The 72,089-nt window shown below is 39.7% G+C and overlaps 6 protein-coding genes and 1 long non-coding RNA gene across 7 annotated transcripts; 5 read left to right on the top strand and 2 right to left on the bottom strand.

The window, feature by feature from the left end:
- Positions 1-7,368: 7,368 nt before the first annotated feature.
- LOC122048915 lies at positions 7,369-7,962 on the bottom strand. The gene is made up of 3 exons (XR_006130741.1): positions 7,809-7,962; positions 7,632-7,720; positions 7,369-7,421 (listed from the first exon to the last, which is right to left on the bottom strand). It is a non-coding gene; the product is annotated as an uncharacterized LOC122048915 (long non-coding RNA).
- Positions 7,963-25,408: 17,446 nt separating this feature from the next.
- Positions 25,409-25,756, top strand: LOC122048041 (proline-rich receptor-like protein kinase PERK9). The gene has a single exon (XM_042609649.1). The coding sequence runs from the start codon at positions 25,409-25,411 to the stop codon at positions 25,754-25,756; it is 348 nt and encodes a 115-aa protein (XP_042465583.1).
- A 1,324-nt stretch (positions 25,757-27,080) lies between these two features.
- LOC122048042 (glycine-rich cell wall structural protein 1-like) lies at positions 27,081-27,464 on the bottom strand. Its single transcript, XM_042609650.1, has one exon. The coding sequence runs from the start codon at positions 27,462-27,464 to the stop codon at positions 27,081-27,083; it is 384 nt and encodes a 127-aa protein (XP_042465584.1).
- A 2,706-nt stretch (positions 27,465-30,170) lies between these two features.
- LOC122048043 (proline-rich receptor-like protein kinase PERK9) lies at positions 30,171-30,518 on the top strand. The gene has a single exon (XM_042609651.1). The coding sequence runs from the start codon at positions 30,171-30,173 to the stop codon at positions 30,516-30,518; it is 348 nt and encodes a 115-aa protein (XP_042465585.1).
- Positions 30,519-31,814: 1,296 nt separating this feature from the next.
- On the top strand, positions 31,815-32,147 carry LOC122048044 (proline-rich receptor-like protein kinase PERK2). Its single transcript, XM_042609652.1, has one exon. The coding sequence runs from the start codon at positions 31,815-31,817 to the stop codon at positions 32,145-32,147; it is 333 nt and encodes a 110-aa protein (XP_042465586.1).
- Positions 32,148-62,230: 30,083 nt separating this feature from the next.
- On the top strand, positions 62,231-62,563 carry LOC122048046 (classical arabinogalactan protein 9-like). Its single transcript, XM_042609653.1, has one exon. The coding sequence runs from the start codon at positions 62,231-62,233 to the stop codon at positions 62,561-62,563; it is 333 nt and encodes a 110-aa protein (XP_042465587.1).
- A 5,194-nt stretch (positions 62,564-67,757) lies between these two features.
- LOC122048047 (36.4 kDa proline-rich protein-like) lies at positions 67,758-68,096 on the top strand. The gene has a single exon (XM_042609654.1). The coding sequence runs from the start codon at positions 67,758-67,760 to the stop codon at positions 68,094-68,096; it is 339 nt and encodes a 112-aa protein (XP_042465588.1).
- Positions 68,097-72,089: the final 3,993 nt, after the last annotated feature.

A 72,089-nucleotide genomic window follows, 5' to 3' on the forward strand; every position in this document is an offset into this window, starting at 1 on the left:
CATGCATCAAATCCCTACTCCTTACCTCAATTCGTATGTATCACTGTTGATCCAAAATCAAAGACGTTGGCTGCTGAAACAAGATCAGAGCCGCTGCTGGGGATCACAAAGTTACTGCCCAAACAACACATGTTATGATAATACACTGCATCAACATCTCAAGATTGCAAGATGAATCAAATTGAAGCCCAACATTTCATACCTAAATCTCAACTCTGTATCAGCAGTCCCTTCCCAACCAAACCACACCAATCCGTGACCTCCAAAATCACACAGAACTCGGCTGATCCTGATGGCCGGCGGCAGTGTGGTACCAAGACAACGACACCAGGAAAACTAGGGCAGAGGAGAAGAGATGAAAGTGAGGCTCGGCAGATTCAGGGCAAGGAGCTTGGTCGGCTGTGGCCCAAATCTAGGGCAGAGGGCGTCCGAGAAGAATCGGCTGGAAAAAAATCTCGAAATGGAGGAAGAGGAGAGATGGCCGGCACTGCTCGGCGTCGGTGGAAACACTAGGGCAATGGCCGGCACTGCTCGGCGTCGGCGGAGAAGAGGAAATCTTCTGTGGGTGTCGGCGCGTCGACAAGGAGACTAGGGCACAGCCGACGGCTTGACCAGCAGTGGCTCGCGCTCGTCGGCGCTTGGGCAGACTCCGGGAGGAAGAAACCGCCGGACCGGCGGTTAGGGCACGGCGTCGGGAAGAAGAAGGGAAGAGTTGCGGGGATGGCTTGGGTTCGGCGAGGTGAGGAATAAGAAGAGGAAATAAGGAAATAAAAAGAAACAAAAGAAAAGGAAATGTAAATATAAACATTTCCTCGCTTAAACGAGGTAGACTAAACAGGCTTTTCCGGGCCCCGTTTTTATCCCCGTTAACTCGTCCGTACGAACTCCGAAAAATCCCCGAAAAATGTCCAAAAATTCTGGAAAATTCCCTTATTCATATTCGCCTATTTCCGGTATTTTACATTCTCCCCCACTAATAAAAATTTGGTCCCCAAATTTCGTTATCTACCATCAGCAAGTACCAACAACAGATTTAGAGTATAAATGCTGAACGGTAATTTAAATCACATCCTCAAGTGAAAAGATGGGGGTATCAAGCTCGGATGGTATCCTCGAGCTCCCAAGTAGCCTCCTCGTCTGAATGATGCTGCCATCCGACTTTAACCAGCCGGATAGTCTTGTTCCGCAACTGACGCTCTTTCCGGTCGAGAATCCGTACCAGAACCTCCTCATATGTAATGTCAGGCTGAACTGGAACTGGAATATCTTCCAACACATGGGTCGGGTCGGGCACGTATCTCCTCAGCGTAGATACGTGGAATACGGCGTGAACGCCTGCCAAGGACGACAATAGTGCCAACCGATAAGCTACTGCTCCAATCCTTTCCGAAATCTCAAAAGGGCCAATTTACCGCGGAGCTAGCTTACCTCTGAGGCCAAATCTCTTCACCCCTTTCATGGTGAAACTCGCAGAAATACCTGGTCGCAAATGGAGAACCCTAAGGGTCTCCGACTCCGGTCAGCATAACACTTCTGGCAGTCTTATGCGTCTGACATCCTCTGTCCGATAATATGGACCACTTTGCCTCACGTTGAGCTCTATGAGGTCTCAACAACTGGGTCTCTCGGATTCTCTTCCTGATCGACGACTGAGCAACCATCGTAACAAGAATACCATGCTCTGTCTGTCCCTGCTCCTCAATGTCTAACTCAGAGAAATCCTGAATCAAATCTGTGACCACAACTCAGTGGCAAGCTAAAGTCCCTCTGGACTTCTGGCTAAGTGCATCGACAACCACATTAGCTTTTCCCAGGTGATAGCTAATGGTACAATCATAATCCTTCAGGAACTCCATCTATCTCCTCGGTCGAAGATTAAGTTCCTTCTGAGTGAAACAGATATTTGAGACTCCGATGGTCAGTGAGAATCTCAATGTAATATCATACAGGTACTGCCGCCAAATCTTCGGGCAAAAATAATAGCAGTCAACTCCAGATCATGAACTGAGTATTTTCTTCTCAGGCTCCCCCAACTATCAAGAAGTATATAAGAATACTCAACCGTGCTGCAACAGAACAGCACCCATACCCTGTAGAAACGTGTCGGTGTAGAGGACAAAATTCGTCCTCTTCCGAAGGTAAAAACCAAAAATCAAAGTCGACACTCGTCTCCGCTTCAGCTCCTAGAAGCTGATCTTGAAATCCTCAGTCTAAATAAACTTCACGCCTTTCATGGTCAGGCGTGTAAGTGACATAGCAATCCGTGAGAAACCCTCAACGTATCTCCGGAAATATCGGCCAAACAAAGGAGGTTACAAGCCTCTTCTATTGACTCCGTCTACTCCCGACGGTAACAATCTCGATCTCATGTGGAACCACAGTATACTTCTATTGGTGACCGTGTGGCTCAAACATCTCACATAAAACAATCCAAACCAGCACTACTGATAATCACATATAGATGTTCTCGTCGAATCATCTCTAGATCTATGCAAAGGTAGTGTACGTGACTCACCTCGGATCCGTAATAGGTCACAACATCGTCCACAAAGATAATGGAAACCCATCCAAACATCCTCGACATACCAGGATCATCGAGTCCCTGAAAACATCTAAGGCACTGTAAGCCTATATGACAAAAATCAAGACACATAATGTCCGTATCACAGACATTCCTATCCATAAGATCTCCAATAATAAATCGAAAAAAAATATGATCATCAATAACATAAATCACCAAAGAATAAATCCTCCAGGGTGAGAGCAGCGCTCCATCACAGGAAACACCACATATGTGGGAGCAACGCTCTACCACAAGAAATCCTCAATATGTGGGAGCAACACTCCACCACAAATAATCTGAAATATGTATCTGCAATAAATATAGGAGCAATGCTCCGCTACCAGCAATCCGTGATATGTGGGAGCAACGCTCACCACAAAATAATACATAAGTACCCCAAGGCACCTAACTATCCAGCTAGAGATTGTACAAGATCTCTCTACCACAAATCACTGTGGTTAGCCTAGGCTATAACTACCTAGTAACTAATCAAATCCATCATCAACTCTATCAACATCCTAGTGGGTCATCCACTGATAGGAAAATTAGTTGATGGGTTAATCCAACAAACGACATAATGCAGTCACTCCACATTCTGCATTCAGTATAAGTAGAATCATCATACTGCTACCAATAATACACCTAGCACACATGCTCACACAACATATGTATGATCAACAAAAACCTCCAATTATTACACACCAAACCTACTCACAACATAGGTATAAATCATCGTGATATCTCCAACAATGCATACCGAACCCGTGTGCAAAATCAACATAGGTAAAATCAACAATACACCTCAAACAGCACTCACATAACATATAGTATAACCAACATATGCTTCCAATAAAACATACAAACCCAGGTGCACTCACAAATCAAAAAGATACCTCAAATACCACACCAAACACATATATACATATCATAACTCAGATTAAATCGACAAATGCCTCCATCAAAACACCACCGATGTACTTATACTACATCTCGGATTTAATCAACAAGACATCTTCAATAATACCTCCCGATACATACACCGAACTACATAGCTATGATCCATAAGAAACCTACAAACCATATCAGAACATGGATACATATACTATTTGCAAATCGACAGTCTTCCACAAGACTCTTACAACACACAACAATCAAAATTACATGCAACATAGACATGTAAAATGAGCATACCAGCTCAATCAAAGAGACCAACCTTATGCTACCAACACTCATGGATTACGGGTACATCTAAACAAGATTCATGCATATGTATCAAGCATGAATACATCACTCAAAAGTAACCCAAAATAAAGTAGCCTAATCATCCAGTAACAACCCTGCTCTAAGTTCAAAGGAACTAGTATCGGACAAGAAAGGTATACACACCCTGGTATAACATTGCAAGTCAATGCCATATGCTACTAAGACTATATCTAATGGGAAGATTTTATCATCATAAATCCAAATGTACTCTCCCAGTATACACTAGTAACGATTGTATCCCATAGGTGTTAAACAATTAGCTCTACACTTCCTTACACCAGCGGGGTCACATATCCCAACGCACCCTCTAAGTTATCCCACCAAGTATATACAGTCCACGGTTAAAGTCTTCATGGAATAGGATACATCGATCCGCTATAAACTATCCAAGCCGACAATGATATACGGCTGAATCTGTCCTTTCCACGTCAGTACAAAGCATGTACTCAAATGTGCTCTAGATACATAACTAAGCACAAACAACCTAAAAGTTCAAACCTCTAAAAATAGAGTATGACAATCCTCTACTGATCAACCAACAAAACTAAATCATTCATCTACTAACTAATCAAGAATACCTTAATCCTCCACAAGCAACTAAGGTATATCAAACCACGATCAAATGGTATACTACATTATCAAATAACTAAATCAGTTCATGGGTCAATTCAACACTAATACATCATCTCAAACTAGAGAATGTCAATCCACATAATATCATATGAATAAATGTGTACGACCCAAAAGAAAAAACTAGAATTCAATATCATCGAGACACCCTCATTTTTTTTTTTATCCTCAAAAATATCAGCCCAGTAATATCAGATGAATAAGTCTCTACTCTCCATGAGGGTAAGTTAGCATTCAAAACATCAAATCATTATTTATCCACATAGTTCAATATCAGATGAAACAAATATCAATTTTATCATCCTGTTAACTAACCAAAATTAACCAGATTTATTAAAATCTCATAGGCACATTCAACCGTAAACTCTCCAGCACCCAATTTATAATCTGATCACCAACCATAATCATCAAACCTGTGAATATCATAAATGACACTCACTATGTCACCATCAATGACAACCCAAATATAAATCATCAAAATAGTTATCCACTAATAGATCATCAAAACAAATATCTAGTAATTGATCATCAGACAACCACATAACATTTACTCTCATAAATCATTAGAAATCAACATATCATAATATCTGATCTCACAATATCCTCAACCTCAAATCATTCTCAACAATGATCAAACATGGTAACCCCAATGATCAATTTCCATCGTACCTGGTACCCTAATATCCAAAAGATATGAGTATAAAACTCTCCTGGCTAAGTCAACAGAAATATGTAGGTATCATCCACTACCCAGCTAACAATAGCAGAGGCTAGTATGTGCCTCCATCTCCTACGAGTAGTAACAGAAGCTAACACTACTGATGGTATGATAAGAAATATCACCAGAGATTATAATCCATTATCTCTATTAAGGTCAACCATCCTCAATGGCTAACCCATCACAAGTAATATGTGCTAAAGCAACCAGACAGGTACTAAATAAAGAATGCTAATACCTGTCATAAACTATAAAATTAAACATCATACCTATATGCCGTCTGGAGATGTTCCATCGCTGTCCAGTCCCCAAAATGACCTCAGAATTCCGTACGAGAAAAACAAACACTGGAAATCCATATAAATCCGAAACGGAAATCCGAAACATAACCATATCGAAAATCCGAAAATGCCCAGTTTGACTCGCAAACCTGGCTAACCCAAATATCCAGAATACCAAAAGCAGGTATCCATAACCTGCTCTGATACCAATAAATTGGTATCAGATAAATCCCGAAAATCCAAAACACAAAAATCCAACAAGTATCGCCAAACTTGGCGCTCTGATACCATATCAATTGGTATCAGGTTATACCAACTATGCAAAATAAGAAAACAAAGATCGTAAAAATCCAGAACACACAGCAAGTATCGTATACCTGCTCTGATACCACTAAATTGTCACGCCTCCAGAAGAGTCCCTGTCCGAGAAAATTTCGACAGCATCTCCCCTGTACGGCGGACAATCAAAATTTTCTACAAGCACTAAATACTCAGCCACAGACGGCTGGAATAATAACAGTAATGAAAATCAATCACCACGCAGTTTATATATATATATTCAGCCTCTGGCTGACACAACCACGCAGTAATAATACTCTGACTCGAAATCAACCCTACTCAACTACACTCGTAAAGGCCAAATCCGATTTTTTTCTTACCTCTTCTGCCGTTCAGGCAGGCATGTAGTAGAGTAAATCCAAATCATACGAAAAGTTCATCCAACGGAAAGATTCCATACAATATCCATATGTAAGTCCAAAACAAAACTAAAATAAAGTCTGATAGCGAAAAGCTAAAATGAAACAACTCAAAAACCAGCAGCGGAGTAGCACTACGTGCAGTGGGGACTAGCGACTGGAACTCCCTCCTGACAGCATCAACCTGAAAATAACAACAATGGAGGCGGGGTGAGTCCAACACTCAGCAGGTACAGTTGATATGCAAAGTAAAGAAACAACACCTAGCACTAATCATGCGTACAGTCTCCTGATAAGAAAGATAAGAATGCATCTGAAATAAACAGGAGAATACTGTACTAACCAGGTCCTGAGTATAAGGTCAAACAGTCCGAGGGATAAGGAATCCTGTATGCATGTCAAACATAGGTATCCAAACAATATGCAGCATATAAATGCAGCAAACACAAACACAAGCAATAAATGCATCATGCATATGATGCCAATGATGCGTCCTGGTCACCCCTGACGCCAGTCGATCATCTCATACAAAAGTGAGGCCGAGTGGGTAGGGCTGTGACAACCGTGCACTCTGTCGTCACTACTCCTGATGAGTGACCGAGTGGACGGGATGCTGTCGGAGTACACCTATCCTCCTACCCCAAATCATAGATGGGGGAGCGCAATGCTCTCAACTCCCGGTACTCAAAGACGGGGAGGAATCCCTGCAGGATAACACGTTGTGTCACACTACCCATGAGCGGAGCAACGGTGCCTAACAGAGTCCCTGCTGCAACACACTCAGCCTGAATCGACCACTAACCCATGAGTGGTGGTGTGTGCAGATCCATGTAACTGCGATGTGCTCAACAATAATGGAGCGGACTATCGCACAGCATGCAATCATGCAAATGATGCATGGCAATAACCATATAAACATCCTGACCTAATCCATATATATAGAAAAGTGCACCCTAGGTCAACGAATCATATCGAATCAAAGGTACACAGAAGGTATAAAACCTAGGTCCTGAACATGGTCAAGCATGGCATATCACTACCCCTATAAGCATGTACAAACAGGTAAAATATACCTGAGATGCAAAACCAATCAATCAATCAAGCATGTAAGATTTGGGTAGTGATTAACCGAAACAGATAAGAAACACAATTAATGCAACATGTTAATTTAATTACTAAGCATATCAAATGACATAAGTCAAAAGTACCCGCCTCCGAAAATAGAAAGGTCCAATCTGACTCCGAGATACTCGTCTCGCGTCAAAGTCCTGTAATACCAAACATATACGAATTATTTAGCTAAATTCCTATAAATAGCTAAATAAATTCTTTAACCCTAAATTAGGGCAAAAACCCTAATTCCAAAAACACAAACCTATTTCAAATTCATCATCATAATAATCCAATTCCAACCTAATTCAATGTATTTACCAAATCTAACAATCATCTACATCATGCATCAAATCCCTACTCCTTACCTCAATTCGTATGTATCACTGTTGATCCAAAATCAAAGACGTTGGTTGCTGAAACAAGATCAGAGCCGCTGCTGGGGATCACAAAGTTACTGCCCAAACAACACATGTTATGATAATACACTGCATCAACATCTCAAGATTGCAAGATGAATCAAATTGAAGCCCAACATTTCATACCTAAATCTCAACTCTGTATCAGCAGTCCCTTCCCAACCAAACCACACCAATCCGTGACCTCCAAAATCACACAGAACTCGGCTGATCCTGATGGCCGGCGGCAGTGTGGTACCAAGACAACGACACCAGGAAAACTAGGGCAGAGGAGAAGAGATGAAAGTGAGGCTCGGCAGATTCAAGGCAAGGAGCTTGGTCGGCTGTGGCCCAAATCTAGGGCAGAGGGCGTCCGAGAAGAATCGGCTGGAAAAAAATCTCGAAATGGAGGAAGAGGAGAGATGGCCGGCACTGCTCGGCGTCGGTGGAAACACTAGGGCACAGACGCACCTGCGGTGGATCGGCAGTGGCGTCGGCGTCGCAGGAAGGGAAGGAGAATTGGTTTCGGCGTCGGCAGAGAAGAGGAAATCTTCTGTGGGTGTCGGCAGTGGCTCGCGCTCGCCGGCGCTTGGGCAGACTCCGGGGAGGAAGAAACCGCCGGACCGACGGTTAGGGCACGGCGTCGGGAATAAGAAGGGAAGAGTTGCGGGGATGGCTTGGGTTCGGCGAGGTGAGGAATAAGAAGAGGAAATAAGGAAATAAAAAGAAACAAAAGAAAAGGAAATGTAAATATAAACATTTCCTCGCTTAAACGAGGTAGACTAAACAGGCTTTTCCGGGCCCCGTTTTTATCCACGTTAACTCGTCCGTACGAACTCCGAAAAATCCCCGAAAAATGTCCAAAAATTCTGGAAAATTCCCTTATTCATATTCGCCTATTTCCGGTATTTTACATAACCAAAGAGAACAATCAAATCACAAGGAAAAGAAAGAAACAAAAGAACACAACATCAAAAAACATATTCGAAATACTAGAACGTAAGCCTCTTGTATTTGGTATTATTTTCATAAATAACTAGCATGATGCGGAAAAGGAAAAACTACTAGTTATACCTTCTAGAAAGACCTCTTCATCTTCTACCGTATTCCTCTTCTAACCTCGGACGTTGTGTGGGCAACGATCTACCAAGATGAGAAAACACCAACCACCTTCTTCTCCTCCAAGCAAGGTTCGGCCACAAAGGAAAAACTTCACCAAGGAGGAAAACCAAAATACTAACCAAGCTCCAAGAGATGCTAGCTTTCTCTCCTTCTTCTTCTTCTTCTCCGAGTAGTATCCGACCACCACAAGAGCTCCAATGAAAGAGGGAGATTCGGCCACCACAAGAGGAAGAGAGGGAGAGGTTGACCGGCCACACCAAGGAACAAAAGAGGGAGAGAAATAATAGATGTTATGTCTCATGAAGGCACCCTCACCCCTTCTTTTATATTCCTTGGCCTAGGCAAATTAGGAAATTTAATTACAATAAAATTTCCTCAATTTCCTTGATATGATTTAATTGAGAAAAATAAAATAAAATTTCCCCAATTACAATCACATGGCCGGCCACATCATTGTAGAACAAATTGGACAAGTTTTAATCAACAATTAAAACTTCCTAATTTGTTTCAGGAAATTTTAAAAAATAAATTTCTCTTTAAAATCTCTTCATGGTTGATAAAAGGAAATTTCTATAATTTTAATTTTATCAACATGTGAATAATTTTTTTTTTAAAGAGAAAATAAAACATCTCTCCAATCTACAAATAAGGAAAGAGATCTAATCTCTTTCTTTAATCTTTTGTAGATCTTTTACTAGAGAGATATTTTAATTTTAATTCTCTTTAAATTATATCTTCCACATAATAATAAAAATTAAAATTAAATTTCTTTTTTAATTTAATTTGGCCGGCCCTACTAGCTTGGGTTCAAGCTAGGGCCGACCCTAGGCCGGCCCTAGCTTGTTCCCAAGCTAGCTTGGCCGGCCCCTATTGGGTGGGTATAGAAGGTGGGTATAGGTGGGTATAGAACTCTACAAATAAGAGGCTACGATAGGGACCGAGAGGAGGAATTGGTTTTGGTCTCCCGATAAAATTAAACATTCGCCCCGAACACACAACTTAATTTTATCAATGATAATTCATTCCACTAGAGAACTATCATTGAACTACCGCACCAATCCCAAATTACATTTTTGGGCTCCTTCTTATTATGAGTGTGTTAGTCTCCCTGTGTTTAAGACATCGAATGTCCACTAATTAAGTGAGTTACTGACAACTCATTTAATTAATATCTAAATCCAAGAGTAGTACCACTCAACCTTATTATCATGTCTGACTAAGTCCACCTGCAGGGTTTAACATGACAATCTTTATGAGCTCCTCTTGAGGACATTATCAACCTAGTATCTCTAGGACACAGTTTCCTTCTATAATCAACAACACACACTATAAGTGATACCATTTCCCAACTTATCGGGTTTATTGATTCATCGAACTAAATCTCACCCATTGATAAATTAAAGAAATAAATATCAAACATATGTGCTTGTTATTATATTAGGATTAAGAGCACACACTTCCATAATAACTGAGGTCTTTGTTCCTTTACAAAGTCAGTATAAAAGAAACGACCTCTAATGGTCCTACTCAATACACTCTGAGTGTACTAGTGTAATTATATAGTCAAGATAAACTAATATCTAATTACACTACGACCTTCTAATGGTTTGTTCCTTTCCATTTTAGTCGTGAGCTATCATTTATAATTTATAAGGTACTTCTGTATGTGACACCACATACTATGTTATCTACAATATAAATTAAATGAACAACTACAAACAAATGTAGACAATTAGACCAAATGTGATTCTTTATTCATAATGAATGTTTACAAAGCTTAGGCTTTCAGTATACACTCCAACAATCTCTCACTTATACTAATGACTAAGCTGCCATATCTTCTACCATACATCTGATTCCCATTCCTCCACATGCCGATCGAAGCTTTCAGGAAGGGCCTTAGTGAAAGGATCTACCAGGTTATCCGTGATGCAATCTTGGCGATGACAACTTCTCCTCGTTTCACTATCTCGTATCGGTGGTACTTGCGCTCTATATGTTTACTTGCCTTATGAGCTCGTGGTTCCTTTGAGTTTGCAATCGCACCACTATTATCACAATAAATTGTGATGATTTTGGGCAAACCAGAATCACATCTAAGTCCATTAGAAAGTTCCCGAGCCATACCGCTTCTTTAGCGCCTCAGAGGTTGCTACATACTCGACTTCCATGGTTGAGTCCGAAACGCATTTCTAACACTCCTCCATGAAATGACTCCACCTCCTAAAGTAAACACATAGCCCGATGTAGACTTCATCATATCCCTATCTGCGAGGATATCGCAATGTGGGCGAGTGAGCAGATCGTCTGCTTGGTAAACTAGCATATAATCTCTAGTCCTTCTCAGGTACTTTAATATATGATTTACCGCAGTCCAATGTCCTTGTCCAGGGTTACTCTGATATCTGCTGACCATGCCCACGACAAAACAGATATCAGGTCTCGTACATAGCATTGCATACATTAGGCTTCCTACAGCCGAAGCATAAGGAACTGTTTTCATGTCCTCTATCTCTTTCGATGTCTTTGGAGACTTCTCTTTAGATAGAGCTACTCCATGTCTAAAAGGTAAGAAACCTTTCTTGGAATCCTGCATGCTAAAACGAGCAAGGATTGTATCTATATATGAAGCTTGGGATAGACACAACATTCTTTTCTTACGATCCCTTATAACTTTGATCCCAAGAATGTGTGCACAATCTCCTAAGTCCTTCATATCAAATTGTTTGGACAACCATACCCTTACGTCTGATAATACCTTGACATTGTTGCCAATTAACAAAATATCATCTACGTATAGTACAAGAAATACCACCACGTTTCCGTTACACTTCTTATATACACAAGACTCATCCGGACTTTGAATAAATCCATATGACTGGATTACTTCATTAAACCGGATGTTCCAAGATCTTGAAGCTTGCTTTAATCCATAAATGAACCGATTGAGCTTGCACACTAGATGCTCTTTGCCTTTTTCAATAAATCCTTCGGTTGCTTCATATGGATGTTCTCTTCAAGACTTCCATTAAGGAAAGTCTTGACATCCATTTGCCAAATCTCATAATCCATATGAGCAAAGAATGGATAAGAGTATCCGGATAGACTTAAGCATGGCTACGGTGAAAAGGTTTCCTCATAATCGATTCCCTCTTTCGAGTGTACCCTTCGCAACAAGCCTAGCTTTGAAGGTTTCTACCTTCCATCCCTCTTTTCCTTTTGTAGATCCACTTGCATTCAACGGCTTTTACACCATCGGTGGTTCTACAAGCTCCCTGGACCTTATTAGAGTACATAGACTCTATTTCGAATTCATTGCCTTTTGCCAAGATCTTGCATCTATATCTTGGAGTGCTTAGTCATATGTTCAGGATCGGGTTCATGTTTACCCGGATCAAGTCCAAGACTCTCCCAAAACATGAATCTTTCAGTCGCCTTACAACCTCCCACTACGACGAGGCATCCGTGGTTGTGTATCATGTGTGACACGTGTTGCAGTCTCTTGTGGTACTTCATCTTGTACTGTTGGTACTGAAGTAGACATGTCCTCTCTAAGTTCTTCTAAAATAACTTTACTACTGGGCTTGTGATCCATTATATAGTCTTTTTCTAAAAACTGGGCATTGGTGCTAACAATGACCTTCTGGTCTTTAGGACTATAAAATAAACCACTTTTCGTTCCTTTGGGATATCCTACAAACACGCGAACTTCTGTACGAGATTCTAACTTATCAGCATCTGGTTTCAGCACATGTGCTGGACTACCCCAAATCCGAATATGTCTTAGACTGGGTTTTCGCCCATTCCACAATTCTATGGGAGTAGAAGAAACTGATTTAGAAGGTACTAAGTTCAGAACGTATACTGCTGTTTCCAGAGCATATCCCCAAAATGAATTTGGTAATTCTGAATAACTCATCATCGATCTAACCATCTCCATAAGAGTCATATTCCTTCGTTCTGCTACACCATTCTGTTGGGGTGTTCCAGGTGCAGACAATTGGGATTGAATCCCAGCTTATGATAAGTAATTCCTAAACTCTCCTAAGAGGTATTCGCCACCACGATCAGATCGTAGTGTCTTGATACTTTTACCTAATCGTTTTTCCACATCAGCCTTGTATTCTTTGAACTTATCAAAGCACTCGGACTTGCGGCGCATTAGGTAAATATATCCGTATCTTGAATAATCGTCTATGAAAGAGACAAAATATTCAAAACCTCCTCTTGCCTGGACAGACATAGGACCACACAAATCAGAGTGAATCAATTCTAACACTTCTTTGGCTCTATACCCCTTGGCCTTAAAAGGCCTCTTGGTCATTTTACCTTCCAAGCAAGATTCACAAGTTGGAAAATTTTCCAACTCTAATGAACCCAAAAGTCCTTCGGCTATAAGCCTCTGAATCCTACTTAAGTTAATATGACCAAGCCTTAGATGCCAAAGATATGCTTGGTTCATTTCCGAAGGTTTTTTTCTCTTATTTGAGTTAGAAGATGAGTTATAAATTTTCATGTTTTGCTTTGTGGGAGAAATTGGATTTGAAGTATACAAATTGCCAACTAATGCACCAGAACAGATAATCACTTTATTTCTCTTAATAACTACATCATTACTAAAAGAAACTGAGTATCCATCCAAAAACAGTTTAGAAACTGAAATTAAATTCTTTCTAAAACTGGGTACATAAAGATAATTTCTTAAAACTAAATTTCTATTCCTATTAAAAGATAAGTAGACGTCTCCCACTGCAACAGCCGCCACCTTAGTAGCATTGCCCATGTAGACGGTAATCTCTCCTTCAGTTAGTCGTCGGGTTTCCGAACCCCCGCAAGGAATTGCAGACATGATCGATGGCTCCCGTATCTACACCAGGTCTTGGTAGATAACACCGCTAAACATGTTTCAACAACTAGAGCATGAGATATACCTTTGTTTTGGTTCTTACGAGGATAGATCGCCTTCCAATGTCCTGCCTGCTTGCACTCCAGCTTTAAATCCCGTACTCTGATATTTATTCACTTTCTTTGCTGAACCGACTTGTTTCTTCTTCTTCTTTCCTCTCGGTTTAGAAGTAGAACCATTTTCAACATAGTGAATTTGAGAATTGTGACGGAATAATCCTTCTGCAGCTTGTGTCAGTAGTTCCCCTAATGAATAAATCCTCTTATTCATATTATAGTTGAGGCGAACTCAAAACTTCTAGGTAGCGTTTGGAGGATCATATCGATCCGGGTTTCCCATCAATTTCTCCTCCAAGGATCATCTCGTTCGGATAAGCCATCATCTTTAGGATATGATCCCTCACGGAGTACTCTCTTGCATGGTGGTCATCATTATCTTTCTCATAGCTTCTTGTCTAGAAGCCCTATCCCGATGACCAAAGAGTTCCTTGAGATTGTTCATAATATCATAAGTCGTTGGTAAATCTTTATGCCGATGTTGCAATACATTTGACATTGAAGCCAAAATGTAACACCGCGCCATCTCATCCGCCTTTACCCATTTCTTATGATATTCAATCTCCTCTTGGGTAGATTCACCAGTTGGTGCATCAGGGCAAGGCTCAGTCAGTACAAATTTATAGCTTTCAGCAATAAGAACAATGTCCAGGTTCCTTTTCCAATCTATGTAATTAGGTCCAGTAAGTCTATTTTGTTGAAGTATGATGGACAGTGGGTTGAAAGTAATCCTAAGAATCACAAATAACTTTTGGTCAGAACTCTAAATTTAGAATAATATTGATTCCTCAAACAATACTATTTTAAATTAACCAACACCTCATAACACCGTGAATTTTGTATGCCACGTTAGTGTGGACGTATACAAATTCAACATTTGTAAAAGGAGGGTTTTAACCCATTAATTTTATTATCTTGTCAACCTAACTTTTTGACAAATAAAATTAATAGTTGGTATTATTTGGTCACACAAATAATAGCAGTGACTCCGTTGGGGAGGATACTATTTGATGTGTCTAAGTGTATACCATTACTTGACACTAAGTCCATTAATAAGATTATGCCCCTTCCGTTGGGGAAGATCACACGCTCTTAATTAACTTCCTATAGTCATCCATAAATGGAAGTCTGTTCTAGTGATCCGCAAACAAGCTCATCCGTTATGGAGGAAGGCACTCAGAGCCAACGCGCAAGCTTGTTTGCATCACTTACAAACCAGTAATGGAGACTATGGGATTTATTTAAAAAACCCTCTCCCACTTAGTTATTTATAAATGAGGAATTTTAACTATGCTAGCCTACTTTACTTGTAAACTAACATGCACACACAGCACAATATAAAAGCAATAAATAGAAAATCTAATTTCAACTATTATGACTTTTATCTCTAGTTGTCCTCCGTGTGTTGTCATCCCAAGCTGCTGCCATATTTGGCCACCGCTACCGGGTCTAGCTGTCGCATCCATCTTGCTCCTAGTTCCGCTGCGCCTCTGGTCCTTTGAAGGTTCCACGCTTTGCAAGATTCGATCCGCGACATAAATATAATTTTACATTTTTGATCCTATATTCCATAAAAGGAATGTACATGTATCTAGATCAAAAATAAAATCCTAATAAAACTAAATACAGCTCCTGCTGTATTTTAATACAATCATGCACACACATATAAATGCCCTTGACATGTCCAAGGGTCCAATCACACACATAATTGTTAGGATCCTTCGTACGGCTAGAGAGGGGGTGTGAATAGCCGACCCCAAATCGCTCGCGTTTCTTCCTACACTTCGTTAGCGCAGCGGAAAAATAAACTAGAAACGAAAGGAAGAATATCAATCCTTAACACAGCGATGTACGAGGTTCGGAGATGATACTCCTACTCCTCGGCGTGTCCGTAAGGTGGACGAGCCCTGTCAATCCGTCGGTGGATGAATCCCCGGAAACCCGGCTAAAATATACTCCTTCTGGGTGGAGAAACCTCGCCACAAAATCTTGCAACAGCAAGCAAAGAGTACACGAGATACAACAAGAAATACAAGACAATATGAATACAACAACACTAGCTTGCCTTCTCGTTGTCGACTGAAGTCCCAGATGAAGCAACAACTTCACGGACGGATGCCAACAAGCAACTCAGCAGCAGCTGATCCAGTCGTGGAATGAAGCTCACGCGAAGCTTGAAGAAGAGCTCAATAAAGCTCAAGCACTGAGCAGGCTCGTCAGCAGTAGTGGAAGAAGGAGGAGGCGGCCTCGACCCCTTTATACCGCGAAGAAATGAAGAAACTAGCCGTTGCGTCGCGGCTAGAACCTCGATGCGTGGACCGATCGGGCCTACGATCGGTCCCGATCGATCCCACGTAACCTTCACGCGTCGATGCGTGGACCGATCAAAGACCGGATCGGTCCACGGACCGATCCCAACTCTCGGCTCCCTTTCGCGACATCGTCTCCTGATCGGTCGCCACGACCGATCAGGGAAGCTCCTGATCGGTCCACAGACCGATCAGGCGTCTTTCTCGCGGCTACTGATCACCTTCTGATCGGTCTGCAGACCGATCAGATAACTAGTGACTTGGTTTTTGCCCAAGCCAAGTCCCAAGCCTTCCAAACCAACATTCGGTCAACCTCGACCTGTTGGTACTTCATTCCTAGCATCTGGTCACTCCCTTGACCTGCTAGAATTCCCACCAAGTGTCCGGTCAATTCCTTTGACCCACTTGGACTTTCCTCTTCGTGCCAAGTATCCGGTCACTCCTATGACCTACTTGGACTTCCCATCACCAGATGTCCGATCACCCTTGATCCATCTGGATTTTTCCCTTGCCCGGCTTCACTCACCAGGACTTTCCATACTGCCTAACATCCCAGTTAGGACTTTCTCACTGCCTGGCTTCACTCACCAGGACTTTCCAACTGCCTAACATCCCAGTTAGGACTTTCTCACTGCCTGGCTTCACTCACCAGGACTTTCCACACTGCCTAACATCCCAGTTAGGACTTTCCCACTGCCTGGCTTCACTCACCAGGACTTTCCAGCTGCCTAACATCCCAGTTAGGACTTTCCCTCGTGCCAAGCTCCCTGCTTGGACTTCTCCGTGCCAAGTCTCCATACTTGGACTTTTCCAGTGCCAAGTCTCCATACTTGGACTTTTCCGTGCCAAGTCTCCATACTTGGACTTTTCCCGTGCCAAGTCTCCATACTTGGACTTTTCCAGTGCCAAGTCTCCATGCTTGGACTTTTCGCGTGCCAAGCTCCCTGCTTGGACTTTTCCCGAATCAGGTCAACCAGGTCAACCTTGACCTAAGGTTGCACCTACAATCTCCCAAACACCTATTCTTGTCAAACATCAAGAATAGAACTCTCTCACGAGTGTCAAACATCAACATGCAACTCAACTAGGTCAACCTCGACCTAAGGTTGCACCGACAATCTTCCTAAGTCAAACATCAAAATACAACTCGAGTCAAGTCACCTCGAGTCGGGTCAACCAGGTCAACCTTGACCTAAGGTTGCACCAACAATCTCCCCCTTTTTGATGTTTGACAAAACCCATAATCAAGTTAGGTTAACCCGATAACCTAACTTAGGTTTTCCAACCATCTTCCAATGTCCAATGTTCTTTCCTTGAACATTCTCTGGACATTCTCCCCTTAGGTTAACCCGATAACCTAACTTGGGTTCTCCAATAATTCTCCCCCTTTTTGACACACATCAAAAAGAATTTCAATGTTCTTTTCTTGAACATTCCTTGACATTCTTTCCCTAGCTTAGGTTAACCCGATAACCTAACTTGGGTTCTCCAAATAATTCTCAAATGAACACTCTCCCCTTTTTGACACACATCAAAAAGAAAAAGAAGGGTATCAAGGTCAAGAGTTTCTTCCTAATGAAAGTCCCATACCTTTCATTGAAACTCTTAATTTCCCCCTTGATACTAAACTCAACAATCAACTTAGTGATAATCCCATATCACTAATCCTCAAAAGTCTTAAGGAGTAAAAACTCCCCCTAAAAGTCAACTCCCCCTTGACAATTAGGTAAAACTCCCCCTAAAGATCAACTCCCCCTTGACTATTGCACCAACAATGTCTTGAAATTTCAGACAACTGCTGAAAAGTCAGAAATTCGGCACGCCCTGATCGGTCCCCAGACCGATCAGCCCTTCACCAGATCGCACTCGTGCTACTGGAACTCACTGGATCGGTCTGCAGACCGATCCACAATACTCTGGATCGGTCCGCAGACCGATCAGAACTTACCTGGATCGGTCCCCAGACCGATCCAGACTCTGATAGGCAGGTTTCTGAAATTTCCTTCCCGAAATTCAGAAACTCCTAGAAAATTCCAGAAAATTTGAAAAATTGTAAAATTTTGAGGATACATTCCTCATAACATATACTATCATGGAAAAATAATTTTCTATGAAAATAGTTTCCATTTTCAAATTTTGATACAAAATTCGAAAACTTTGAAATAGTTCAAAGTTAAGTCAATTTTGTATCACAATGTTCAATGATGAATGCTATCACTAGGAAAGCTTCATCAAGGTTTTCAAATCAATTTTAAAATGCTTTTAAAACCATTTGAATTTAGGACCATAATCTTAGGGCTAGATGTACATGACTTGTACACAAGCTTTCCCTATGATCCTTCATTTCTTGAATTAGGCTCATCTAGGTACAAAAACTATGCACCTTGATCCTAACTCATGATCCTAATATCTCACATACATCTAAAGTGTATCAAACACATCCAAGTCAATGTTGATGTGAGATATGGGTTTAGGTATCTTAGACTAAGGTCTCATGCATTTTCTAAACACAAATTTGATCTCAATATCAAAATGTGTTTTTCATCCTTAAATCAATTTCATTGATTATTAATGCAAGAGATGATGACATGGCATAAAATGATATCATAAGTAAAAACATGTGCCAATGTCATGATGTCATGGCATAAAGTTTGAAAACTTAAATAAACATGACATATAGATAACCTAAGCATTATCATAACATTTCAAATGATAATAAAATAAATATGATGTCATGGCATGACATATGGCAACCAATCATGGCAAGTTAGTACAAATAAAATACCTAAATTCCCTATCTAAGTATCCTTAGCTTTTGCTAACTTAAAATTTAACCCTAGATTGCCCATATATCCCTAAGAGAAAATCAAAATCCCAATTATGGTATTTCTCTAGGTTTTCTTAAATTGTGCCAAATAAGATTAAAATCGATATTTTTCAAATATGGCACAATTTACTCTTCAAGGAGTAAACGATAATTCCTTTTCATTTTCAAAGGTTCACAAAACCTTGAAAATGCTCCTTGAGTGTCAATTTCCTCAAAGTTGGGTTAACTACCCTTCTTATTGGAGTTGACACTCTCTAACCCATTTATGGGGTAGAGAAGATGCTCCTAGGAACCCAATACCTATTTGAGCTCATTGGGTTCACTAAATATTCACTAGGGATGACTTCCCTAGCAACCCTCCTAATGACCCTCTTAGGCTTTGAAGCCTTGGTCGTTTGGGTCTCGTCAAGGTCAACTATAGGGGTGACTCCCCTTGTAACCTTGGTAATGGTCTTCCTAGCCCTAGGTTTTGTTCCATAATCGAATGGAACATTGTGGTAAGTGGGCTTGACCATTTGGGACTTAGGTTTGTGACCCAAACCTTTCTTGTCCTTGGACTTGAGATTTTGACTCTTAAACCCTAGAGATGACTTCTCCATGTTTTTAAGAGCCTTTTCTAAATTATCAAGTCTTGACCTCAAGACTTGATTTTCTCTCTCTAATACCTCAAGTTTTAATTTGTCATTTTCTCTTGAGATATTCCTAGGCATGTGTCTAGTCTTCTTGGGATTTCTACCTAGGTTTTCCTTAACTTTAGAAGCGTTAATCCTAGGGTTGGTATTTCTAGTGTTATCCTTACCTAGGCTAACATGTTTAGCTCCTAAGCACATGTATTGGTTCCTAAAGTTAACATGCTTATCATTATTAACAATTGCAACAAAACTACTAGCATGAGTTTTATTAGAATTGCAATAATGAACCTTAGAGGTTACCTTAGGGTTTGCCTTAGCTCCCCCTATCGTTGTGCCCGGTCTCTTGCCCTTGTGAGGTTGCCTCCCCCTCGGACAATGGCTCCTATAGTGTCCCCTTTGCTTGCATTGGAAGCACACCACGTGCTCCTTGCCTTTGCGTATCGGGACTCCGGCTTCCTTGACCTTTGGCGCCGGTGGAGTCTTTCTTACCCTCTTTGGACACTTACTCTTGTAATGTCCATGTTCCCTACACTCAAAGCACATAATGTGTAATTTAATTGAACTTAAATTGCTTGAGTTACCTAGGGTTGAGGGTGGAGATGAGCTTTCTTCTTCAACCCTTCCGGAGGTGGAAACTTCTTCTTCTTGCTCCGAACTTGAACAAGAGGAACTCTCCTCCTCTTCTTCCTTGGATGTTGAGTAGCCCTCAACTCTCAATTCGCTCCCTCCATGATGTGAGCTACTTGGCTCACTAGGCTCCTCTTCATGGCTTGAAGTGGAGCTCTCCTCATGAAACTTGGCCAAGTTGTTCCACAACTCCTTGGCGTTGTTGTACCTATCTATCTTGCACAAAACATTATTAGGTAACGCAAATTCAATAATTTTTGTTACCTCGTCATTGATTTCGGATTGTCGGGTTTGCTCTTTCGTCCACTCCTTCTTCTTGATAGGTTTTCCTTCCTCATCCATCGGAGGGGAAAACCCTTCTTGTACACAAAACCAATTTAACATATTAGTCCTAAGAAAATACATCATCCTTACCCTCCAATACGTGAAGTTGTCGTGAGACTCGTAGAAGGGTTGAATCGTGATATCTTCTCCATAGAGATCCATCTCTAGCCCATGCTCCCCCGGGTGTTGATCCGTCGAAGAGCGGCCTCGCTCTGATACCACTTGTTAGGATCCTTCGTACGGCTAGAGAGGGGGTGTGAATAGCCGACCCCAAATCGCTCGCGTTTCTTCCTATACTTCGTTAGCGCAGCGGAAAAATAAACTAGAAACGAAAGGAAGAATATCAATCCTTAACACAGCGATGTACGAGGTTCGGAGATGATACTCCTACTCCTCGGCGTGTCCGTAAGGTGGACGAGCCCTGTCAATCCATCGGTGGATGAATCCCCGGAAACCCGGCTAAAATATACTCCTTCTGGGTGGAGAAACCTCGCCAAAAAATCTTGCAACAGCAAGCAAAGAGTACACGAGATACAACAAGAAATACAAGACAATATGAATACAACAACACTAGCTTGCCTTCTCGTTGTCGACTGAAGTCCCAGATGAAGCAACAACTTCACGGACGGATGCCAACAAGCAACTCAGTGATCCAGTCGTGGAATGAAGCTCACGCGAAGCTTCGAAGAAGAGCTCAACAAAGCTCAAGCACCAGCAGCTTTGTCGCGAGAAGTAGTGGAAGAAGGAGGAGTGCAGCAGCCCTCGACCCCTTTATACCGCGAAGAAATGAAGAAACTGGCGTTGCAGCGGCTAGAACCCGATCGATGCGTGGACCGATCAGGGCCCTGATCGGTCCCGGACCGATCGATCGGTAACCTTCACGTACTACGATCGATGGACCGATCGATACCGGATCGGTCCACGCACCGATCCCAACTCGGCTCCCTTCGCGACATCGCCTCTCGATCGGTCGCCACGACCGTCGAGCTCGATCGGTCCACGCACCGATCAGCGCCTTTCTCGCGGCCATCGATCACCTTCGATCGGTGCGGACCGATCGATAACTAGTGACTTAGTTTTGCCCAAGCCAAGTCCCAAGCCTTCCAAACCAACATTCGGTCAACCTCGACTGTTGGTACTTCATTCCTAGCATCGGTCACTCCCTTGACCGCTAGAATTCCCACCAAGTGTCCGGTCAATTCCTTTGACCCACTTGGACTTTCCTCTTCGTGCCAAGTATCCGGTCCACCCTATGACCTACTTGACTTCCCATCACCGGATGTCCGATCACCCTTGATCCATCTGGATTTTTCCTGCCGGCTTCACTCACGGGACTTTCCAACTGCCTAACATCCCGATTAGGACTTTCTCACCGCCCGGCTTCACTCACTGTGACTTTCCAACCGCCTACATCACTCACTAGGACTTCCATCGCCTGGCTTCACTCACCGGGACTTTCCACACCGCCTAACATCCCAGTTAGGACTTTCCCACCGCCTGGCTTCACTCACCAGACTTTCACCTGCCATCCCAGTTAGGACTTTCCCTCGTGCCAAGCTCCCTGCTTGGACTTCTCCGTGCCAAGTCTCCATACTTGGACTTTTCCAGTGCCAAGTCTCCATACTTGGACTTTTCCCGTGCCAAGTCTCCATACTTGGACTTTTCCCGTGCCAAGTCTCCATACTTGGACTTTTCCAGTGCCAAGTCTCCATGCTTGGACTTTTCGCGTGCCAAGCTCCCTGCTTGGACTTTTCCCGAATCAGGTCAACCAGGTCAACCTTGACCTAAGGTTGCACCTACAATCTCCCAAACACCTATTGTTGTCAAACATCAAGAATAGAACTCTCTCACGAGTGTCAAACATCAACATGCAACTCAACTAGGTCAACCTCGACCTAAGGTTGCACCGACAATCTTCCTAAGTCAAACATCAAAATACAACTCGAGTCAAGTCACCTCGAGTCGGGTCAACCAGGTCAACCTTGACCTAAGGTTGCACTAACAATAATAACTAAAAGCCATAATAGTTGGATCCTGCATTCACAAAGTTAGCACATCCTACTATTAACCTGCCTAAATTATGTATGACATGTGCATAATTAAACTAAATACCAAATACACAGAGGCAAAACCCTAGCTCTGATACCAATTGTTGGTTGCTACTCGGAAAACCTATAGGTTCCACTGTACAAAAAATTTTGTACAAAGATCTGAACCTTTTCCTAGCTACCATGTGTTCTTTTAAATTAAATTTTGGATTGCCTGCGGAACTTAACACGTTTGATCCAAAACTTAATCTATTTGTTCTTTTAGGTTTTGACTTGGATCTCCTGCGGAACTTAACATGTTCGACCCAAGTCTCCTTAAGTTATTAATTCCATTAAATATTAATTTCCATAAAAGGTTCCCAGTACTGACGTGGCGAGGCACATGACCTTCTTGGATATGGGAGCAACCACCACCGACTAGACAAAACCTTTAATAGAAAGCTAATATTTAATTTCCTAAAATAACTTTAGGTTAACCAAAGAGAACAATCAAATCACAAGGAAAAAAAAGAAACAAAAGAACACAACATCGAAAAACATATTCGAAATACTAGAACGTAAGCCTCTTGTATTTGGTATTATTTCCATAAATAACTAGCATGATGCGGAAAAGGAAAAACTACTAGTTATACCTTCTAGAAAGACCTCTTCATCTTCTACCGTATTCCTCTTCTAACCTCGGACGTTGTGTGGGCAACGATCTACCAAGATGAGAAAACACCAACCACCTTCTTCTCCTCCAAGCAAGGTTCGGCCACAAAGGAAAAACTTCACCAAGGAGGAAAACCAAAATACTAACCAAGCTCCAAGAGATGCTAGCTTTCTCTCCTTCTTCTTCTTCTTCTCCGAGTAGTATCCGGCCACCACAAGAGCTCCAATGAAAAAGGGAGATTCGGCCACCACAAGAGGAAGAGAGGGAGAGGTTGGCCGGCCACACCAAGGAACAAAAGAGGGAGAGAAATAATAGATGTTGTGTCTCATGAAGGCACCCTCACCCCTTCTTTTATATTCCTTGGCCTAGGCAAATTAGGAAATTTAATTACAATAAAATTTCCTTAATTTCCTTGATATGATTTAATTGAGAAAAATAAAATAAAATTTCCCCAATTAAAACCAATGGCCGGCCACATCATTGGAGAACAAATTGGACAAGTTTTAATCAACAATTAAAACTTCCTAATTTGTTTCCGGAAATTTTAAAAAATAAAATTTCTCTTTAAAATCTCTTCATGGTTGATAAAAGGAAATTTCTATAATTTTAATTTTATCAACATGTGAATAATTTTTAAAGAAAAAATAAAACATCTCTCCAATCTACAAATAAGGAAAGAGATCTAATCTCTTTCTTTAATCTTTTGTAGATCTTTTACAAGAGAGATATTTTAATTTTAATTCTCTTTAAATTATATCTTCCACATAATAATAAAAATTAAAATTAAATTTCTTTTTAATTTAATTTGGCCGGCCCTACTAGCTTGGGTTCAAGCTAGGGCCGGCCACCCAATCTTATACTTCGGCCCCTATTGGGTGGGTATAGAAGGTGGGTATAGGTGGGTATAGAACTCTACAAATAAGAGGCTATGATAGGGACCGAGAGGAGGAATTGGTTTTGGTCTCCCGATAAAATTAAGCATCCCGTGTTCGCCCCGAACACACAACTTAATTTTATCAATGATAATTCATTCCACTAGAGAACTATCATTGAACTACCGCACCAATCCCAAATTACATTTTTGGGCTCCTTCTTATTATGAGTGTGTTAGTCTCCCTGTGTTTAAGATATCGAATGTCCACTAATTAAGTGAGTTACTGACAACTCATTTAATTAATATCTAAGTCCAAGAGTAGTACCACTCAACCTTATTATCATGTCGGACTAAGTCCACCTGCAGGGTTTAACATGACAATCTTTATGAGCTCCTCTTGAGGACATTATCAACCTAGTATCTCTAGGACACAGTTTCCTTCTATAATCAACAACACACACTATAAGTGATACCATTTCCCAACTTATCGGGTTTATTGATTCATCGAACTAAATCTCACCCATTGATAAATTAAAGAAATAAATATCAAACATATGTGCTTGTTATTATATTAGGATTAAAAGCACACACTTCCATAATAACTGAGGTCTTTGTTCCTTTACAAAGTCAGTATAAAAGAAACGACCTCTAATGGTCCTACTCAATACACTCTGAGTGTACTAGTGTAATTATATAGTCAAGATAAACTAATATCTAATTACACTACGACCTTCTAATGGTTTGTTCCTTTCCATTTTAGTCGTGAGCGTCTGTTTATAATTTATAAGGTACTGATAACATCATCTTCTGTATGTGACACCACATACTATGTTATCTAGAATATAAATTAAATGAACAACTACAAACAAATGTAGACAATTAGACCAAATGTGATTCTTTATTCATAATGAATGTTTACAAAGCTTAGGCTTTCAGTATACACTCCAACAAAAACTTCGGTATACCGAAGATTTGGTGTATCAAGTGTCGATTTACTAAAGTACGCTAAATCGAAAATTTCCATTGAAACTTTGGTATACCGAAGTTTTGGTGTACCAAGTGTTGTTATAACAAAGTTCGGTATACCAAACTTTAGTATAGGTATACTGAGTGGTGGTAGATGTGGACTACTTGTGGAAGAAGATAGTGGAAGAACTTTGATATTTTTTTAATTATTAATGTTTAGACAGAGGCTGTTGAACCCCTCTTTTAGAGTTAACAGATTTTATCATTTGTATAATGTCCTTGTCTTTTTTTGCGAGGGTAACTGTTCACAAGGGGGTTGTCGGCGTCGGCTCGCAGGCTACATGTACTGCCCCTCTTCTTCTTTATAAGATCCTCCCACTAGCTAGTAATCTTTATCTTCGACAATGACTCTTGTGATGGTGGTTCTGATGAAGACGCTCGCCGCGACCTGCGCTTCCTTCTGGCTTCCACTCTCTGCTCCACCGCCGATCACAGAGCCATTCGACGTCTCGAAGCCTCCAAAGTCACCGCCGATCACAGAGCTGCCACAACTGCCACTTCCACCTCCACCTTCCACCTTCCTATCACCAATCACGACCTCCAATGAGCCCTTCAAGGCCCCCAAGCCCGCAAAGTCATCTCCTATGTGGCCCTCAAAGCCGCCGTCTCCATCGATTGAGCCGTCGCTGATAGAGATGTCGCCGATTCAATTGCCACCGCAGCCGCTTGTACCACCCCCACCACCCCTGTGACCGGTGACCTGTAAACCCTGTGAATTCATCCCTTTCTAGCTAGTAAATAATGCTAGGGATGATGTTTATCTAGTCCAGTTTAATGAAATTATGAGGTTTTTCAACTAAAAAAAATGAACTGTGCAAGGTTATTAAATGATTGTGCTAGACAGTATATTGAGACGTCGACAGCAAAGTGGGACAAATATGACTCACTAAACATGATATCTATCCCATTGTAGAATATTTAACTACAAACTTGAAAACTTGCACAGACCTTTTAAAAATATATGCAAGTAACTAAGAACTTACTAAGTTCTACGAGGAACAGAGACCTGGAATGAGGCTTCAAGGGCTTCTTTATAATTTTCTTCATCTATATTAATAAGCATGTGAGTTTTAAAATGAGGTCGGAAATTTGTCTAGATTCGGTGGTCTTCCAGCTTACACCTACTCATACCAGGTATGACGCCAAATCCTTATCAACGCCTCTATTTCTTGTTCGATACTGAGGGATATATATAGAAAGACCAGATGCCCGAGAGTGTGAAAATTCGAGATCTTGTAAGGTATTATTGTTTCTATGATGTGGAGATTTGAACAAAAAAAGTGATATCTAAAGATTTGATAATGGATGCATTTTATTTTCTGGTGGAAGACAACTTTGATCCGGAATATTACTTATTACAATATGTTTTATAAAGAGACTGTGAGTACTCTTATCGATCAAGATTGACGCTTTCTTGTTTTTCACATGCAATGGGTAAGAATTGAACTGTGATTTGTTGATTTGGTGATGGTAGTAGTGTTTTCTTTTCCAACAAACTGGTACGAGTGTGATATCATTTTGATTTGTGTGCATGCCTCTACTGTAGACACTTCTAATAAACTTATGTATACTGAAGTTTGGTATACCGAATTTCTTTATACTAAAACTTCGATATACCGAAGATATGGGGTATCAAGTGTCGGTATACTAAAGTTCGCTAAATTGAAATTCTTATTGAAATTCTTTATATTGAAACATTGGTATACCGATATTTTGGTGAACCTAGTGTTGGTATACCAAGTTTGGTATACCAAACTTCAGTATTTGTATACTGAGTGGTGGTAGAGGTGGACTACCTGTGGAAGAAGATAGTGGAAGAAGTTTGATATTATTTTTTAATCATTAATGTTTAGACAGAGGCAGTTGAGCCCCTCATTTTAGAACTAACAAATTTTATCATATGTATAATGTCCCTGTATTTTTTTGCGAGGGTAACTGTTCATATGGGGGTTGTCCGCGCCGGCTCGCTGGCTACAAGTACTGCCCCTCTTCTTCTTTATACGCTCCTCACACCAGCTAGTATTCTTCATCTTCGACAATGACTCTTGTGGTGGTGGTTCTGATGATGACGCTCGCCGCTACCTGCGCTTCCTTCTGGCTTCCGATCTCTGCTCCACCGTCGATCACAGAGCCATTCGACCCCTCGAAGCCTCCAAAGTCACCGCCGATCACAGAGCTTCCACAGCTTCCGCTTCCACCTCCACCACCCACCTTGCAGTCACCACTCACGACCTCCAATGAGCCCTTCAAGGCTCCCAAGCCTGCAAAGTTGGCTCCAAAGTTGCCCCCAAAGCTGCAATCTCCACCGATTGAGCTGCCGCCGATGTAGCTGTCACTGCAGCCGCTTCCACCACCCCCACCACCCCTATGACCTGTGACCTGTGAACCCTGTGAATTCATCCCTTTCTAGATAGTAAATAATGTTAGGGATGATGTTTATCTAGTCCAGTTTAATGAAATTATGAAGTTTTTCTATTAAAAAAAATGCATTGTGCTAGGTTATTAATCGACTGTGCTAGACAGCATATTGATACGTCGACAGCAACGTGGGACAAATATGATTCACTAAACATGATATCTGCCCCATTGTAGAATATTTAACTATAAACTGGAAAAACTTGCACAGATCTTTTAAAAATAGATGTAAGTCGCTAAGAACTTTCTAAGTTCTACGAGGAACAGAGACCTTGAATGAGGCTTCAAGGGCTTCTTTATAATTTTCTCCATCTATATTAATAAGCATGTGAGTTTTAATTAGATCCTATACAAGATAATAAAAGAAAAAAAAAGACAAAGACAAAGTTTGAATAATCAAAATATCTGCATATATTTTAATTAACGTAGTTAATTCAAGGGATTATAAATATTTTATTTAAATGAAGCTAGTAGATTGTCATTTCATTTTTAGTTTTACAAGGCCAATTATAGATATTTCTCTAGTTTTCTTTTGTATGAATGACTGTTGTACAAGTTGTTCCGGGTTCAGTTTCAATTGAACCTGAAAATATAAATTAAAATGTTTTTAGTTAAAATATTCAAGTTTTTGTTGGTGTTTGATCGTCGGTTGATCATTGCAAACAGCTTACCTCTATAGGATGAGAAATTATGACTAGGATATGGGAAGATTCATACATATGTTTGAGCCATGACAATAGATACATATTAGATGAGGTCATTCATTACTCATTAGAAAAAATATTCCAATTGTTTTAGTTTGACCATTTAATTCAAGTATGCATCTTCCTGGCCTATGTTTAAACAAATACTCATATATATCAATTATTTAATATATCATTTATGTATTGAATGCTTTTAAGTTTGATGCATGATAGATATAGTGTATAAAGAGTCCTTTACTAGATGCATTGTGGGGAGGGTCTTCAGCTTAATTTGGTCGGTATTAATTAGTAATCAACTTAACCAGGAGCACTTTCTAAATTAAACCACTAAGAGTGGTATTTCCCCCCCCCCCTTTTCAGCATCTCTCTATCTCAAGCGACGTGAGCCTTTAATCCAATTTCTATGTATTTGACAGGCAGAGATAATGACAGTGTTTATCAGGCAGTAATTACTTTCCAACTAATTTAGTGCTTAACAAACCCTTTAAATGAGCTCATTGTTGCTGGGCTCTTGCATATTTTATTTGGATAGATGCATCTATATCGTTTATTTTTCTCTTCTCATCTTCTTTGCAAAGTTTCTCTTTATCATGCGTTCGTTTCTTGCTTGCGTTCATTGCCATTAACCTTCGCCACCTCTCTTTTCTTGGACCTTCAGGACCCTCATCCTCCTCCTCTCTCATTTATGTCCCTAGTGATTATCGATCTTTGTGGCCGCCTTGAGTGATCCGTTGTTTGCCTGAGTATTTCGGTAAGTTCCTGTATTGAAGCACCTATTTTGAGCTACTACGCCTTTTCTTCTTCAGTTTTTTTGTAGTAGTGCTTGGCACCATTGGTCGATCTGGAAACTTAACTGTTTTTGGAAGTGTACGTATTTTTTGCCTTTCCTTTTTTTTTGAATCAGCACTACAAGCAAAAAATAAAAAACAAAATGGGTCCTTTTGATGCTTCAACCCTCCTGCGAGTAAGATCTCATAGATTCTGCTAGAAGGCAGTGAACGGGGACGGGAGTGGAGGAGGAGAGGGACCAAAGCATTTGATTTTTAAAATGAGGTAAGAAACTAGATTAGATTCGGTGGTCTTCCAGCTTACACCTACTCGTACCAGGTATGACGTCAAATCCTTATCAACACCTCTATTTCTTGTTCGATACTGAGGGATAGATCGAGGGATTTATATAGAAAGACCAGATGCCCGAGAGTGTGAAAATTTGAGATCTTGTCAGGTATTATTGTTTCTATGATGTGGAGATTTGAACCAAAAAAGTGATATCTAAAGATTTGATAATGGATGCATTTTATTTCCTGGTGGAAGACTACTTTGATGCCGGAATATTACTTAATACAATATGTTTTATAAAGAGACTGAGAGAACTCTTCTCGATCAAGATTGACGTTTTCCTATTTTTCACTTGCAATGGGTAAGAATTGAATTGTGATTTATTGATTGGTGATGGTAGTGGTGTTTCCTTTTCCAAATAGCTGGTGTGAGTGTGATATCATTTTGATTTGTGTGCATGCCTCTGCTGTAGACACTTCTATTAAACTTACGTATACAGAAGTTTGGTATACCGAATTTCTTTATACTAAAACTTCTGTAAACCGAAGATTTGGTGTATCAAGTGTCGGTATACTAAAGTTCGCTAAATTGAAATTCTTTATATTGGTATACCGAAGTTTTGGTGTACCAAGTGTTGGTATACCAAACTTCAGTATAGGTATACTGAGTGGTGGAAGAGGTGGACTACCTCTGGAAGAAGATAGTGGAAAACTTTGATATTATTTTTTAATCATTAATGTTTAGACAGAGGCTGTTGAACTCCTCATTTTAGAACTAATAGATTTTATCATCTATATAATGTCCCTGTCTTTTTTGCGAGGCTAACTGTTCACATTGGGGTTGTCGGCGTTGGATCGCAGGCTACATGTACTGCCCCTCTTCTTCTTTATACGCTCCTCCCACCATCTAGCAATCTTCATCTTCAACAATGACTCTTGTGGTGGTGGTTCTGATAATGACGCTCGCCGCTACCTGCGCTTCCTTCTGGCTTCCGCTCTCTGCTCCACCGCCGATCACAGAGCCATTCGACACCTCGAAGCCTCCAAAGTCACCGGCGATCACAGAGCTGCCACAGCTGCCACTTCCACCTCCACAACCCACCTTGCAGTCACCATTCACGACCTCCAATGAGCCCTTCAAGGCCCTCAAGCCCTCAAAGTCGGCTCCAAAGTTGCCCCCAAAGCTGCCGTCACCACCGATTGAGCTACCGCCGATTGAGCTGCTGTTGATTCATCAGCCACCGCAGCCGCTTCCACCACCCCCACCACCCCTGTGACCTGTGAACCTTGTGAATTCATCCCTTTCTTGCTAGTAAATAATGTTAGGGATGATGCTTATCTAGTCCAGTTTAATGAACTTATGAAGTTTGCAACTAAAAAAATGCACTGTGCAAGGTTATTAAACGACTGTGCTAGATAGTATATTGATACGTCGACAGCAAAGCGGGACAAATATGATTCACTAAACATGATATTTGTCCCATTGTAGAATATTTAACTGTAAACTTAAAAACTTGCACAAATCTTTTAAAAATATATGTCAGGCACTAAGAACTTACAAAGTTCTACGAGAAACAGAAACCTTGAATGAGGATTCAAGGGCTTCTTTATAATTTTTGTCATCTTAATTAATCAGCATGTGAGTTTTAATTAAATCATATACTAGAAAAGAAAAGAAAAGAAAGAAAAAAAAGACAAAGACAAAGACAAAGTGTGAATAATCAAAATATCTGCACATATTTTAATTAACGTAGTGAATTCAAGGGATTATAAATATTTTATTTGAATGAAACTAGTGAAAATTTGAGATCTTGTAAGGTATTATTGTTTCTATGATGTGGAGATTTGAACCAAAAAAGTGATATCTAAAGATTTGATAATGGATGCATTTTATTTTCTGGTGGAAGACTACTTTGATGCCGGAATTACTTAATACAATATGTTTCATAAAGAGACTTAGAGTACTCTTCTCGATCAAGATTGAAGCTTTCCTATTTTTCATGTGCAATGGATAAGAATTAAACTGTGATTTTTTTGATTTGGTGATGGTAGGAATGTTTCCTTTTCCAACTAGCTAGTACGAGTGTGATATCATTTTGATTTGTGTGCATGCCTCTGCTGTAGACACTTCTAATAAACTTACGTACTAAAACTTCGGTATACCGAAGATTTTGTGTATCAAGTGTCGGTATACTAAAGTCTGCTAAATTGAAATTATTTATATTGAAACTTTGGTATACCGAAGTTTTAGTGTTCCAAGTGTTGGTATACCAAAGTTCGGTATACCAAACTTCAGTATAGGTATACTGAGTGGTGGTAGATGTGGACTACTTGTGGAAGAAGATAGTTGAAGAACTTTGATATTTTTTTAATCATTAATGTTTAGACAAAGGCTGTTGAACCCCTCTTTTAGAGCTAACAGATTTTATAATGTATATAATGTCCTTGTCTTTTTTTGTGAGGGTAAGTATTCACAAGGGGGTTGTCGGCGTCGGCTCGCAGGCTACATGTACTGCCCGTCCTCTTCTTCTTTATAAGCTCCTCCCACTAGCTAGTAATCTTCATCTTCGACAATGACTCTTGTGATGGTGGTTATGATGAAGACGCTCGCCGCGACCTGCGGTTCCTTATGGCTTCCGCTCTCTGCTCCACCGCCGATCACAGAACTATTCGACGTCTCGAAGCCTCCAAAGACACCGCCAATCACAGAGCTGCCACAACTGCCGCTTCCACCTCCACCACCCACCTTCCTGTCACCAATCACGGCCTCCAATGAGCCCTTCAAGGCCCCCAAGTCCGCAAAGTCGACTCCAAAGTTGCCCTCAAAGCCACCGTCTCCATCGATTGAGCCGCCGCCGATTCAGCTGCCACTGCAGCCGCTTGCACCACCCCCACCACCCCTGTGACCGGTGACCTGTGAACCCTGTGAATTCATCCCTTTCTAGCTAGTAAATAATGCTAGGGATGATGTTTATCTAGTCCAGTTTAATGAAATTATGAGGTTTTTCAACCAAAAAAAATGCACTGTGCAAGGTTATTAAACGATTGTGCTAGACAGTATATTGATACGTCGACAACAAAGTGGGACAAATATAATTCACTAAACTTAATATCTGTCCCATTGTAGAATATTTAACTATAAACTTGAAAACTTGCACAGACCTTTTAAAAATATATGCAAGTCACTAAGAACTTAGTAAGTTTTACGAGGAACAGAGACCTGGAATGACGTTTCAAGGGCTCCTTTATAATTTTCTTCATCTATATTAATAAGCATGTGAGTTTTAAAATGAGGTCAGAAACTTGTCTAGATTCGGTGGTCTTCCAGCTTACACCTACTCGTACTAGGTATGTTGCCAAATCCTTATCAACGCCTCTATTTCTTGTTCGATACTGAGGGATAGATTGAGGGATTTATATAGTAGAAAGACTAGATGCCCGAGAGTGTGAAAATTTGAGATCTTGTAAGGTATTATTGTTTCTATGATGTGGAGATTTGAACCAACAAAGTGATATCTAAAGATTTGATAATGGATGCATTTTATTTCCTAGTGGAAGACTACTTTGATGCCGGAATATTAATTAATACAATAAATTTTAAAAAGAGACTGAGAGTACTTTTCTCGATCAAGATTGACGCTTTCCTGTTTTTCACGTGCAATGGGTAAAAATTGAACTGTGATTTGTTGATTTGGTGATGGTAGTAGTGTTTCCTTTTCCAACTAGCTGGTATGAGTGTGATATCATTTTGATTTGTGTGCATGCCTCTGCTGTAGACACTTCTAATAAACTTACGTATATTGAAGTTTGGTATACCGAATTTCTTTATACTAAAACTTCGGTATATCAAAAATTTGGTGTATAAAGTGTCGGTATACTAAAATTCGCTAAATTGAAATTCTTTATATTGAAATTTTGGTATACCAAAGTTTTGGTGTACCAAGTGTGGGTATACCAAACTTCAGTATAGGTATACTAAGTGGTGGTAGATGTGGACTACCTGTGGAAGAAGATAGTGGAAGAACTTTGATATATTTTTAATCATTAATGTTTAGATAGAGTTTGTTGAGCCCCTCTTTTAGAGCTAACAGATTTTATCATCTGTATAATGTCCTTGTCATTTTTTGCGAGGGTAAACATTCACAAGGGGGTTGTCGGCGCCGGCTCGCAGGCTACATGTACTGCCCCTCCTCTTCTTCTTTATAAGCTCCTCCAACTAGCTAATAATCTTTATCTTTGACAATGGCTCTTGTGATGGTGGTTCTGATGAAGACGCTCGCCGCGACCTGCGCTTCCTTCTGGCTTCCGCTCTCTGCTCCACCGTCGATCATAGAGCCATTCGACGCCTCCAAAGTCACCGCCGATCACAGAGCTACCTCAACTGCCGCTTCCACCTCCACCACCCACCTTCCTGTCACCTCTCATGACCTCCAATGAGCCCTTCAAGGCCCCCAATCCTGCAAAGTAGGCCCCAAAGTTGCCCCCAAAGCCGCCATCTCCACCGATTGAGCTGCCACCGATTGAGTTGCCGCCAATTCAGCTGCCACCGCAACCGCTTCCACGACCCCAACCACACCTGTGACTTGTGAACCCTATGAATTCATCCCTTTCTAGATAGTAAATAATGTTAGGGACTGTTTATCTAGTCCAGTTTAATGAAATTATGAGGTTTTTCAACTAAAAAAAATGCACTGTGCAAGGCTATTAAACGACTGTGCTAGACTGTATATTGATACGTCGACAGCAAAGTGGGACAAATATGATTCACTAAACATGATATCTGTCCAATTGTAGAATATTTAACTATAAACATGAAAACTTGCACAGATCTTTTAAAAATATATGTAAGTCACTACGAACTTACTAAGTTCTACAAGGAACAGAGACCTTGAATGAGGCTTCAAGGGCTTCTTTTTAATTTTCTTCATCTATATTAATAAGCATGTGAGTTTTAATTAAATCCTATACAAGAAAATAAAAGAAAAGAAAGAAAAAAAAGACAAAGACAAAGACAAAGTGTGAATAATCAAAATATCTGCACATATTTTAATTAACATAGTGAATTCAAAGGGTTATAAATATTTTATTTGAATGAAGCTAGTAGCTTGTCCTTTCGTTTTTAGTTTTACAAAGCCAATTATAAATATTGCTCTAGTTTTCTTTTGCATAAATGGCTGTTGCACTAGTTGTGCTTGGTTCAGTTTCAATTGAACTTGAAAATATAAATTAAAATGTTTTTAATTAAAATATTCAAGTTTTTGTTGGTGTTTGATCGTCGGTTGATAATTGCAAACAGCTTACCTCTATAGGATGAGAAATTATGACTAGGATATGGGAAGATTCATACATATGTTTGATCCATGATAGTAGATACATATTATATGAGGTCATTCATTACTCATTAGAAAAAATAATCCAATTGTTTTAGTTTGACCATTTAATTCAAGTATGCATCTTCCTGGCCTATGTTTAAACAAATGCTCATAGATATCAATTATTTAATAAATCATTTATGTATTGAATGTTTTTAAGTTTTATGCATGATATATATAGTATATAAAGAGTCCTTTACTAGATGCATTGTGGGGAGGGTCTTCAGCTTAATTTGGTCGGTATTAATTAGTAATCAACTTAACCAGGTGCACTTTCTTAATTAAACCACTGAGAGTGGTATTTGGCCCCCCTTCAGCATCTCTCTATCTCAAGCGACGCGAGCCTTTAATCCAATTTCTATGTATTTGACAGGCAGAGATAATGACAGTGTTTATCAGGGAGTAATTAATTTCCAACTAATTTAGTGCTTAACAAACCCTTTAAATGAGCTCATTGTTGCTGGGCTCTTGCATATTTTATTTGGATAGATGCATCTATACCGTTTATTTTTCTCATCTCATATTCTCTACAAAGTTTCTCTTTATCATGTGTTCGCTTCTTGCTTGCATTCACTGCCATTAACCTTCGCCACCTATCTTTTCTTGGACCTTTAGGACCCTCCTCCTCCTCCTCTCTCATTTATGTCCCTAGTTACTATCGATCTTTGCGGCCGCCTTGAGTGATCCGCTGTTTGCCTGAGTATTTCGGTAAGTTCCTTTATTGAAGCACCAATTTTGAGCTACTATGCCATTTCTTCTTCAGTTTTTTTGTAGTAGTGCTTGGCACCATTGATCGATCTGGAAACTTAACTGTTTTTGGAAGTGTAGATATTTTTTGCCTCCACTTTTTCCTGAATCAGCACTACAAGCAATAAAACAAAAACAAGGTGGCGCCTTTTGAAGCTTCAACCTTCCTGCGAGTAAGATCTCAAGGATTCTGCTAGAAGGCAGCGAGCGGGGGCGGGAGTGGAGGAGGAGAGGGACCAAAGCACTTGATTTTTAAAATGAGGTCGGAAACTAGACTAGATTCGGTGGTCTTCCAGCTTACACCTACTCGCACCAGGTATGACGCCAAATCCTTGTCAACGCCTCTATTTCTTATTCGATAATGAGGGATAGATCGAGAGATTTATATAGAAAGACCAGATGTCTGAGAGTGTGAAAATTTGAGATCTTGTAAGGTATTATTGTTTATATGATGTGGAGATTTGAACCAAAAAGGTGATATCTAAAGATTTGATAATGGATGCATTTTATTTCCTGGTGGAAGACAAGTTTGATGCCCGAATTACTTAATACAATATGTTTCATAAAGAGACTGAGAGTACTATTCTCGATCAAGATTGACGCTTTCCTATTTTTCATGTGCAATTGATAGGAATTGAATTGCGATTTTTTTGATTTGGTGATGGTAGTGGTGTTTCCTTTTCCAACTAGCTGGTACGAGTGTGATATCATTTTGATTTGTGTGCATGCCTCTGCTGTAGACACTTCTAATAAACTTACGTATACTGAAATTTGGTATACCGAATTTCTTTATACTAAAACTTCGGTATACTGAAGATTTGGTGTAACAAGTGTCGGTATACTAAAGTTCGCTAAATCGAAATTCTTTATATTGAAGCTTTGGTATATCGAAGTTTGGGTGTACCAAGTGCTGGTATACCAAAGTTCGGTATACCAAACATCAGTATAGGTAAACTGAGACGTGGTAGAGATGGACTACCTGTGGAAGAAGATAGTGAAAGAACTTTGATATTTTTTTTAATCATTAATGTTTAGACAGAGGTTGTTGAGCCCCTCATTTTAGAACTAACATATTTTATCATCTATATAATGTCCCTGTCTTTTTTTGCGAGGGTAACTGTTCACATGGGGGTTGACGCCGCCGGCTCGCAGGCTACATGTACTGCCCCTCCTCTTCTTCTTTATAAGCTCTACCTACCTGCTAGTTATCATCATCTTAGACAACGACTCTTATGGTGGAGGTTTTGATGATGACACTCCCAGCGACCTACGCTTCCTTCGGGCTTCCGCTCTCTGCTCCACCGTTGATCACAGAGCCATTCGATGCCTCGAAGCCTCCAAAGTTACCACCGATAACAGATCTGCCACAGCTGCCGCTTCCATCTCCACCACCCACCTTGCTGTCACCACTCACGGCCTCCAATGAGCCCTTCAAGGCCCCCAAACCCGCAAAGTCGGCTCCAAAGTTGCCCTCAAAGCCGCCGTCTCCACTGATTGAGCTGCCGCCGATACAACTGCCACTGCAGCCGCTTCCACCACCCCTGTGATCGGTGACCGGTGACCTGTGAACCCTGTGAATTCATCCCTTTCTAGCTAGTAAATAATGCTAGGGATGATGTTTATCTAGTCCAGTTTAATGAAATTATGAGGTTTTTCAACTAAAAAAATGCACTGTTCAAGGTTATTAAACGATTGTGCTAGACAGTATATTGATACGTCGATAGCAAAGTGGGACAAATATGATTTTCTAAACATGATATCTGCCCCATTGTAGAATATTAACTATAAACTTAAAACTTGCACAGACCTTTTAAAAATATTTGCAAGTCACTAAGAACTTACTAAGTTCTACGAGGACCAGAGACCTTGAATGAGGCTTCAAGGGCTTCTTTATAATTTTCTTCATCTATATTATTAAGCATGTGAGTTTTAACTAAATCCTATACAACAAAATAAAAGAAAAATAAAAGAAAAAAAGACAAAGACAAAGACAAAGTGTGAATAATCAAAATATTTGCTCGTATTTTAATTAATGTAGTGAATTTAAGGGATTATAAATATTTTATTTGAATGAATCTAGTAGCTTGTCCTTTCGTTTTTAGTTTTACAAGACCAATTATAAATATTGCTCTAGTTTTCTTCTGCATGAATGACTGTTGTACTAGTTGTGCCTAGTTCAGTTTCAATTGAACCTTAAAATATAAATTAAAATGTTTTTAATTAAAATATTCAAGTTTTTGTTGGTGTTTGATCGTCGGTTGATCAATGCAAACAGTATACCTCTATAGGATGAGAAATTATGACTAATATATGGGAAGATTCATACATATGTTTGAGCGATGACAGTAGATACATATTATATGAGGTCACTCATTACTCATTAGAAAAAATAATCCAATTGTTTTAGTTTGATGATTTAATTCAAGTATGCATCTTCCTGCCCTATGTTTAAACAAATGCTCATAGATATCAATTATTTAATAAATCATTTATGTATTGAATGTTTTTAAGTTTTATGCAGATAGATATAGTGTATAAAGAGTCCTTTACTAGATGCATTGTGGGGAGGGTCTTCAGCTTAATTTGATCGGTATTAATTAGTAATTAACTTAACCAGGTGCACTTTCTAAATTAAACCACTAAGAGTGGTATTTGGCCCCCTTTCAGCATCTCTCTATCTCATGTGATGCGAGCCTTTAATCCAATCTTTATGTATTTGATAGGCAGAGATAATATCAGTGTTTATTTGGCAGTAATTAATTTCCAACTAATTTAGCGCTTAACAAACCCTTTAAATGAGCTCATTGTTGCTGGGCTCTTGCATATTTTATTTGGATAGATGCATCAATGTCGTTTATTTTTCTCTTCTCATCTTCTCTGCAAAGTTTCTCTTTATCATGCGTTCGCTTCTTACTTGCATTCACTGCCATTAACCTTCGCCAACTCTTTTTTCTTGGACCTTCAGGACCCTCCTCCTCCTCCTCTCTCATTTATGTCCCTAGTTACTAACGATCTTTTCAACCGCATTAAGTGATCCGCTGTTTACCTAAGTATTTCGGTAAGTTCCAGTATTGAAGCACCTATTTTGAGCTACTACGCCTTTTCATCTTCAATTTTTTCGTAGTAGTGCTTGGCACCATTGATCGATATGGAAACTTAACTGTTTTTGGAAGTGTAGGTATTTTTTGCCTTCCCTTTTTCCTGAATCAGCGCTACAAGCAAAAAATAAAAAAACAAGGAGGCACCTTTTGATGCTTCAACCTTCCTACAAGTAAGATCTCATAGATTCTGCTAGAAGGCACTGAGCGGGGACGGGAGTGGAGGAGGAGAGGGACCAAAGCACTTGATTTTTAAAATGAGGTCGGAAACTAGACTAGATTTGGTGGTCTTCAATCTTACACCTACTCACACCAAGTATGACGCCAAATCCTTATCAACGCCTCTATGTCTTGTTCGATACTGAGGGATAGATCGAGGGATTTATATTGAAAGACCAGATGTCCGAGAGTGTGAAAATTTGAGATCTTGTAAGGTATTATTGTTTCTATAATGTGGAGATTTGAACCAAAAAAGTGATATCTAAAGATTTGATAATGAATGCATTTTATTTCCTGGTGGAAGACTACTTTGATACCCGAATTACTTAATACAATATGTTACATAATGAGACTGAGATTACTCTTCTCGATCAAGATTGACGATTTCCTGTTTTTCATGTGTAATGGATAAGAATTGAAGTGTGATTTTTTGATTTGGTGATGTAGTGGTGTTTCCTTTTCCAACTAGCTGGTACGAGTTTGATCTCATTTTGTTTTGTGTGCATTCCTCTGCTGTAGACACTTCTAATAAACTTACGTATACTGAAGTTTAGTATACCGAATTTCTTTATACTAAAACTTCGGTATACCGAAGATTTGGTGTATCAAGTGTCGGTATACTGCTAAATTGATATTCTTTATATTGAAACTTTGGTATATCGAAGTTTTGGTGTACCAAGTGTTGGTATACCAATGTTCGGTATACCAAACTTCAGTATAGGCATACTGAGTGGTGGTAGAGGTGGACTACCTGTGGAAGAAGATAGTGGAAGAACTTTGATATTATTTTTTAATCATTAATGTTTAGACAGAGGCTGTTGAGCCCCTCATTTTAGAACTAACAGATTTTATCATCTGTATAATGTCCCTGTCTTTTTTTGCGAGGGTAACTGTTCATATGGGGGTTGTCGACGCCGGCTCGCAGGCTACATGTATTGCCCCTCTTCTTCTTTATACGCTCCTCCCACCAACTAGTAATCTTCATCTTCGACAATGACTCATGTGGTGGTGGTTCTGATGATGACGCTCGTCGCTACCTGCGCTCCCTTCAAGCTTCCGCTCTCTGCTCCACCGCCGATCACAGATCCATTCGACCCCTTAAAGCCTCCAAAGTCAACGCCGATCACAGAGCTGCCACAGCTTCCGCTTCCACCTCCACCACCCACCTTGCAGTCACCACTCACGACCTCCAATGAGCACTTCAAGGCTCCCAAGCCTGCAAAGTCGGCTCCAAAGTTGCCCCAAAGCTGCAATCTCCACCGATTGAGTTGCCGCCGATGTAGTTGCCATCGCAGCCGCTTCCACCACCCCTACCACCCCTGTGACCTGTGACCTGTGACCTGTGACCTGTGAACCCTGTGAATTCATCCCTTTGTAGCTAGTAAATAATGTTAGGGATGATGTTTATCTAGTCCAGTTTAATGAAATTATGAGGTTATTCAACTAAAAAAAATGCACTGTGCAAGGTTATTAAACGACTGTGCTAGACATCATATTGATACGTTGACAGCTGTAAAATACCGAAAATTGGCGAATATTAATAAGGGAATTTTCCGGAATTTTTGGAAATTTTTCGGGAATTTTTCGGAGCTCGTACGGACGAGTTAGTGGGGATAACTACGGGGCCCGGAAAAGCCTGTTTAGGCGACCCGTTTAAGCGAGGAAATGTTTATAATTACATTTCCTTTTTAACTTTTCATTTTCTTTAATTTATATTTTTCTTTTCTCCTCGTCGAAGCCTTTTCGCCCGAGCCTCTTCTCCTTGTGCGTTTTCTCTTCTTCTCTCGAGCCCTAACCGACGCCGCACGGTTTCGCCGCCGCACACGATCCGCCGGCCGCCGTTGAGCCCTGCCGAAGCCGCTGTGCCCTCTTGCGCCGCTGCCCTCTCTGGATCGAAGCAGCGCCGGCCACCGCGACTCCCTCTTTTCTTCTTCCCGAGACCTCGCCGGCCACTAGGTTTAACCTAGCGCCATCGCCCCTCTCCGATTCTCTGTGCCGGCGACCGAGCCTCCCTTCCTCCCCACGGCAGAGCACCATTTCTTCCTTTATTGTGCCGTGTCTGGTTTAAATTTGGCCGAGCCTTCTTCGGTGTCCTAGGTTCCGGTTGAGGTAAGTTTGGAATGTCGAATTTTCCATTTTCTGTTCTTGATTCGAATAGTGTAAATCATTCCCAACTAATGGTTGATCGTTCTTGATTCTGTTCTGGACAGAATCTGTGAAGTGGATTTTAGCAGCAAAGCTTTTAAAGCTTCAGCAGCAACGATCCTTGCTATTGAGCCATAGCGACTGTGGTTGAGCAACCCTTTGATTTACAGCAGCAATTTATCTTTGCTAGCAGTAAGTTTTGTTTTCCAGCAGCATCTTGGTCCAGCGGCAGTAAGGTAAGGGTTTAGTTTATGGATTGAGTTGGCACGCTTTTGATACATGTTGTTTAGGTATGAAATGATACATACATAATTTGGTTATAGGATGATACATTGATGGCGGATCCTTATTGTAGATTGAGTTGGGTTTTAAATGAATCTAATGGAACGATTAGGGTTAAGACCAATAACCTTAGTCAATGGTTAGAATTAATTTTGGGTAGGCAATTGGTGATGTTAATTAGGGCTTTCCCTGATATTAGTTTCGTGGATTTTATTAAGCTATTTAAATTCATTTGAATTGTAGCTAAATAAAATATATCTATATGTTCGACACAGGACTTTGATTCGGGACGGTATCTCGACGAGTATCTTGATTACCGGATTGGACCACTTTATTGGAGGCGGGTACTTTGACTTATGTCTTTTGATATGCATGATAATATGTTTAACATATAACAATAATTGTGTTATCTGTTTGTTTCGGTTGGTCGCTACATGATTAGTTACATGTTTGTTTGTTTATTTATGCTGCACTGCATGATATCTACCTGATCACATATGCTTTAGGTAGTGAACCAACCACATGCTATGATATGTTCTGGATCTAGGGTTTATTTGATACCCTATTTTATTGGTGTACCTTCTATTTGATACTTCTTCCAGTGGTACACACTTGTATCTAGTTATATGGACTATGCCATGTTTTTAGTGTCATGCATCATGATTTCATGCTGTGCGATTGTCGGCTCCACTTTGGTTGAGCCCATCGCCAGTTACATGTACTACACACACCACCCATGGATTAGTTGTATATCTGGCTGGAGTGTGGCGGTTCTGCTGTTTGGCTCCGTTGGTCAGGTGACTCAGCGTGGTAGCCGGCAGTCAGTTCCGCTCTGTTTGGCTCCGTTGGCATTTAGTGTAGCAGCGTGGTAGCCGGCAGATGGTGGACTCTGTTTGGCTCCGTTGGTCAGGAGACTCAGCGTGGTAGCCGGCAGGGATATCTGTTGGTGCGGGTAGCACTAACGGTCTAACCCAGGTTTTGATGAATGACAAATAGGTTAAGTTAGTTGTGTTGTTGTCTGACACTTTGATCGAGTGTGCAGGAGAAAGTCCAGACAGGTCGACGGGCTGACCAGATGTCTGGCACGAAGTCCAGCTAGGTCGACGGGCTGACCGGATAGCTGGCGAGAAGTCCAAGCGGGTCGACGGGCTGACCGGACGCTTGGCGAGAAGTCCAGCTAGGTCGACGGGCTGACCGGATAGTTGGCGAGAAGTCCAAGCGGGTCGACGGGCTGACCGGAGGCTTGGCAAGAAGTCCAGACGGGTCGACGGGCTGACCGGACGTCTGGCAGGTAAGTGAGGTAAGTCACTGGAGGGGAGTGACTGCGAGGACGCGTTCCCGGGAAGGGAACATTAGGCGTCGATCCGGCTTAGATCCATTTCGGATATCTAAGTCGAGATCGTGACTAGATTCTGGTCTCGGAAAGACGGAATCTAAGTCATACTTTGCTTATCTATAAAACTGTGCTAACAATCTTTGCTGCAGGGTACATTTGCCTCGGACTAACCTTTTCTTGCAGGAGAAGGACTTTCTGGAAGAGGTCGGCGCCCGGATCCGGCGCCGGAAGGGATCCGGCGCCGGAGGCAAAGTTTATCCCCAGGACGACGCTGACACTTGGAGCATGCCTGGTTGGGAGTGTTACGTCACATTCCAGGCCCGGAAGGGATCCAGCGCCCGAGCAAGATATAAAAGAAGCCCTGTGCAGAGCTTCAACACACGCCTTCCGAGAACTCGAGTCCAATCACTGTTGCTCAAGGCCCAACAACGCTCACAAAGCTCCGACGACTCCGGCTCTCTTTTAATTCATTGTTTGTCGGTTAGCTTTGTTTTCTTTCTTTTTCATTAGCAATATTTGTACGTAAATTGTAATTATCCGAATTGCTAGTGAATTGCCCAACGAAAGTACTCAAGGAGTACGGGCTTCGAGTAGGAGTCGTCACAGGCTCCGAACGAAGTAAAAATCAACAGTGTCATCTCTTTATTTCTTTACTTTTCCGCTGCGTTTTAACTCGAGATTTTCGAATCGATATTCACCCCCCATCGAATTCAATGGTCTTACAAGTGGTATCAGAGCAGGTACCGCTCTGATTTGGTGCAACCACCAATCAGACAGGGGGTGAAATCATTTTTTTTTAACAATTCCAAACTGATATTATTATTTTTTTTGAAGATCTTTTTCTCGTTGCATTTAAAATCTAAATTGGTACAACACCAACTTAGAGTTTCTATTTCTCCCGCACTGCTAATCCAAGACGAAGTCTTGGAATTTTTTTCCAGTTAATTTAGTGTGTGCAGGATAAGATGTCTCAACAAGAAGGCTTCAGCACAGTACGTCCTCCCCTATTCAACGGGGATGACTTTTCGTACTGGAAGAGGAGAATGGAGGTCTACATGAAGACAGACTACGACCAATGGATGAGTGTCACAAGGGCTTACAAAATTCCAATAGACAACTCCGGGAACATAGTAGACCCTGAAGACTGGACAAATGATGTAAAGAAAAAGGCATCAATTGAAAGCAAAGCCATCAATACTCTACACTGCGGACTAACACGAGAAGAACTGAACCGGGTCGGACCGCATCAAAACGCTAAGGAGCTCTGGGATAAACTGATCGAGCTGCATGAAGGAACAAGCGACGCGAAGGTAACAAAAAGAGATTTGCTGTTAAATAAAATTTTTAATATAAAAATGCAGGAAGGAGAAACGGCAAGTCAGCTCCACGCGAGGGTCAAAGATATCCTCAACGGTCTCCACGCGATAGGCCACCAAATGGAGAACCGAGACTTAATCAGGTACGCGTTAAATGCTTTTCCGCGAAACAATTTGTGGGCATCAATCGTAGATGCCTACAAAATTTCAAAAATTTATCTAAATTAAAATTGGATGAACTCTTTTGTGAATTAGAACTTCATGAGCAAACTAACGCCGGGGTCGAGAAAGGTGTAGCTTTATTTGCAGGTTCCTCTAAAGAAAAGAAGAACAAGCCCGAATCCGAAGAAGATTCCGATCAAGACTCTGAAGACGAAGAACACCTGGTGAACCTGGTAAGGAAAATGTTCACCAGGAAAAAGAGAAGCTTCAGCAAACATGATCTTCAGAAGATCAGTTCGCCAGCCGACTCAAGAAATGTCACATGTTTCTGATGTAACAAAAAGGGGCACTACAAGAACGAATGCCCAAGATTGAAACTTGACAAACCAAAGTCAACAAAGAAGAAAGCCCTCAAAGCAACATGGGACGATTCCTCCTCAGACGAATCGGAAGGAGAAAGGCAAAAGCACCAAAGTCACCTCGCGCTGATGGCTCGCGAAGCTGAAACGGAAGACGAATCAGAGGAATCGGAAGACGGGTCCGAACCCGAATCGAGCCATGAGTCCGCACTCATTTCCGAAAGTTCCGAAGAGGTATACCTAAACTTAAATCGTAAATTCTTTAGAATTATCTCGTGTTTAAATAAAAAATTAGTTAAATTGGAAAATAAAAATAAATCGATTCTTGAGGAAAATCAAAACCTCAAGGAACAATTAAAAAATTCGAATCCAACTCAAGATCGAACACTTGAGGAGGAGAATTTATCATTAAAAAATGAAATTAATAAGTTAAAAGAATTGTTGGAAAAATTCACAACAAGATCTAAAAATTTAGATTTAATTCTAAATAACCAAAAGGCATGCTATAATAAAACCGGACTTGGATATAAGTCAAACTCAAACAAAACCTTTAAATCATTATTAACCCAACACAAAGCAACTAAACAAGCTTGGGTCCCGAAAGCATGCTTAACCACGCAAGTAGGACTTAGTCAATTCTATATACCTAAAGATAAAATACATTATATAAACTTGAATAAATCATATCAAAAACTAAAATATAAATCTAAATTAAAATCAAAATTCAAAACTCAACAAAATTTAGATTATCACCAAGTTGATTATAACTATAAAAAGAATCGACACAAACCCAAAATCTAAATTAATGGCCAATAATTCAGGGGGAGGCTCCAGAATAGCTGGCACCTCCAAAACTAACCTACCCGACAGGGTAACCCAAAACAAACTAACCCGGCAGGGTAATTAGGATTAGTTAAAGAGAGACCAAGTTTAACTTGACTCATGGTACTGGTGAAGTTTTTGGATGATAGTACGTTAGGGAAGCTTGGGCATCGCATGTCTAGAAAGATATGGCTTCGATCTGGTGCATTTGGCCAAGTGGAACTGACCGAAGCTACCCTTAAACGAATCCTAACCAGTTAGACTAAGATTTAGTACTAAGTTCCGTGGATAGGACTATTCGGAAAACTTCGAAAGGTTGGTTACTTCTAATGATGTCCATGTGACTCACCAAGCTTAGAAATTTATCCGAAAAATGCCGATTTGTGGAAACCAAAACTAAGTCTGAATCTAACACACGTTAAACCAAAACTCCATAATTAAAAATCTAATTTCATCTCACAAAATCATAGGACTCCCTGATTGATAATATAGATCGGGTGAGATGAATAAGGATTAAAAATTATTTTCAAAATTTTAAACTTAAAAATCATTTTCAAAATTTTAAACTTAAAAATTATTTTCAAAATTTTAAACTTAAAAATCATTTTCAAAATTTTAAACTTAAAAATTATTTTCAAAATTTTAAACTTAAAAATTATTTTCAAAATTTTAAACTTAAAAATCATTTTCAAAATTTTAAACTTAAAAATTATTTTCAAAATTTTAAACTTAAAAATTATTTTCAAAATTTTAAACTTAAAAATTATTTTCAAAATTTTAACTTAAATTTTTTTTTTTTTTTCAACTTAAAAATTATTTTCAAAATTTTAACTAAAAAAAAAAATTTATTTTCAACTTAAAAATTATTTTCAAAATTTTAAACTTAAAAATCATTTTCAAAATTTTAAACTTAAAAATTATTTTCAAAATTTTAAACTTAAAAATTATTTTTTAAACTTAAAAATTATTTTCAAAATTAAACTTAAAAATTATTTTCAAAATTTTAAACTTAAAAATCATTTTCAAAATTTTAAACTTAAAAATTATTTTCAAAATTTTAAACTTAAAAATTATTTTCAAAATTTTAAACTTAAAAATTATTTTCAAAATTTTAACTTAAAAAAAAAAAAATTTCAACTTAAAAATTATTTTCAAAATTTTAACTTAAAAAAAAAATATTTTCAACTTAAAAATTATCTTCAAAATTTTAAACTTAAAAATTATTTTCAAAATTTTAAACTTAAAAATTATTTTCAAAATTTTAAACTTAAAAATTATTTTTTAAACTTAAAAATTATTTTCAAAATTTTAAACTTAAAAATTATTTTCAAAATTTTAACTTAAAAATTATTTTCAAAATTTTAAAATTATTTTCAAAATTTTAAACTTAAATTAATTTCAAAATTTTAATTTTAAAACTTAAATTAATTTCAAATTTTAATTTTAAAATTAATCTCAAAATTTAATTTTAAACTTAAATTAATTTTAATCAATTTCAAAATTTTAATTCTAAAACTTAAATTAATTTCAAAATTTTAATTTTAACTTAAAAATTAATTTCAAAATTTCAATTTTAATTTAAAAATTAATTTAAAATTTTTAATTTTAACTTAAAAATTAATTTTAACTTAAAAATTAATTTCAAAATTTTAATTTTAACTTAAAAATTAATTTCAAAATTTCAATTTTAATTTAAAAAAAAAAATAATGATTGATTAAAAATTGATAAACTAAGACTAACATAAAAATCCTACTTGTTGTAGGAAACCAAGTGGATTTTGGACAGTGGTTGCTCCAAACATATGACTGGAGATCACACCAAGTTCACTCAATTAACCTACAAAAGCCTAGGAACAGTTGCCTTTGGAAACAACGGTAAACTCAAGGTAATTGGTATAGGTAATATTGAATTGAAAATAGATTTCATAATTACAAATGTTCTACTTGTTGAAAATTTTAAATACAATCTTCTGAGTATAAGTCAATTATGTGACACTAGGTATAAGGTAAAATTTCTATCTACAGAATGTTTGATCAAACATCTAGATAATCCAACTATAAGTCTAAAAGGCTTTAGAAAAGACAATATTTATGCCATTAACTTAACCACTTCTTCAGTCAAGTGTTATTTAACACAAAAAGAAGAAACCTGGTTATGACATAGAAGAATGTCACACACACATTTCAGAAACATAACTAAATTAAATGGTCTAGTTAGAGGCTTACCAAAATTACCTAACTTAGATTTAACGATATGTAATGCTTGTCAACAAGGCAAACAAACAAAATCTACCCACAAACAAGTTAATGAATCCCAAACCAACTCAGTCCTAGAACTTTTACACTTAGACCTATTTGACTCCCATGGAGTTAAATCAATAAATGGAAGTCTATACTGTTTAGTTATAATAGACGACTATTCTAGGTTCACTTGGGTCAAATTCTTAAAAAATAAAGATGAAACCTTTGAAATTTTTACAAATTTTTGCAAACAAATTGAAAATGAAAAAGGCATAAAAATCAAAAGAATCAGAAGTGATAATGGAGGAGAGTTTAAAAATCATAATTTTGATAAATTTTGCCTTGAAAATGGCTATCATCATGAATTCTCTTGCCCTAAAACTCCCCAACAAAATGGAATTGTAGAAAGGAAAAATAGAACTTTACTTGAAGCATCTAGAACTATGCTAAACGAATACAACTTACCTAAATATTTTTGGGCAGAAGCTGTTAGTACAGCCTGTATGTACAAAACCGAACAACACTAAACAAAAAACACAATAAAACATTTTTTGAAATATTTTACAACAAACAACCTAATATAAAACACTTTAAGGTATTTGGTTGCCCAGCCTTTATCCTAAATACTAGAGAACACTTAGGCAAATTCACTTCCAAAATAGAAAATGGAATTTTTCTAGGGTACTCTCTGAATAGCAGAGGCTACAGAATTTATAATAAAGTTACCTTAAGAATTGAGGAAACCACCAATGTAAAATTCAAAGAATCCAATCAAAACCTAGAACAAGCCCAACCTCAACCAGTTGACCCTGTTCATGAACATATCAATTCTGAAGGAACAAACCAAACCCAAAATCATGAAGAAGAAGAACAACTACAAGAAAGTCAACCTCCTAGAACCATAAGAGTCAACCCAAACCATCCTACTAATCAAATAATTGGTGACCCAGACCTGAGGGTCCAAACTAGGTCATCTTTCAGAAACCTAAGTCAAATCTCGTTAATCTCAAATATTGAACCCAAAACTGTAGCTGAATCTCTACTTGACCCAGACTGGGTCATAGCTATGCAAGAAGAATTAGCTCAATTTGAGCGCAATGAAGTTTGGGACCTAGTACCTCCACCTAACGATAAGAAAATAATAGAAACCAAATGGGTATTTAGAAACAAGTTAAGTGAAACTGGAGAAATTACTAGGAACAAGGCCAGGTTAGTTGCCAAAGGGTTCAGTCAAGTTGAAGGACTTGACTACGATGAAACTTATGCCCCAGTAGCTAGACTAGAGTCCATTAGAATGTTACTAAGCTATGCAGCCCATAAAGGATTCAAACTATACCAAATGGATGTCAAGTCTGCCTTTCTTAATGGATTGATAAAAGAAGAAGTTTATGTAGGTCAGCCACCTGGTTTTGAAAGCCTAGAACACCCTGATTATGTCTACAAATTAAAAAAGGCATTATATGGACTTAAACAGGCACCTAGGGCATGGCATGAAAGACTAACCTCTTACTTAATCTCTAAAGGGTTCAACCAAGGTCAAGTTGACCCAACACTATTTGTGAAATCAATAAAAGAAGATATTTTTATAGCTCAAATCTATGTAGATGATATCATCTGTGGTTCGACAAACTCAGAATTTTTAAACGAATTTACAAACCTAATGGAACACGAATTCGAAATGAGTCTGGTAGGAAAATTAACTTATTTTCTAGGGTTACAAGTCAAACAAACAAATGAAGGCAATTATATTTATCAACAAAAATATACTAAGGAGTTACTTAGAAAATTTGGAATGGAAAATACTAAAGAAATAAAAACCCCTATGGCCGTAAACACAATCCTAGATGATGATCCTAATGGGAAATCTGTAGACTTAAAACATTATCGGAGCGCAATAGGTAGTCTACTTTACTTAACTGCAAGCCGACCTGACATTTTATTTGCAGTTAGTATGTGTGCTCGATACCAAACTTGTGCTAAAGAATCTCATTTGACTCAAGTCAAAAGAATCTTTAGATACCTCAAGGGAACCACAAATGTAGGAATTTGGTATCCTAGAACCAACAACTTTGAATTAATAGGATATTCTGACTCAGATTATGCCGGATGCAGATTAGACCGAAAAAGCACAAGTGGTGGATGCCAACTACTTGGTCCATCCCTTGTCAGCTGATTTAGTAGAAAGCAACACTGTGTTGCACTATCTACAACTGAGTCAGAATACATAGCTATAGGCGAATGTGTTGCACAGTTATTATGGATGATGCATACTCTAAAAGATTTCAACTTAAATATCACAAATGTAAAAGTATTAATTGACAATATAAGTTCAATTAACTTAACCAAGAATCCTGTACATCATTCAAGAACCAAACATATTGAAATTAGGCACCACTTCATCAGGGATCATGTTACTAAAGGTGATATTGAACTCAAGTACATTGAGTCTAAATCAAATTTAGCTGACATTTTTACAAAACCACTCCCTGAAAGTGAATTTAGCAACTTACGACGACAATTAGGGATGTGCTCAATAGACTAGGAAATTTCAAAAAAATACTTTCAAAATTGATTTCACCAACTTATAGGCTAAACTTGTTTGTTTTCAAACTTTCCATTTTTTAGACTTTCGAAAACAGTTTTGGCCTTAGGCTAGTTTTGAATCCTTAGAAAGCATGTACCCATAGGTTTAGTTCTTGAGCATCTCACCAACATCTTAGGTTTACCTTGCTTGTGTTTGATAAACATAGAAAGGGGTGAGATGCATAGGCCAACTGTCTGGACTTAAGATGCTTATTTCAGTGCATCAACATAAGCCTGGACATTAAATACAATTTAGATATTAATCAGATTAAAGTTCATCAGTCAAGTCAAACACTGACTGATCATAATTAACTTAATCTGACTAACTAAGTGAAAGCTACTATCTTCTGATAGTTAGTTAGTACCTAATTGGTTAGACAGCTGGTAAGCGTTAAGTATCAAATTCAGGGGGAGAAATAAAACTACTTTAGTTTTTCAAATTAAATTTTAAACTTAATTTTGAAAATCAAAATTTAAAAACAACTTGTTTCAAATTGTGAAATTTTTTTTAAGTCACAAACTTTTTATCCTTTTTACCTAGTCTTTGAAAACTGAACTTTTCAAGTATTTTAAACCATGGTTTTGAATCTAGTACGTTTAAACTTCAAAAAATTTGATTTCGGAAAACAAATTATATCAAAACATTCTAAAAAGTAAAGATTTAAATTTAATTTAACCTTGAAATGTTCCTGAATCTAGTTCTTAACATTTGATTTTACTTAGTTTTGACAATTTGATTTGAAAGTTAAATTTTACAAAACTTATTTTACAAACTAAGCTTCTCAAAAACATTAGTTTTTCAAACTTGATTTTTGAAATTTGAATCTTTTACAAACTTAGTGTTGAAAAATAAATTTCAATTTGTTTGGAAAAATAGATTTTTCAAACTTAGTTTTGAAATTTTGGTTTTGAAAACTTATGTTTGAAAAACGTTTCAAAGTTGAAACTTGTTTTGAAAATTTAATCTTGAAATTTAGACCTGATACACTTATGTTTGGAAATTAAACTTAAAAGTTTTCAAATCTTTATACTCCCCCCAGTCAACTTGATTTTTTCTTGGATTTAAAAATTGTACTTTTGTCCTTGAATCCTGAACCAAACTCAGTTATTTTTCAAGATTAAGTGTTATTGTTTTAAAGTAATTCTTCACTATGATTGTTTACCCTTGTTTTTTTTATGAATGCCAAAGGGGGAGAAGGGTTAGGTGGTTAAGTTAGCTAAACCAATCTGAAAAACACAAACTAACTTTAAAACCACACAAATGCATGGTGTTTCGTACATATGCTTTCACTAACTTAACCAGGTTGTCATTCCATCAAAAAGGGGGAGATTGTTGGTGATTTAACCCAGGTTTTGATGAATGACAAATAGGTTAAGTTAGTTTTGTTGTTGTCTGACACTTTGATCGAGTGTGCAGGAGAAGTCCAGACAGGTCGACGGGCTGACCGGATGTCTGGCACGAAGTCCAGCTAGGTCGACGGGCTGACCGGATAGCTGGCGAGAAGTCCAAGCGGGTCGACGGGCTGACCGGATGCTTGGCGAGAAGTCCAGCTAGGTCGACGGGCTGACCGGATAGCTGGCGAGAAGTCCAAGCGGGTCGACGGGCTGACCGGACGCTTGGCAAGAAGTCCAGACGGGTCGACGGGCTGACCGGACGTCTGGCAGGTAAGTGAGGTAAGTCACTGGAGGGGAGTGATCATGAGGACTCTCCCGAAGGGAACATTAGGCCGATCCAGCTTAGATCCATTTCGATATCTAAGTCGAGATCGTGACTAGATTCCGGCCCGGAAAGACGGAATCTAAGTCATACTTTGCTTATCTATAAAACTGCGCTAACAATCTTTCTTACATTTGCCTCGACTAACCTTTTCTTGCAGGAGAAGGACTTTCCGGAGAAGAGGGGTCCGGGGCGGAGGCAAATTTTATCCCCAGGACGACGCTGACACTTGGAGCATGCTGGTTGGGAGTGTTACACATTCTGTGCGCCTAAGGGATCCAGCCCGAGCAAGATATAAAAGAAGCCCTGTGCAGAGCTTCAACACATCAGTCTTCTGAGAACTCTGAGTCCAATCACTCTGCTGCTCTGCGCTCCAACAACGTTCACAAAGCTCCGACGACTCACTCCGGCTCTCTTTTTAATTCATTGTTTGTCGGTTAGCTTTGTTTTCTTTCTTTTTCATTAGCAATATTTGTACGTAAATTGTAATTATCCGAATTGCTAGTGAATTGCCCAACGAAAGTACTCAAGGAGTACGGGCCTTCGAGTAGGAGTCGTCACAGGCTCCGAACGAAGTAAAAATCAACAGTGTTCATCTCTTTACTTCTTTACTTTTTCGCTGCGTTTTAACTCGAGATTTTCGAATCGATATTCACCCCCCCCCCCCCTCTATCGAATTCAACGGTCTTACAATATCCTCCCCGTCATTGTGTACCGGGAGATGAGAGCATTGAGATCCCCCATTTATGATTTGGGGACAGAGGACAGGAGTACTCCGACAGCATTCCATCCACTTAGTCACTGTCAGGAGCAGTGATGTCCGAGTGCACGGTCACCATATGCATTTATTGCATTTTATTGTTGTGATTGCTGCACTTATATGCTGCATTTGTATGGATGCATTTGATTGACATGCATACAGGATTATGATTTCTTCGGTCTGACGACCTGTTACCTTTGTACCTTGATTTCGGTTAGTACAGTTATCTCCTGATTTCATTTCAGTTGCATTTATTCCTTCTCGTATTCAGGAGACTGTACGCATGATTAGTGTTGTCTGTTATTTGTTTTATTATGCATATCAGTTGTACCTGCTGAGTGTTGGACTCACCCCGCCTCCATTGTTGATATTTTCATGTTGAAGCTGTCCGGAGCAGTTCCAGTCGCTGGCCCCCCATCTGCACGTAGAGCTAGTTCTCTACTAGTTCGTTATTTGTTTTATTTTGGTTTTTTTTCTATATCAGACTTTGTTTTAGCATTGTCTTTGGATTTTTACTATGGATATTGTATGGAGTGATACCTTTTGATGGATTTTTGATATGATATTGGATTTCATTCTACTACGTGCCTGCCTGGACGGCAGAAGAGGTGAGTTCGTTGGATTTGAGCTTTACGAGTGTAGTGGAGTAGGGTGGATTTCGAGTCAGAGTCCTATTGTTATTGTTTACTATTATTAACTGCGTGGTTGTGACAGCCAGAGGCTGAATATCTTTATAAACTGCGTGGTGTTTGTTTTTATTTTTGTTATCATTCCAGCCGCTTGTGGCTGATGTATTTGTGATATGTAGAAAGTTTCATATTGTCCGCTGTACAGGGGAGATGCTGCCGAAATTTCTTCGGACAGAGACTCCTCTGGGGCGTGACAATTTAGTGGTATCAGAGCCGGTATACGATACTTGTTGTGTGTTCTGGATTTATACGATCTTTGTTTTCAGACATGGATACTTTGAATAACTGATATCGCTTATTGGTATCACGCAAAGTTCTATATTTATTTGATTTCTGTGTTGGATTTTTGAGATTTATCCGATACCAATTTATTGCATCGTGAGCAGGTGTGATACCGCTTTTAGTATTTTGACATTTTTATACTAGCCCTAGTGCTGATGCATTAGTCTCGCGCTATGTTGGGTTGCGGATTTTTCCGCTTCGATTTTGTTATGGATTTCCGTTATTGATTTATATCGTTGGTTTTCTCGTCCGGAATTTCGAGGTCAATTAATGGACAACGACGGAACATCTCCAGAATTAGGTATGGTGTCATTTTGGTAATTGTTTATACCGTAGTAATATCTATAATTTAATAGATATGAGGCGATCTACGCGTATTGCTGCGAGACGTGGTGCCGGACGAGCACGCGAGGACCGCAGGATCTTTGGATATACCAGAGATGCCTATCGAGGTCGAGCCAGCTTGGCCGTGTGATGCACTCAAAGATACTACGAGTGCGGGCCTCGAGACCGATGGCTCCCTTAGAGGTGCCTACCTCACTGCACCGATAATACCCTCCCAGATTTCCGGTACCACCAGTGATACCATTAGCATATCCGACACCACCTCGCCTATTACAGACTCCACCACCGCCACCGGCCTACAGCACCCAGATCACGGCGCTGGCCCCCAAGACCTATCGTGTACCCAGCAGCCTCCAAGATTAGGGATACTGGTTGCTTCACATCCGGCTCATCAGATTCCACCGCCACCTACATTCACCCTACGGTGACAAAGATATGCTCCAGCTTTACCCAAGAGCACCGGAGTACCTCCTCCAAGATATGCACTGCACCACCCGTAGCACCAGCCTGGTTCCAGCCCGATGTACTGCTCGACACACCTCACTGATATTGCTGCGGCACGAGCCAGGATTCCAGTATTGGCAGAATCGATGAAGAGTCGATTCACACTCTTCCGAGGAGACAGAGATCCGAGTGTGGCCTTGTCTTGGATTGAGACTATGGAGCGGACTTTCTTTTATATTGCTTGCTCCGAGTGGGAGAAAGCAGAGCTGGCTGCTTTTCACTTACGGGATGCGGCCGACACTTGGTGGCTTACCCAGCGTTCTATCATCGGTGAGCAGAACATCACATGGGCCAGATTCAGAGAGGCTTTTGAGAGCCGTTTCTTTCCACGAGCTTATCAGATGGCTCGCCGGCAGGATTTCCTGAGTTTGCGACAGAATAATCGGACAGTGACTGAGTATAATGCAGAGTTTGACAGATTGGCCAGGTTTTGTCCAGAGCTAGTTGCTGAGGACAGTTCACGTATGCAGCAGTTCATTCAGGGACTGGATGGACATTTGCAACTAAGACTTGTCGGTCTTGGTATCACATCTTATGCGGAGATGTTGGACAGAGCTCTCATTATTGAGTCAGCTCAGCAAAGAGTTTTTTCTGATAGGAAAAGGAAGCAGCCGAGTCAGACATCTGGACAGATCCAGCAGCCTCAGGCTACACCACAGCAGAGCAGGCGTAGTCGGTCAGATCAGGGTATATCTGGGGGATCTCGTAAACCCCAGAAATCAGGACAGTCTTCTTCTGGACGTTCCCGGTCTTCCCAGCAGAACCGGAAACAACCCGCCAGCGACGTTCGTTGTTTCAGATGTGGGTCCAGAGATCATATCATCTCAGCTTGCTCTCTGGGACAGTCGGTTTGCTTTTATTGCAAATTGCCTGGGCACCAGAGCCGAGATTGTCCGCAGAAGACTCAGCATATTACTTCCGGAGGGACGGATCATGGAGGACAGTCCAGTCAGTCCGGTACTTAACGCAGAGGGCGTAGAGCCCAACCTTTGCCTGGCCAGCAGCCGAGTGCTTCACCTGCAGCAGCGGCATTTGGCATGCTTGGACAGGAGTACTCCAGTGCTTCCATAGCACCCCAGAGTTCTGTTCAGGGACTTTATTATCCGACGCAGGGGCAGTATCAGATGCAGCCTCAGCCTATAGGTCAGTACCAGACTCAGTCCCAGCCAGCTGCACAGTATCAGTCGCCGTCCTCTCAGTCTTCTCTGGCGCAGTATCCAGCACAGCCTCAGTCGCTGGCAGCGTTACCTCCTCCTCCTCCGCAGAGACTGGACGTGTTCATGCGATGACCAGAGAGGATGCGCAGCGAGCCGACGGATCCATTTTCCGCGGTATGATTTCTATTTATGCCTTATCTGCAGATATACTGATAGATACTGGTAGCTCGCATTCATTTATATCTCGCACTTTTATGCGGGAGGTTGGTAGATTACCCACTCTCAGACCCCAGCGATTGACCGTCTCCCTACCGTCCGGTGATTCATTGGATGTCACCCAGGAGGTCCGAGGTTGCCCGTTAGATTTTGGCAACCTAATACTTACAGTGGATCTTTTAGTATTAGAAATGGTCGATTTTGATATTATTCTTGGCATGGACTGCTTTGTCTAATCATGCCACGGTTGATTGCCGACGAGGGTGGTCACATTTCGGCCTCCGAACCAACTCGTGGGATTTCACGGCATCGAGACGACGGCTTATCGATCATTTCAGTGATACAGGTCACATGGCTGTCAGGGTTTCCTGTTATCTTTGATCAGTACTGAGGACAGCAGCAGTTCGCAGCTCTCCGACGTTCCTGTAGTCCGGGAGTACCCAGATGTATTTCCAGAGGAGCTGCCAGGTTTGCCTCCCAGAAGGCCAGTGGAGTTCGCTATTGAGTTGATTCCGGGAACCGCACCGGCATCGAAAGCTCCTTATCGTATGGCACCAAAGGAGTTGAACGAGCTGAAGGTTCAACTCCAGGAGCTTTTGGATAGGGGATTCATTCGCCCTAGTGTTTCTCCATGGGGTTCTCCTGTGTTATTTGTCAAGAAAAAGGACGGCACCATGAGGTTATGTATTGACTACAGACAGCTGAATGCAGTGACCGTTAGAAATAAATATCCCTTACCACGGATCGAGGATTTGTTTGATCAGCTCAGAGGTACATCAGTGTATTCTAAGATTGATCTGCGATCCGGATATCATCAGCTGAGAGTCAGAGACTCAGATATTCAGAAGACAGCTTTCCGTACTCGATATGGTCATTATGAGTTTTTGGTAATGCCATTTGGGCTTACCAATGCTCCAGCGGTGTTTATGGACTTGATGAACCGTATTTTTCTGGAGTATTTGGATCAGTTTGTTATCATTTTCATTGATGACATATTGGTCTACTCTCATTCCGAGGAGGAGCACGTACAGCATCTTCGCACAGTTTTGGAGATTCTTCGACGACATCAGCTGTACGCGAAGTTCAGCAAGTGTGCGTTTTGGCTATCCTCAGTCGGTTTTCTGGGACACGTGGTTTCTAGTAGAGGTATTTCAGTTGATCCTCAGAAGATCGAGGCTGTCACCAGTTGGGAACAGCCGAAGTCAGTGCAGGAGATCCGCAGTTTTCTGGGATTGGCCGGATATTACCGACGATTTGTCGAGGGTTTCTCGCGTATTGCTATGCCGCTGACACGCCTTACCAGGAAAGGCGTGAAGTTTACGTGGACCGAGGATTGCGAGACCAGCTTTCAGGAGCTGAAGCGGAGATTAGTGTCGGCTCCAGTTTTGGTTTTACCTTCTGGAGAGGACGGATTTGTACTCTACACCGACGCTTCTCTACAGGGTTTGGGTGCTGTTCTGATGCAGCACGGCAGAGTAGTCTCTTATGCTTCTCGTCAGCTGAAGGAGCATGAGAAGAACTACCCAGTTCATGACTTGGAGTTAGCTGCCATCATTTTTGCTCTGAAGCTTTGGCGACATCATTTATATGGTATCACATTTGAGATTCTCACTGATCATAAGAGTCTCAAATATATTTTCACTCAGAAGGAGCTTAATCTCCGACAGAGGAGATGGATGGAGTTCCTGAAGGACTACGATTGTACCATTAGCTACCACCCAGGGAAAGCTAATGTGGTTGCCGATGCACTCAGCAGGAAGTCCAGAGGGACTTTGGCTTGCCACCGGATTTCAGTCACAGACTTGATTCAGAGTTTTTCTGAGTTAGACCTTGAGGAGCAGGGATCTACAGAGCAGGGTATTCTTGTTACTATGATTGCTCAGTCGTCGATCAGGACGAAGATCCGAGAGGCTCAGGCTGGTGATCAGCATTGTCAGTTCATTAGTAGTCAGATAGCTTCCGGGCAGCAGACCGAGTTTACACGAGACGAGGAGGGTGTTATATATTTCTGAGGCAGATTATGCGTACCTCAGTCTCATCCGGTCTTACAGGAGCTACTTCAGGAGGCTCACCGATCTCGATTTGCGATCCATCCAAAGTGAACCCGTATGTATCGAGACTTGAGACGTTCACTCGTGGAACGGTATGAAGAAAGACATCGCGGATTTCGTAGGTAGATGTCTTGTCTCTCAGAAGGTGAGCATCGAGACCCGCAGGATTACTTCACTGATTCCTATTCCCGAGTGGAAGTGGGATCACATTACCATGGACTTTGTGGTAGGATTGCCGAGGACACGACGAGGCCATGACGCGATTTGGGTAATCGTTGATCGATTAACCAAATCCACGCATTTCTTAGCGATCCGGAGGACCGATGCCCGGATCGATCAAGGATCTGTATTGCCGGAGATCATCGACTACATGGTGTCCGTTGAGTATCATTTCGGATAGAGATCCACGGTTTACGCCTGCTTCAGCAGAGTCTCGCAACAGCCTTGGGCACACAGCCCGACTTAGCATGCCTTTCCATCCACAAATGATGGACAATGAGCGGACTATTCAGACTCTTGAGGACTTGGCCGAGATCATGTGTTATGGATTTTGGAGGCAGTGGGAGGACCATCCGCCGTTAGTAGAGTTTGCTTACAATAACAGCTTCCATTCGGCTATTCAGATGGCACCGCTTGAGGCGTTGTATGGTAGACCTTGTCGACACCCGTCCTCTGGGATGAGGTTGGAGAGGCCCAGTTGTTGGGACCTCGAGAGTTCAGCAGATGCGAGTTGGTCCGCATTATCGACGGAGGATGTCGAGGCGCAGGATCGCCAAGAGTTACGCCGATCGAGACGCACTACTAGAGTTCTCTCGCATCATGTATTTCTGCGAGTTTCACCCACGAAAGGGGTGAAGAGATTTGACATCAGAGGTAAGCTAGCTCCGCGGTACATTGGTCCTTTCGAGATCTTGGAGAGGATCGGAGCAGTAGCTTACCGACTGGCACTACCACCGTCCCTGGCAGGCGTCCACGATGTATTCCACGTATCTATGCTGCGGAGATACGTGCCCGACCCGACGCATGTGCTGGCAGATATTCCAGTTCCAGTTCAGCCTGATATTACATATGATGAGATTCCGGTACGGATTCTTGACCGGAAAGAGCGTCAGTTGTGGAACAAGACCATCCGCCTGGTTAAAGTCGGATGGCAGCATCATTCAGACGAGGAGGCTACTTGGGAGCTCGAGGATACGATCCGAGCTCGATATCCCCATCTTTTCACTTGAGGTATGTGATTTATTTATCGTTCAGCATTTATACTCTATATCTGTTGTTAGTACTTGCTGATGGTAGATAACGAAATTTGGGGACCAAATTTTTATTAGTGGGGGAGAATGTAAAATACCAAAAATTGGCGAATATTAATAAGGGAATTTTCCAGAATTTTTGGAAATTTTTCGGGAATTTTTCGGAGCTCGTACGGACGAGTTAGTGGGGATAACTACGGGGCCCGGAAAAGCCTGTTTAGGCGACCCGTTTAAGCGAGGAAATGTTTATAATTACATTTCCTTTTTAACTTTTCATTTTCTTTAATTTATATTTTTCTTTTCTCCTCGTCGAAGCCTTTTCGCCCGAGCCTCTTCTCCTTGTGCGTTTTCTCTTCTTCTCTCGAGCCCTAACTGACGCCGCACGGTTTTGCCGCCGCACACGATCCGCCGGCCGCCGTTGAGCCCTGCCGAAGCCGCTGTGCCCTCTTGCGCCGCTGCCCTCTCTGGATCGAAGCAGAAGAGGTGAGTTCGTTGGATTTGAGCTTTACGAGTGTAGTGGAGTAGGGTGGATTTTGAGTCAGAGTCCTATTGTTATTGTTTACTATTATTAACTGCGTGGTTGTGACAGCCAGAGGCTGAATATCTTTATAAACTGCGTGGTGTTTGTTTTTATTTTTGTTATCATTCCAGCCGCTTGTGGCTGATGTATTTGTGATATGTAGAAAGTTTCATATTGTCCGCCGTACAGGGGAGATGCTGCCGAAATTTCTTCGGACAGAGACTCCTCTAGGGCGTGACAACAGCAACGTGGGACAAATACGATTCACTAAACATGATATCTGTCCCATTGTAGAATATTTAACTATAAACTGGAAAAACTTGCATAGATCTTTTAAAAATAGATGTAAGTCGCTAAGAACTTACTAAGTTCTACGAGGAACAGAGACCTTGAATGAGGCTTCAAGGGCTTCTTTATAATTTTCTCCATCTATATTAATAAGTATGTGAGTTTTAATTAAATCCTATACAAGAAAATAAAAGAAAAAAAAGACAAAGACAAAATGTGAATAATCAAAATATCTGCACATATTTTAATTAATGTAGTGAATTCAAGGGATTATAAATATTTTACTTGAATGAAGCTACTAGCTTGTCATTTCGTTTTTAGTTTTACAAGGTCAATTATAGATATTGCTCTAGTTTTCTTCTGTATGAATGACTGTTGTACTAGTCATTCCGGGTTCAGTTTCAATTGAACCTGAAAATATAAATTAAAATGTGTTTAATTAAAATATTCAAGTTTTTGTTGGTGTTTGATCGTCGGTTGATCATTGCAAACAGCTTACCTCTATAGGATGAGAAATTATGACTAGGATATGGGAAGATTCATACATATGTTTGAGTCATGACAGTAGATACATATTATATGAGGTCATTCGTTACTCATTAGAAAAAATAATCCAATTTTTTTAGTTTGACCATTTACTTCAAGTATGCATCTTCCTGGCCTATGTTTAAACAAATGCTCATAGATATCAATTATTTAATAAATCATTTATGTATTGAATGTTTTTAAGTTTTATGCATGATAGATATAGTGTAAAAAGAGTCCTTTACTAGATGCATTGTGGGGAGGGTCTTCAGCTTAATTTGGTCGGTATTAATTAGTAATCAACCTAACTAGGTGCACTTTCTAAATTAAACCACTAAGAGTGGTATTTGGCCCCCCTTCAGCATCTCTCTATCTCAAGCAATGCGAGCCTTTAATCCAATTTCTATGTATTTGACAGGCAGAGATAATGACAGTGTTTATCAGACAGTAATTAATTTCCAACTAATTTAGTGCTTAACAAATCCTTTAAATGAGCTCCTTGTTGCTGGGCTCTTGCATATTTTATTTGGATAGATGCATCTATACTGTTTATTTTTCTCTTCTCATCTTCTTGCAAAGTTTCTCTTTATCATGCGTTCGCTTCTTGCTTGCATTCACTGCCATTAACCTTCGCCACCTCTCTTTTCTTGGACCATCAGGACCCTCATCCTCCTCCTCTCTCATTTATGTCCCTAGTTACTATCGATCTTTGCGGCCACCTTGAGTGATCCGTTGTTTGCCTGAGTATTTCGGAAAGTTCCAGTATTGAAGCACATATTTTGTGCTACTACACCTATTCTTCTTCAGTTTTTTTGTAGTAGTGCTTGGCACCATTGGTCGATCTGGAAACTTAACTGTTTTAGGAAGTGTAGGTATTTTTTGCCTTCCCTTTTTCCTGAATCAGCACTACAAGCAAAAAATAAAAAACAAGGTGGCTCCTTTTGATGCTTCAACCATCCTGCGAGTAAGATCTCATAGATTCTGCTAGAAGGCAGCGAACGGGGATGGGAGTGGAGGAGGAGAGGGACCAAAGCATTTGATTTTTAAAATGAGTTAAGAAACTAGATTAGATTCGGTGGTCTTCAAGCTTACACCTACTCGTACCAGGTATGACGCCAAATCCTTATCAACGCCTCTATTTCTTGTTCGATACTGAGGGATAGATCGAGGGATTTATATAGAAAGACCAGATGTCCGAGAGTGTGAAAATTTGAGATCTTGTCAGGTATTATTGTTTCTATGATGTGGAGATTTGAACCCAAAAAGTGATATCTAAAGATTTGATAATGGATGCATTTTATTTCTTGCTGGAAGACTTCTTTGATGCCGGAATATTACTTAATACAATATGTTTTATAAAGAGACTGAGAGTACTCTTCTCGATCAAGATTGACGCTTTCCTATTTTTCACGTGCAATGGGTAATAATTGAACTGTGATTTATTGATTGGTGATGGTAGTGGTGTTTCCTTTTCCAACTAGCTGGTATGAGTGTGATATCATTTTGATTTGTATGCATGCCTCTGTGGTAAACACTTCTAATAAACTTACGTACAATGTAGTTTGGTATACCGAATTTCTTTATACTAAAACTTCTGTATACCAAAACTTTGGTGTATCGAGTGTCGGCATACTAAAGTTCGCTAAATTGAAATTCTTTATATTGGTATACCAAACTTTGGTATACCGAAGTTTTGGTGTACCAAGTGTTGGTATACCAAACATCAGTAAAGGTATACTACGTGGTGGAAGAGGTGGGCTACCTCTGGAAGAAGATAGTGGAAGAACTTTAATAATATTTTTTAATCATTAATGTTTAGACAGAGACTGTTGAGCCCCTCATTTTAGAACTAACAGATTTTATCATCTGTATAATGTCTCTGTCTTTTTTGCGAGGGCAACTGTTCACATGGGGGTAGTCGGCGTCGGCTCGCAGGCTACATGTTTTGCCCCTCTTCTTCTTTATACGCTCCTCCCACCAGCAAGTAATCTTCATCTTCAACAATGGCTCTTGTGGTGGTGGTTATGATGATGACGCTCGTCGTTACCTGCGCTTCATTCTGGCTTCCGCTCTCTGCTCTACCGTCGATCACAGAGCCATTCGACGCCACGAAGCCTCCAAAGTCACCGCCGATCACAGAGCTACCACAACTGCTGCTTCCACCTCCACCACCCACCTTGCAGTCACCACTCACGACCTCCAATGAGCCCTTCAAGGCCCTCAAGCCCTCAAAGTCGGCTCCAAAGTTGCCCCCAAAGCCGTCGTCTCCACCGATTGAGCTGCTGCCAATTCAGCAGCCACGCAAACCGCTTCCACCACCCCCACCAACCCTGTGACCTATGAACCTTGTGAATTCATCCCTTTCTAGCTAGTAAATAATGTTAGGGATGATGTTTATCTAGTCCAGTTTAATGAAATTATGATGTTTTCAACTAAAAAGAATGCACTGTGCAAGGTTATTAAATGACTGTGCTAGACAGTATATTGATACGTCGACAGCAAAGTGGGACAAATATGATTTTCTAAACAAGATATCTGTCCCATTGTAGAATATTTAACTATAAACTTAAAAACTTGCACAGATCTCTTAAAAATATATGTAAGTCACTAAGAACTTACTAAGTTCTACAAGAAACAGAAACCTTGAATGAGGTTTCAAGGGCTTCTTTATAATTTTTTTCATCTTAATTAATAAGCATGTGAGTTTTAATTAAATCGTATACTAGAAAAAAAAAAAAGAAAGAAAAAAAAGGCAAAGACAAAGATAAAGTGTGAATAATCAAAATATCTATACATATTTTAATTAACGTAGTGAATTCAAGGGATTATAAATATTTTATTTAAATGAAACTAGTGAAAATTTGAGATCTTGTAAGGTATTATTGTTTCTATGATGTGGAGATTTGAACCAAAAAATTGATATCTAAAGATTTGATAATTGATGCATTTTATTTCCTGGTGGAAGATTATTTTGATGCCGGAATATTACTTAATACAATATGTTTTATAAAGAGACTGAGAGTACTCTTCTCGATCAACATTGACGCTTTCCTGTTTTTCACGTGCAATGGGTAAGAATTGATCTGTGATTTATTGATTGGTGATGATAGTGGTGTTTCCTTTTCCAACTAGCTGGTATGAGTCTGATATCATTTTGATTTGTGTGCATGCCTTGCTGTAGACACTTCTAATAAACTTACGTATACTGAAGTTTGGTATACCGAATTTCTTTATACTAAAACTTCTGTATACCGAAGATTTAGTGTATCTAGTGTTGGTATACTAAAGTTCGCTAAATTGAAATTCTTTATATTGGTATACCGAAGTTTTGGTGTACCAAGTGTTGGTATACCAAACTTCAGTATAAGTATACTGAGTGGTGGAAGAGGTGGACTCTTTGATATTATTTTTTAATCATTAATGTTTAGACAGTGAGCCCCTCATTTTAGAACTAACATATTTTATCATCTGTATAATGTCCCTGTCTTTTTTGCGAGGGTAACTGTTCACATGGGGGTTGTCGGCGCCGGCTCGCAGGCTACATGTACTGCCCCTCTTCTTCTTTATACGCTCCTCCCACTAGCTAGTAATCTTCATCTTCGACAATAGCTCTTATGGTGGTGGTTCTGAAGATGATGCTCGCCACTACCTGCGCTTCCTTCTGGCTTCCGCTCTCTGCTCCACCGCTGATCACAGAACCATTCGACGCCTCGAAGCCTCCAAAGTTATCGCCGATCACAGAGCTTCCACAGCTGCCGCTTCTACCTCCACCACCCACCTTGCAGTCACCACTCACGACCTCCAATGAGCCCTTCAAGGCCCTTAAGCCCTCAAAGTCGGCTCCAAAGTTGCCCCCAAAGCCGCCGTCTCCACCGATTGAGTTGCCGCCGATTGAGCTGCTGTTGATTCAACAGCCACCGCAGCCGCTTACACCACCCCCACCACCCCTGTGACCTGTGACCTGTGAACCTTGTGAATTCATCCCTTTCTAGCTAGTAAATAATGTTAGGGATGATGTTTATCTAGTCCAGTTTAATGAAATTATGAGGTTTTCAACGAAAAAAAATGCATTGTGCAAGGTTATTAAACAACTGTGCTAGACAGTATATTGATACGTCAACAACAAAGTGGGACAAATATGATTCACTAAACAAGATTTCTGTCGCATTGTAGAATATTTAACTATAAACTTAAAAACTTGCACATATCTTTTAAAAATATATGTAAGTCACTAAGAACTTACAAAGTTCTACGAGGAATAGAATCCTTGAATGAGGCTACAAGGGCTTCTTTATAATTTTCTTCATCTTAATTAATAAGCATGTGAGTTTTAATTAAATCATATACTAGAAAATAAAAGGAAAAAAAGAAAAAAAAGACAAAGACAAAGACAAAGTGTGAATAATCAAAATATCTGCACATATTTTAATTAACGTAGTGAATTCAAGGGATTATAAATATTTTATTTGAATGAAACTAGTGAAAATTTGAGATCTTGTAAGGTATTATTGTTTATATGATGTGGAGATTTGAATCAAAAAAGTGATATCTAAAGATTTGATAATGGATGCATTTTATTTCCTGGTGGAAGACTACTTTGATGCCGGAATTACTTAATAAAATATGTTTCATAAAGAGACTGAGAGTACTCTTCTCGATCAAGATTGACGCTTTCCTGTTTTTCATGTGCAATGGTTAAGAATTGAACTGTGATTTTTTTGATTTGGTGATTGTAGTGGTGTTTCCTTTTCCAACTAGCTGGTACGAGTGTGATATCATTTTGATTTGTGTGCATGTCTCTGCTGTAGACACTTCTAATAAACTTACGTAAACTGAAGTTTGGTAACCGAATTTCTTTATACTGAAACTTCGGTATACCGAAGATTTAGTGTATCAAGTGTCGGTATACTAAAGTTCGCTAAATTGAAATTTTTTATATTGAAACTTTGGTATACCAAAGTTTTGGTGTACCAAGTGTTGGTATACAAAAGTTCGGTATACCAAACTTCAGTATAGGTATACTGAGTTGTAACGACCCAACTCCTGGGTACTAATCTGTGAGCCGGATCGCTACATTAACTACTGAAGCTACTGTGCGGAAAACTGGGTAAAATAAAATTTCACTAACTGACTCGGTTAATCTGACAACTGATACACCATGCTGTTATAAAGAAGGATTCAAGACCCTTTCCGGTTGGTGTACATGTGCTAAGGAGGATACTTGACCTCCCATCTGAGCTAGGAACTCAGAACTAACTTCCCAGCTAGCTGCTGATCGATCCACGGATCGATCAACTTGCTACGATTCTGTGCCCTGCTGGATCGGTCTGCGGACCGATCTAGCAAAGGCTGGATCGGTCAGCAGACCGATCCAGGTGTGTCTGGATCGGTCTGCAGACCGATCCGAGCACCGAAACGCCGGATGCCTTACATTCGATGTTGGATCGGTCGGCCGATCGATCCGTGGAGACGATGAAGCTCAGATCCATCTGGATCGGTCGGTTGGCCGATCCGAGAAGGAAAATAACCGGATCGGTCTGGCGACCGATCCGCTTCGATAGTCTCGAACGACATCGAATTTCGATTTCCGACCGATTCGTGCCAAAATCGCATACACAAGTTCTAGATACATGAAAACACTCTAGCACGTAAATAATAACATTCTAAACATGATAATCTAAACAAAACATAGTTCACTAAGCTATAACACCTAGCAACAAGGCTAAGTCATAAAACTAGTCATGTTAAGTATCAAAATTGAAATGGAAGCGTATAGATCCCCAAGGATCTTTATTCCAAACCCCTTGCACACACACACATCATCGTAGCATCGCCCTCCAGCCTCCGCTAGTCCACTTTTCTTTTACCGGTATCTGCAGTATAAGAAAAGTAGCATCTGTAAGCTTAAAGCTTAGTAAGAAATCATCTACCTCACTAAAACATGCAACGATGCGATTATGTTTTTAAATCATGCTATTTGAAACATACTGAATATGCAAGCATGACATGGCATGGTATCATACAAAGCATAAACTGGAACTGAAACATGGCATAGCATATAAACTGAACATGAAACTGAACTAGTCATACATATATCTAAATCTGTACATGAACTCAAATCATGTAAACTGAACCTGAACTGAACTGAAAGCTAAATTAGTGTTCTCATCACTAGTTTCAAATTTGAAAACTATACATATAATAGATGAAAATACTAAACATGCTTTGTTGGGCCCAACAACTTACTGTGCGCGCATCCCTACGAGACCCGGGATTGCAAGTTCCGAATCCAAAGAGGTTACTAGGTTATCTGAACCTAGGGACGATGTGGGAGTCCAACCCATGGATATCTAATCCAAGTACAGTGCCAACTGAATAAAAGTAAAATATTGATCATTTTTTTACTTTGCTTTCTAGGTTATCCGAACCTAGAACTAGGTTATCTGAACCTAGAGGCTTGTGGGAGCCCACCCAATGGATATCTGATCCATATAGCTGTAATAACTGATAATAAACTGAATAAAATGTTTCTAATACATTTTACATGCTGTTAGGACGCCTACTAGTGCATCCTTCTGAACTGGGCATTCTACCGAATGCTTGGTGTGCACTAAAAGCACACCCTAAAACTGGAAACTGTAAAATTACTGAACTAACGCCAAAACTAACAAGCGAGAGCAATTATACTGCAGGTGAGGGGTTTCTTACCTCAATCGTAAGATTTTCTTACGATTCTAACCGCTAGGTTTTCCGGAAAACTGCTCCGTTCGACGAACCGCTTACGTCCTCGTGTTCCTCTCGCGGAGAAGAACCGACTTCGTGTTGGTGTTGTCGCCGGAAAGTGAACACACGATCCTAGGGAAGGAACCCTAGGTCTCCTTTGCTTTGTTTGCTGCGCCGAGAGAAAGAAACGGGAGAGGGAGAGGAGGCTTCGGTGAGGAGAGAAAAAAGCCGAACCCAAAAATAAAATAACCCAACCCCAACTTAAGTTTATATTTATATTAAATGGGTATCTAGGCCCAACTCAAATATAAATATAAATGTTTCCCTTCTCTTTCAGCACGGCCCTGCTGGGTTCAACTGGTTACTAAACTTATCCGTAAACCATAGGTCTCGGGTTCGATTCCCGCTTAAGCTATTTGCGGTTCTAATTATTTTTGCTACTTCCGCTACTCGGAAAATTCCGGAAAAATATCTAAAAATTCCAGAAAAATCATGGAATAATTCTAAAATAAATTCGGGAATTTTTCGGGCTTTACATGAGTGGTGATAGAGGTGGACTACCCGTGGAAAAAGATAGTGGAATATCTTTGATATTATTTTTTAATCATTAATGTTTAGACAGAGGCCGTTGAGCCCCCTCATTTTAGAACTAACAGATTTTATCATATGTATAATGTCCCTGCCTTTTTTTGTGAGGGTAACTGTTCACATGGGGGTTGTCGGCGCAGGCTCGTAGGCTACATGTACTGCCCCTCCTCTTCTTCTTTATAAGCTCCTCCCACCAGCTAGTAATCTTCATCGTCGACAATGGCTCTTGTGGTGGTGGTTCCGATGATGACACTTGTCGCGACTTGCGCTTCCTTCTGGCATACACTCTCTGCTCCACCGCCGATCACAGAGCCCTTCGACGCCTCGAAGCCTCCAAAGTCATCGCCGATCACAGAGCTGCCACAGCTGCCGCTTCCACCTCCACCACCCACCTTGCTGTCACCACTCACGGCCTCCAATGAGGCCTTCAAGGCCCCTAAGCCCGCAAAGTTGGCTCCAAAGTTGCCCCCAAAGTCGCCGTCTCCACCGATTGAGCTGCCGCCAATTGAGTTGCCGCCGATTCAGCTGCCACCACAGCCACTTCCACCACCCCTATGACCTATGACCTGTGAACCCTATGAATTCATCCCTTTCTAGCTAGTAAATAATGTTAGGGATGATGTTTATCTAGTCCAGTTTAATGAAATTATGAGGTTTTTCAACTAAAAAAAATGCATTGTGCAAGGTTATTAAACGACTATGCTAGACAGTGTTGGATCAAGAAGCGCTAGAAGGGGGGTGAATAGCGCTTGTGGCTTTCACACGTTTCGAAATTAAAAACACGACGAGTAATGCAGCGGAAATAATAAAAGAAATAAGCAATCACACAAAAGACGCCAAAGGTTTACTTAGTTCGGAGTCTAGGGCGACTCCTACTCCAAGGCCCACGATCATTGATCGCTTACGGTAGGCAACAATTGTATAGCGCAAAAGTGTACAAGAGTATCACAATTTTAACAATATTAAAAACTTATACCGACAACAAGAAATCTTAAAACTGAAGCTCCGGGTCGTCGACGGCTTATCGTAGCTTGGCTGGGGCATCTCGTTAGCAGCTAGTTGAAGACAGATGGCTTTTCAGATGCTCTACTTAGCTGCTGGTCGAAGTCCTTTTAAATAGCTCGTTGAGGGCGCCTCCAATGGCCCATGGAGGCGCCTCAAACCCAAACTTTTATCCTAACTTCGTCGCTGTCAATAAGCCTCTACAGCCGCAACTTATTCGCCTGAGGGCGCCTCCAATGCCCCATGGAAGCGCCTCCAAGAAGCAGTCCAAGGCGCCTCCAAGCTCCATGGATGCGCCTCCAGCTCCTCTGCACAGACATCTCATCTTTGCACCCGAGGCGGCTCCAAGCTCCATGGAGACATCTCGGACACTGTTCATCCGAGGCTTAACTTGTTCCTTTTGTACCTACAAGATACGTTAGTCCCAAAACAACACCGTACCTTGCAAGACAAAGTTAGAATGGATATAATCATGATAAATCAAGTGATCGATAGTCATCGAACTGTCCGGGTCTGACTTTAGATTTTCGACCGGAAACCCTAGGTCGACCTGACACCTACTGTTCCCTCTACGGGGAACACGTCTTCACCTACTCCTCTCATGAAAGATTACCTGATGCCAATCTGGTCCTCCAGATCGACTGGACTTTCTGCCTAGGGTTACCACCCCATGGGACCTAGGTTTACCGCCCCTTAGGGTTTTTCTCCACCTAGGGTTACCACCCCCTAGGACCTTTGGTTACCTCCCTTAGGATTTTCCTCCACATAGGGTTACCGCCCCTAGGACCTAAGGTTACTGCCCCTTAGGATTTTTCCTTCACCTAGGGTTACCACTCCCTAGGACCTAGGATTACCACCCCCTAGGGTTTTCACCCTGGCTAATCGCAGCTAGAACTTTTGCCTAAGAACACTTAGGACTTTCCTGCAATCTTCATTAGACATGTTAGATCACAAATAAACTTAACTTTGATTCCTTTGCCATTATCAAAATTTGGATTCGATCGTCGGATGCTTCCAACACCAACAATCTCTCCCTTTTTGATTATGGCAACTGAAATTCAAAGTTAAGTAAAAAGATAATAAAGAACAGACAGTGATAGCACAAGTATGAAAAGACAAGTATGAAATCAACATAAGCATAAATTCAGCATACAAAGCTCCCCCTAAATAGAAGCTTATAACAGCTCCCCCTTAATAAAAGTTCCCTTGAATTTTAAAATTTCAAGGATTTATGTTCTTAAATTTTCTTAAATTTCTTTAACTTTCTTTGAATTTTATACTCTCACCCTTTGCCATATATCAAAATAACCGAGAGAAACCATAACTTTTCAAAAATAATTATTATTTTATTTTTCAAAAAGATAGAGGGTTAAACATACTTTGATAAGCACTTAGCTTAACGAAATTGTACATAAAGACTTAGCTTTGAAAACATTCTAGAAGAGTTGTAATTTAAAAGCTAGGTCATAAATAATTTTAATTTTAAAGCTAAGTTAAAAATAACCTGAATTTTCGAAGACATGTCAAAAATAGTTTTAATTTTGAAGTCAAGTCAAATTTTTATTTTAAAGAAAAACTAATTTTAAAACCAACTCAAAATCACTCCCCCTTAATTAATATCTTAATAAATTCTTTGGGTACAGAAGTCCAAGCATGAGAGGTCAAAAAAATATTTATTTTCCTAACTTTCCATCTCACCCATTTTATGTTAACAAGCATGTTCAGCTTAGGAGTAAGCGTCAGATGGAATTATTTTTATATTTAATATTAAAAATAAGTTTTGAATTTTAAATAATTTTTTGAATGTTTTTTTAAGGAAATTTCAAAAAAATTCAAATAATTTTTTAAAGGATTTTTCAATAATATTTCAAATAATTTTTAAAGAATTTTACAATAATTGTTCAAATGATTTTCAAAGGATTTTTAAAATAATTTTTCAAATGATTTTCAAATGGCTTTCAAAGGGATTTTAAAAATGATTTTCAAAGGATTTTAAAATAATTTTTCAAATGACTTTCAAAGGGATTTTAAAAAAAAATTTAAATAATTTTTAAATGACTTTCAAAGGGATTTTAAAAATAATTTTTAAATGATTTTCAAAATAATTTTTAAATGACTTTCAGGGGGATTTTTAAAATAATTTCCAATTGATTTTCAAAGGGATTTTTAAAATAATTTTTAAATGATTTTCAAAATAATTTATCATATGATTTTCAAAGGATTTCAAAAATAATTTTAAAATAATTTTTAAAAGGATTTTCCAAATGATTTTCAAAATGATTTTAAAATTATTTTTAAAATTATTTTTTAAAATGATTTTCAGAGGGATTTTTAAAATAATTTTTAAATGATTTTCAATGGATTTTTAAAATAATTTTGAAATGATTTTTAAGTAATTTTTAAAAGGATTTTTTAAAATGATTTTTAAAATGATTTTTAAATAATTTATAAAATAATTTTAAAAGAATTTTTTAAAGGAATTTTAAAATGATTTTTAAATAATTTTTAAAAGAATTTTTTTAAAATGATTTTTAAAAGAATTTTTAAAATTATTTTCAAATGGATTTTTAAAATGATTTTTAATTAATTTTTTAAAAGATTTTTTAAAATGATTTTAAAAAGAATTTTTAAAATGATTTTAAAAATGATTTTTAATTAATTTTTAAAAGTATTTTTAAAAAAGGATTTTTTTTAAATGATTTTTAAAATGATTTTCAAATTGATTTTTAATAAATTTTTAAAAGGATTTTTTTAAATGACTTTTAAAAGAATTTTAAAAATGATTTTCATATTTTAAAAGGATTTTTTATTAATTTTTAAAAGGATTTTTTAAATGTTTTTTATAAGGATTTTTTAAAATGATTTTTAAAAGTATTTTTAAATGTTTTTTATAAGCATTTTTTAAAATGATTTTTAAAAGTATTTTTTTAAGATTTTTTTTAAAATATTTTGATTTTTAGTTATCTCACCCGATCTAAATTTTAAATCAAATATTCCTATAATTTTCTGAGATAAATTGGGTTTAATTATAGGGTTTGGTTTAACTTTGTGTTAGATTCAGGTTTAACTTTGGGCTCAACAAATAGACATTCTCTGGATAAACTTCTGGGCTATGGTGAGTCACTTGGATATCATTAAAGTTATCATGCCTTCGAGGTTTTCCAAATAGTCCTATCCACTGAACTTAATACAAAATCTTTGTCTAACTGGTTAGGATACATAAAGGTAGTTTCGGTTAGTTCCACTTAGCCAAATGCACTAGGTCGAAGCCATATCTTCCTAGACATGCATAAACTAAGCTTCCCTAATATACTATCATCCAAAATTTCACCAGTACCATAGGTCAAGTTAAATTTGTTCCCTTTCTAATTAGTCCTAATTACCCTACCGGGTAGCTTGGTTTGGGTTACCCTGCCGGGTAAGCTAGTTTTGGAGGTGCCAGCTATTCTGGAGCCTCCCCTACATTGTTGATAATTTTATTTAAATTTATAAATTAGATTTGAGTTATATTTAAATTAAGTTTAGTAAATAAAAGGTACTTGATTATAC

Source organism: Zingiber officinale, chromosome 2B (assembly GCF_018446385.1).
Source record: "Zingiber officinale cultivar Zhangliang chromosome 2B, Zo_v1.1, whole genome shotgun sequence".
NCBI classification, from domain to species: domain Eukaryota; kingdom Viridiplantae; phylum Streptophyta; class Magnoliopsida; order Zingiberales; family Zingiberaceae; genus Zingiber; species Zingiber officinale.

Bases quoted from the DNA above. Each gene is read 5' to 3' on its own strand.
- LOC122048046 (XM_042609653.1), top strand. From the start codon at position 62,231: ATGGCTCTTGTGGTGGTGGTTATGATGATGACGCTCGTCGTTACCTGC.
- LOC122048042 (XM_042609650.1), bottom strand. From the start codon at position 27,464: ATGAATTCACAGGGTTCACAGGTCACAGGTCATAGGGGTGGTGGGGGT.
- LOC122048041 (XM_042609649.1), top strand. From the start codon at position 25,409: ATGACTCTTGTGATGGTGGTTCTGATGAAGACGCTCGCCGCGACCTGC.
- LOC122048047 (XM_042609654.1), top strand. From the start codon at position 67,758: ATGGCTCTTGTGGTGGTGGTTCCGATGATGACACTTGTCGCGACTTGC.
- LOC122048044 (XM_042609652.1), top strand. From the start codon at position 31,815: ATGACTCTTGTGATGGTGGTTATGATGAAGACGCTCGCCGCGACCTGC.
- LOC122048043 (XM_042609651.1), top strand. From the start codon at position 30,171: ATGACTCTTGTGGTGGTGGTTCTGATAATGACGCTCGCCGCTACCTGC.